This window comes from Pan paniscus, chromosome 17 (genome assembly GCF_029289425.2).
Source record: "Pan paniscus chromosome 17, NHGRI_mPanPan1-v2.0_pri, whole genome shotgun sequence".
NCBI classification, from domain to species: Eukaryota; Metazoa; Chordata; class Mammalia; order Primates; family Hominidae; genus Pan; species Pan paniscus.
This window is the reverse complement of record NC_073266.2, coordinates 44809388-44881476: the sequence shown is the minus strand read 5'-3', so window position 1 is coordinate 44881476 and position 72089 is coordinate 44809388. Positions and strand designations below refer to the sequence as shown.

The 72089-nt window shown below is 37.2% G+C and overlaps 1 pseudogene; it reads left to right on the top strand.

Annotated features, from left to right (window-relative positions):
* The first annotated feature begins 27714 nt into the window (after positions 1-27714).
* Positions 27715-29332, top strand: LOC103783620 (pre-mRNA-splicing factor RBM22-like; annotated as a pseudogene).
* The last annotated feature ends 42757 nt before the right edge of the window (positions 29333-72089 follow it).

Below are 72089 nucleotides of genomic sequence, written 5' to 3'. Positions count from 1 at the left end.
AAAGGTGGTAGTTTTCAGGGGAGACTACAGCTAGGTGTAAATCTTCGGAGGTTACAGGTTTGGAAGTTGGAGAAGGCATTTATGTATGGATTACTATTAAGTGTTTTTTTTTTCTTTAGCTAAGCGTTTCTAACTTACGCTGGTATTCTTCCAAATATGAGAATCATAATCATGGCTCATATTTAGTGGGTGGTTTTATGTGCATGAAATTAAACTAAAGACTTGGTATGGATTATCCAGTTAATCCTCAAAACAACCCTAAGAGATAAGTACTGTTATTATCCCCATTTTACAATAAGGAATTTTAAGCTTGGATAGTTTCAATAACTTGCCCAAAATCTCAGATGTAATAAGTGGCTGTGTCTGGATTTAAATTGACTTAGTCTGCTAGTAGAGCTCAAACATCTAACTGCTGCTTAAGGAAGTGGCTCAAATAAGAAAAAAAGAAAGAAAATACCTGTTTAAAAATCAGCCTTGCTATTGGACTTGTGTCTGTTAAACACATAATGTGACCAGAAAAATATACTGAAATAATTTGGGGCTCTGAATAATTCAGGTCATGAAATACTATGCTAACCCAAAGAATCCAGGTAAGTCTCCAAAGCTCAACACAAGTTTACTTACCTGAAAAATTGTACATAGTCACCTCAGTTTTAATTTGAAGAACTGAAAGAGGAAGCAAAAATTTATTGCCTTCAAATTGACATGTGCATAATACTTTTATATGTCACATCAACTGTGCTTTCGCTTTTACTAAGTGAACCTTGGCTGAAACAATACTTTGTTTCCTGTTTGATTATTTTATAATAAGCCTGGGCTAAATACTGGAAAAAATGCTGTGAAGAGAAGAGAGCAGTAAGCAGAGAACAGAGTAAATGACCTATCTGAGCAGTAGCATCTTCGATTCTTTGATCTGGGGAACCCTCTGATCAATGCAACATGCAGAGGCATAGGTCAGGGGTTCCCTCTGCATCCAGTGGTGAAAGAGACGCTTTGCCTAACTGCCACTCAGGGGAAACAATTGGGCTGAAGCTGGAGGAGCAGAAGAGAGAGGTAGTGAGAGACCCAGTAGGGAGCCCGCACAGAAGCATTCACATCATGGGCTATTACGGCATGACCCGGAAGGCAGTGATGTGAAGTGCATCACAAAAGCAGGACTAGCCCTGTAAGCTTCTAAAACTGAGTTTTAAGCATCTGTGATCTGCCTCCTGAACATTTGTATCTCTCCACAGGAAGGAGGATGAAACAGCTGCACATGTTTTCTCCAGTGCTATAGACCTGTCATCAGCACTGCATTGTTTACATATGGCTATAAGGTCTTTAAGCCCAGGATCCCTTAGCTATACAGCAGGGACAGATATTTACATGACAGCTGTGTCAATTGGAAGCCGCCTTGTGAGCTTGTTTGTTTCACTGAAGCTCCAATCACCACCACCTGCCCCCTCCCACAATGCCCCAAAGACACAAATCTAATTCTTCCCTCTTTTTAAGATGAACTCCATGTTAATAATAGAACTGCAGTGCAGATGCTCAAAATGGAAATAGCTGGCATTTCCTTAACAAGACTCATAATTCTGCTAGAAATAATGGATTTCAAGTGAAATAGCTCGAGTCCAAGAAGAGTGGTTATAATTCATGACCAGACGCCCAAATGAAATCAAAATCTGGGAAATATGCAAAGTGCTAATTTTCTACATCAGTGGAATTTATCAAGTTCCTACTGATTAATTTGAACAGTGGTTTGGTTGTTCAATTGATAGAGCTTTGTTTGCCTTGCAAAGACATCTGAGTGACATTGATTTAAATATTATTGCAACTTCCTGGTTTTATGAAAAGCTTTTAACACTGTAAAAACCCTCTGAATCACAAGTGGCTAACATTAAGTGTTTTTATTTTTATTTTTATTATTCTTTACTATTGGAGGCAAGATTCCTATTTACTTCACCAATGAGGTGAAGAGCGCTGTATCTTTGAAGAACAATTACCATGTGTATTTCAAGAAGTGGTTTCTAATTTATCCGTGTTGCTTTAGTTTATGATTAGTTTTTCCAAAAAAAGTACTTATTCCATAATAATGACTATTTACAATTAGCTTAGTTGAAAAATAAACCACTCCTAAAATGCTTACCAATAGTTCAATATTGATAATACACCCTGATGTGGTTTGAATGTGTCTCCCAAACTTCATGTGATGGAAACGAAGCCAGGTGCAGTGGCTCATGCCTGTAATCCCAAAACTTTGGAAGGCCAAGGCAGGAGGATCACTAGATCCTAGGAGTTCAAGACTAGCCTGGGCAACATAGTAAGACCCTCATCTCTATCAAAAAAATTAAAATTAGCTGGGCATGGTGGATGTGGTGGCACATACCTGTAGTTTTAGCTATTCAGGAGGCTGTGGTTGGAGGATCACTTGAGCCTAGGAAGTGGGAAGTGGGGCCTAATTGGGAGCTGTTTGGGTCATGAGGACACTGCTCTCATGGATGGATTAATGCTGTCATTGTGGGAATCAATTCATTATTGTAGGACTGGGTTCTTTTTAGGTCAAGTCCGGCTCCCATCTTGCTCTCTGTCATTCACTGTTGCTCTTCCACTTCCACCATGGGATGAGGCAGCAAGAAGGCCCTCACCAGATGCTGGTAATTTGATCTTAGATTTCCTGGATTTTGGACTGTTAGAAAATAAACTTCTGTCCTTTATAAATTATCCAGTCTATGGTTGTTTGTTACAACAACACAAAGCAAACTAAGACATGACCTAAAACCTCTTTTCCACTATCTTAAAACGTAAAATAGAAAAATGTTGTCTGACTTGGTATGTAAATAATCCCTTCTTCTCCCACACTAAGATGTCTATGTCCTAACCCCAGAACCTATGAATGTTACTTTATCTGGCAAAATAGACAATGCAGATGTAATTAAGTTAAGGACTTTCAGATAGGGAAGTTATTCTGGGTTTTCTGGGTGGGCCTGATACAATCACAGGGATCCTTATAATGGGGAGGCTGGAGATGAGGGTGACTGAAGGCTACAGAATATTGGAAGCAAAGAGAGACTTGAAGGTACTCCACTGCTAACTGAAAATGGAGAAAGTGGCATGAACTGAAGAATGTAGCTCTAGGAACTGAGAAAGGCAAATAAATATGTTTTCCCCTAGAGCTCCCGAGAGAGCCCAGTCTTGTCAACAATTTGGTTTCAACCCATGTTGGTTTCAGAGCTGTAAGATAATAAATTTGTATTACTTTAAGCAACTAAGTTTGTGGTGATTAGTTACAGCAGCAACAGGAAACTAATAAACTAATAACACTGACTAACCCCAGGACTTAGACCAATTAATGCCCTTAGATTGGTGGAAGGAGTAACTGTTTCATTAGAACTAGACAATATGGACTAAAATTTAGTATATTCATTTAGCTTAAGGTACAAAATTTCTAGTCATTTTAAAGTGAAACACAATCATCCTACTCCGAAGCCATGTTAGGTGATTTAGGATTCTGTTCAGCTGAACATGGCTGGTCCAAAAAGCAGTGTGCCTTTGGAATACCCAAAGGGTGCTGAAAGGACTCAGATAATAAATGAGCTGTCCAATTATTCAGGAAATTATTAACAGGTGCTGTACAATTCATGTTCTATCATTATACATCATTCATCAAGTTAACAGCTTCAAATTGTTAATTGAGGGTCGTATTTCTCTAAGTCTCTTTTTAAAATTCCAATATATCAATACACAAAATCCCCATTTGTTACCTTATTAAAGTAGCGAAGAGATTTTCCAGCAGGGCAGTAATGTAGAACTTGGGTTTTGAAGTCAGAGAGAATGCAGGTTCAAATCCCAGCCCTACCATTTGTTGACTTTGTGACCTTGAGGCAGCAGCCCAATCTCTCTGAGCCTTGGTAAATGGGGAAAGAATCCTTTCTGTGGGCTTGTTGTAAAGATGTAATCAGATGAAGATGATCAGTGATTATCTGAGAATATCATCAAGGTGACTTCATCTTCAGCATTGAAAACCTCATCTCAGAGAGTCTTGTCAGTCCTGAAGATCTAGGGCTTAACTTGAGGTCCGAAATCTATATTAAAGTTTCTATAGAAAGAAGAGTGATCTGGCTAGGAAAATATATCTCACCTGCCACTGAGTTGTGAAGAATGTGAAGTCCAGAAATGGACAAAATCAAGGCCATAGAAGCTGTATTGTTCTCCTGATAGGATCTTCTCACATGCCACCACCCCTTGTTTCTTGCTTCTTAGTAACAGAATGTAGATATTGCTATGGAAAAAAACTCATTCTTCTCTGGAAATCTATGGTTTAAAATGAAAATAGCTTTGGGAAAGTCATAGAAAATTAGGATCTTGGGTGAAAAAAAATCTCTAGGCTTTCACCATTCTACCTAGAAGGTGGGTTAGAAACCACAGTAATTGCTGGGCATGCTGGCACACACCTGTCGTCCCAGCTACTCAGGAGATTGAGACTGGGGAATCCTTGAGCCCAAGAGGTCAAGGCTGAAGTGTGCCATATTCATTCCACTGCACTCCAGCCTGGGCAACAGAGCTAGATCCTGCCAAAAAAAAAAAAAAATAGAAGAAGAAACTGCAATAAATCATATCTAATTACTTTTCCTTGGCTAAGTCACATAATCTAAATTAGAAAACAATTAGGTGATTTATTTACTGATGTTTTTCTTCCTAATCACCTATAACTAGAAGTCAAACTAGGTTTGAATATAAAATGTTTCTTATCTATTAATTCATGATGTTTAGTTTTTGTTAAACTAGTTTTCAGAATGGTTTGAGAATGACTATTATGAAAAGAATAATAAACCAGACATGAAGATTCCTGAAATTTAATTTTAATTCTGCCACTTTATATGTGTAGAAACTCTATGTATATAAATCTATGAATTTCTAGTTTCTTCATTCAAAAATTAAAACAAAAATTTCTCATTCAAGATTCAAGGCAAAAATGCCTGGCATGTAGTATGCCTGCTTTTCAGGGCATGTTCTCTACTTCTGCTTATAAAGCAAATACAGACTTTAGTCCACAAACACAAACATGTAAGAAATATAATGTAGATTTATTAGTTTGTCAATACTCGGTGCTGAACTCAAGGGTACTGAGTTCCTGTGGAATAAAAACTATAATCTGAGTTCATCCTCAAGGCTTACTTCTCAAACAATGAAAATGTGTTCTTTTGGGAGCCAAATTGCCTGAGTTTCAATCCTGGCTGCATCAGTAATTATTTCTAAGATCTTGTCCAAGGTATTTTACCTTTTCTGCTTTAGGGTACTCATCTGTAAAGTGGGTATAATAGCAATAGTTTCATCATAGAATTGTGTGATGATCAAATGAGTTAACATATAAAAAGCACTTACAATGGAACTAACACACAGTGAGCCCCTTAATACATTCTAGCTATTGTTTTTGTATTATTATGTGACACTACCAAGTTAATAGTTGGTAACTGAAAGTTGATGGAGTTAGGACAGGGAAGACATCTGCATCTTAGATGTTGAAGATGCTAATTCTCCATATGGTTCTGAATTCGGCTCCTAAACTTCATGGTGAATTCCATTGTCTCTCATATTACCGGGCCCAGCTTATACCTAGAATCTAAGTGTTTGCCCTGCCTCTCAGATACGCTCACACTTAATCCAGAGATACTCACTGAGATTGCCTGAGACCACACGTGCCTGGACAAGCCATATAATGAGTTCTTTTCCAGGGGCTGTCTATACTTTGTAAAGCTCCACCCAGATTCTGTTCCTCATCCTTCGTAGGGACGTCAATTGAGATGGAAAAGCAGACCAAGTGGCTGGGTTCAGAGTGCTTGGCCTTTAGGGATTCATCATTTGCTAAATTTTTATTGCTTCTCATTCACTTGTCCTCCTTTTCCCACAAGGGTGTCAAAGCTTTATGGGATGACGGTCATGTTTCCAAATATACTGTTAGAGATATCTGTTCTTTTCAGATCATCTCAGACCTAGAGGTTATAAAGGTATTTTTCTGCTATTGTTAAGAATACTTCTTTCACTTTTTGCATTTATACCTGAGTCCATCTGAAATTGAATTTTTAGTGTGCTGTGAGGTAGGATGTCCAGAATAATTTTAAAAAATATGTCCATCCAATTGACCCGGAATGATTTAATGAAAAAAGATCATCTTTTGCCTACTGTGGTGCAATATAACTATTGCAATTCTGCTCTATTTCTACCATAGTGATCTATTCGTCTATGCTTGCACAAATACTACACTATTTTGATAGCTAGAGTTGTAAAGAAAATATTGATATATGATAGTGTATTTGTTCTTCTTCAGTGTTAGTGTATTTGTTAGTGATAGTGTATTTGTTCTTCTTCAGTATTACTCAGACTACACTTAAGTCTTTGTATTACCATATACGTTTTAGAATCAGCTTGTCATTTTATACACGCAGACATACTCTTACATACACACGATACTGATAGGAATTTGATTAGGCTTCACTGAATCCATAAATCAATCTGGAAGCCATCTATAACTTTACAATAATGAATGTAATCCATGAACATGATACAAACCTCCATTTACTCAGGCCTTTAAAATCTCACTAAATTTTGTTACATTGCAGAGGTTTTCATTCTATTGATTCCTAAATATTTGATGTCTTTGATGCAGTGTAAAAATGTTAAAATTTTATTTTCTATTAATTTGTTGCTGGTATATAGAAATGCAATTGAAGTTCATATAATATCTTGCCTCTAGTGGCCTTGATCATTTCTCTTACTGATTCCAATAGTTGTCTGTAAAATCTTTTTGCATTTTTGATGCACACTGTATACTAGCATGCCATTTGTAATTAATAAGCATTATATGTCCTCCTTTTCAATTTTTATGCTCTTTATTTCTATTTCTTGCTTTATTGCACTGATTAGAATCTCCAGTACAATGTTAGATAGAGATCTCTTTTGACATCGTCTTCTAGTTCACTAATCTTATCTTTTATTGTGTTGGTTGCTATTAACCCTTTTAAATAATTTGGGCTAGTGTTCTGTTCAGGCCTACAATTTCCAACTGATAATTTTTAAGATTCCAACTTTTTGATAAAATTATCTTCTGTGTTTCTTTGTGTCTATTTTCTTGCACATATGTATTATAATTACTTTTAAATCCTGTCTATAAATTTCTTCATTTATTAGTATACTAGGACAGAATGCCTACTTACTTTAATATCTGGATAGTCACAAGTCTCTTTTCATTCTCGGTTAAATGGTCTCATCCCTTGGCATTTCTAGTCATGTTTTTTAATATGGAATTGTAGACATTGGGTGTAAAAAATCTACAGAGATTACAAATAATTCTACCGTTTTCCAAAGAGAAATAACATTTTCTCCTGCTCAGCAGGTGGGGTTAGAGAGCTAATCACCTTAGTCTCATCAGGCATGATGGTAGTGATGGTGTGGTAGTGATGCCTCAGTCTCTTGTCCACCCTGATTCCTAGGCAATAGCCCACCAGGTTTTTCAAATAAGGCCTTGGGGTGTTTATTGAGGTCTTTATCCCTGACAGATTCTGAACTCTAATCTTTGTCTTCTCCATACTACAAGATTAAGAAAATTCAACTCTGCTTCTCAGAGGTCTGTGACTTAGCTATTTATTCTCCCACTTTGTATACCTTCAGAATTGAGCAGAGGTTAGAGGTCAATTAACTATCCAGTTTTATCACCCCACCTCCATAAACCCTTTGGGAGCCTTCACGGTTTCTCTATCCCCTGCATTGACTCTCTACCCAGATAAATCTTAGATGCACAGCCTCTATCCCACACTCAAAATGGGCAAGTGCCTCCAGGGAAAAACTGCTGACTGCAATTCTCTTCTGTATGGAATCTCAACTCCCCTCATACTCCTTGCTTAGGGAACTCTCTGGTACCCTTTAGAAGATAACTTTGGGGCTGAGCATGGTAGCTCATGCCTGTAATCTCAACACTTTAGGAGGCCAAGGCAGGCAGATCACTTGAGACCAGGAGTTCAAGACCAGCCTGAGCAACATGGCGAAACCCCATCTCTACAAAAAATACAAAATTTAGCCAGGTATGGTGATACACACAGGTGGTCCCAGCTCCTCCAGAGGCTGAGATGGGAGAATCATTTGAGCCCAGGAAGTTAAGGCTGCAGTGAGCCATGATTGCACCACTGCACTCCAGCATGGGTGACAGTGCAAGACCTTGTATCAAAAAAAAAAAAAATAACTTTTGTATTTTGTATTTACATATAGTTGTTCATAGTGTGTGCCACAAACGAATCCACCTAGTCAGGAAATACACACTTCTATGGATTTTGAGAGCTACTCTTTAGACCTATTTTAGAGAACAGTTCTTTTAAAAAGTAGATTGAAGTAGGGGGGTTGGGCAGAGCACTCAGGCATGATCCATCCTATGGAAGAGTAACAAAAGTAAAATAACTCCGAACTCTAAGGATAAACAAGACTAATCTGGAGGATGGCCACTGTACATGATCACCCTAGACCTATATCCAGCTGAGTTTTATGTGAAGTTTCATTTTTAGTGATATTATTTCAACACCTATGTAAAAGTTGCTGTGGGGTTTAGGCTGAAAATTGCCCTATTTTCTCCCTTCCCTACTTGTCTCTTAAGAAAGCATTGTCCTGAACATGGATTATATTGCCACTGAAAATGGCTAATTAATATAGTATGCAACCATTTTATCTGGGGCACAATCTTCAAATTTATAGAGCTAATTATAAATTATCTAATGCTTTTGATTACAGTTTTTTTTTCCTAGGAGTCATTCATTATTACACATTTTACCCCCTTTTTTATCCCCTCAAAAATTCTCTCCTGCCTGGATTTTGAAGTTCTCACACAATGTAAAAACGTAGTATGCCGCCTTTACCAGTCAGTCAGTTGAGATGGTCTGGTTTTAATTTTTATGCACCAGCCTTTCCTTAACTTGAGCAAATAAATTATTATTTTTTGTATGTTCTATGTCCTGTCTTTAAGCTATCAAATTCTGACTGTCAGGAACGTTGAATGATGCTGCCCTTGTACATAGAGTAGCTGTCCAAAGCAATTCCCATATAATTCTTTCCCATTCCATTATATCTTGGCATAGTGATAGCACGTGAAAAGTAGATTTACAATGACTATTAATATCATTTGAGGAGCAAAGTCAGTGTCCATGCAAATGAGGGATTAATGCTGATCCCTAAATGAAGTGTTGGTGCAGCCAAATGCTGTGACAGCATTGCCTTGCAACCTGTTTAAGAGGCATTTCAATCATGATATGATAAATTTCCTCACATTGGTCTATGTAAACTCACTAAAGCAGGAAAGGCCATTCATCCAAAACATAAGCCATTTGGGAACCTGAAAACATTTTGTTTAGCTTCTAAGAGATAAGCCTACACTATTTTGCTTAGATCTTAAAAGAAGAGGTTTGGCCCCTATCACTAGCAGTAAGAAGTAGTGCTTAGCTTTCATGTTTAAGTAATGCTAACCATGACCACAGTCACTGTTAATCATATATTTTTCATATTCTAGGTTGGGCTGTAAAGACTTTGGCAGCAGAATAGCCCCTAGATATTTATGAAATAGTACTGTATAGCACATAGGAAATTTGTACTTGGAAAAAGTAGGAGTAAGTCTCTCTGGCTAGTACATTGTTTAGGGAGTATTGAATTTATGTAAACAAATAGGTCAGTATGATTGGCCCCATCAAAGTAGCAAGCCTTATTTCTAATTCATTTTGGTGATAGATTACAGTAACTTGGGAGCAAAAAAAAACAGACTACTTACCTGAAAGTGTCAAATGCAATTATCACTTAGTGATTTTTCACTTTTAAGGGTCACAGAGAATACCTAGGACCTGGAATAATTTGTTCTCGTCACTGTTGCCATTTTGCTTTGAGATTCTGCTGTGCTTCTATGACCAAATAAAATGTAACAAATCTCTCTCTTCTTTCCAACCTCCCACCTTCTGCCTCCTCCATGCTCACCAAAGATACCCTTCAGTCTTTTCAGGCAATCCAAAGCAAATAGAGATCTAAGACACTGTCTCATTTGAGCCTCTAATTATGATGATGTTTGGTAGATCATAAGCTGTCTTTACTACGCTAATCATAAACACAAAGAGTTTTATAAATGACCAATGTTTAATCTACATCTTTAAGTTCATGTATTTTTCTTCCAATCTGTGAAACAATTATCTGCTATTATAATTTAAATATGAATTAATTCAACCAGAGACCCAGCCTCTCTCTTAGAAGGCATTGTAGATTAATGAGTAAATATGTATTAGCATGTCTTCAAACTGTACATTATTGACCTGAGAGACAACAGGGAACTATAATGACTGATTATGTAAATCCTCAATTGCAAATTGTTGCTAAACTCCATAATGTCATTAATTTACATTAATGTCAGTCTTTCTTTACCAGACCCTTATTAATTAGCTGTTCCTTGACACATACTTTGATGTAGACTTTTTGTGAGTCATTAAAGTCCTTTGTGTAGAGACCTTCTCGAAGACCTTTTAGTTTGTATATAATTGACAAACCAGATGACAGCTTTTACTGTTGATCTTAAAACTGCAGCCAATTCACTCAGACATTGAACTTATGTTTTGAAACCTTTCCTTTTAAAGTTTTTATAGAGAAAAAGTATAAATGCAGGTACATTTTATTTATTAGATGGTCTAAAATATGCCCTTTTTTGCAAGGTCAAGTTTACAGGAGTTTTCTAACCAAATGCACAACTGCTTTTAGAGATTTTGTAACAGGAAATTCTTCTCAGAGTCACCCACTATGTATGAATTCTCTACAAAAAGTCTCATGTTTTAAATTAGTTTTTTAAACTAGTACAGATTTTCACATGTTCAATATGCCATCTAACTGAATTCAGCCCTCTGAACATCCAATGACTGACAGCAGCTACCTCCTGGAAAAGTCCAATATCATTTAGATTCAAGGCAGTGCTTACCAACTAAGGGAACTCCAGGTCACAGATTCTTTCCATTTTGTGTTTGTTTCATTTGAACTAATTATATTGTTATTCACTGTAATTCATTCATTTATTTATGCATTCCAAAATACGTATTAAGCACTAATAATTCTACACCCGTAACTATCTAGACAGCAGTGAATAAAAGAGACAAAATCTTGCCTTGATTCAGTTTACTTTCTAAGGTGAGGAGGAGCTAGACAATACACAAGAAAATCACATAGAACTTTAGAAGATAATAAAGTAGAGAGAGCTGCAAAGGTGGAGTAGAGGAGGTGCAGTAAAAGCAAGGATCACTATGGGGAGAGGGGATTGCTGTGGGGAGAGAGGAGGGGTAATTTGAAGTCAGATGTTCAGGGAAAAGGCATTAGACAATGGTTTGAATGAGAAGAGGGAAGGAACTCTTGTAGACATCTCAGGGAAGGGGGTTCTAGGCGGAGGAAACTGCGCCTGGAACTTCAAGAAGGCTAGTGTGGTGGAGCAGAGTCAGTGAGGATATGAGAAGGAGACAGGTTCAGACAGGAGGTAGGAGAGGTATAGGCAGAGCAGGAGGGTCTGGGGGTCACTGAAAAGATTCCAGCTTTGGAGGGCCTTGGGGACGTTGAAAAGATTCCAGCTTTTAATCAATGGTGAAGAGCCCTGGAGGGATTAGAGCAGAGCAGCGACAGTTTCTGAATATATTAACAGAATCTTTCTCCTTTATATAATAAAATAAGCTGTTTGGGATAGGTGAGTAGGCAAGGGCAAAAGCAGGGAGAACGCTTAAGAAGTTATTGCAATAATTGAGGCTAGAATCAGGGGGTAGTAATGCTGTGTTGAGAAGAGGACGGATGCTGAATACATGTGGAGTATGTAATACAATATGTATAATATAATATATAATCAAGATTTTCTTATTGATTCAGTGCTACATACAAGAGAAAATCAAGGATGACCCAAACTTTTTGGCCTGAGCAACTGGGCTATAGAATTGCCATTAACTGGCCGGGCTCAGTGGCTCGTGCCTGTAATCCCAGAACTCTGGGAGGCCAATGTGGGTGGATCGCCTGAGGTCAGGAGTTCGAGACCAGCCTGGCCAACATGGTGAAACCCTGTCTCTACTAAAAATAATTAGCTGGGCATGGTGGTGGGTGCCCATGATCCCAGCTACTGGGGAGGCTGAGGAAGGAGGATTGCTTGAACCCAAGAGGTGGAGGTTGCGGTGATCCACAATGGGAAGAAGCATCAGAGAAGCAAGTTGAATGGGATAGAATTGAACAAGACTCTATTTTTTAAAACATGAATTATATGATTTCTATCAGATATCTATTGGAGATAGCCAGTGGCAGTTGAATATTCAAAACAAGAGTTCAGGGGAAAGTTCCATGCTAGAAATGTTCACTCAGGAACCATGAGAATGAAGATGGTGTTTAAAGCCATAAAACTGAGAAAGGTCACCAAGATACAGAGGACAGAGTAGAGAAGACCCAAGAATGATCACTAGAGAATTCCAGTGGTAAAAGGTTAACATGAATATTAAAGAACCAGCAAAGGAGACTAAGGAGGATTGATTGTAAAATAGGAAAAAAACCAGGAAAGTGTTGTGGAATCTGGTGAAAAAAGTGTTTTAGGTATGGAATGTTCAACTATTCCAAACTGCTGATGATAAGTCAAGTAGGAAGATTAAAGGTTAGTCACTGGATTATGTAACATGGAGGCCCTTGGTGACTACGGTAAGAGAGCTGTAATGTAATAGGAGTAAAAGTCTAATTGCAGTCAGTTTAAAGAGGATGGGGGAAAAGGAGTTGGAATCCATGATTATAAGAAACTATTTTGAGAAATTCTCTTGCAAAGGGAAGCATACTGAAATCCAGGATAAGATTTAGCTGATTACAAGAAATGATAGGGCTCTTGAACATGGAGGTTGATGTAACATTTTTCTTGAACATGGGTGTTGATGAAATATTTTCTTGGTGTTAGAGAAAGCTCTATTACAGATATTTCTCACTCTGTGTTCCTCCCATGCTCAGAAGTACACCTTCTGGAGCTTTTAGAAGCAACAGAAGCATTCATGTAAGAAGAGATTTAGAAAACTACCTAAAGTATTAGGGTCATGGACTTCCTAAATAACCCCCCTTACCTCTAGGAGCCAGAGATCACCACCATCCTGGGTGTTGCTATCAATGAACAGTGCTTGAAAACTCCAGGTCCTTCATCTTTGGTTTTATTTTTGACTCTCAGAATAACCTTAGGGACCCTTTCAAGTTTCAGTTGGTTCAAATTAAAATGAAGAGGCCAAACTAGATTGTCTCTGTGGTTTCTGTGGGGCTGAGATTCATGATGTTGGATGTTAATGGCAATGTAGATTTCTAAATAGTGTGAACAAACTTCATTTTTAGATAGGCTAATGTTTTCCTATTGTAGTTGGATCCTTGATCTTAAAATTATGTCATCTGGAAAGTGATACTTGAAAGGTTTTAGGCCCTCAATTTATTCTAGGAGCAAGCCTTTTAGTCATATTCATAAATTTTCTAGGTAAAAAATATTCATTTGCTTTATTCTCAAATAGCTCCTGGGAAAGCCCCAAGTGAGGAAAATGATCCAAATGCGGATGCTTAAGATGAAGGTTCAAAGTACCAACTTTAAATCATTCTCCATAGATTTAATTGTATCAGGGCATCCCTGCATGAATTTTTATAATGGTAACTGTTTTGATCTTCTCTTGGCTAGGGTAGAAGAGGAAAAATGGGGTTTTCTAGGCTTAATGAAGAAAGATCATGGGAAAGGGGCTTCCACCTATACAAGATGATCTGATCTCTGCAATGTAGTATCAGGCAGGAAATTAGCGGAGAGTTACGCCAGGAATGAGCACTTAAAGGGACATGGCTCTTAGACTCTAGGAATAGTGATGTCTGATATCTCACATAAGGTCTTCATTTCTGAGCTGTAAGATTCTAATGTTAATTCAAGCCTCAGTTAAACCAAACAAACAAACTAACAAAGATTTAAAGTATAGACTTGTGTTAACTGTGCTTTGGGGAAATCAGTGGAGAGAAACTGTGTGCACGTCTGAAAAAGCAGCTGTGAACTAGCTAGAAGTGATGAGAAGAGAATCTCCAGACAAGGTCTATGGTAAAAGACAACGAAAATAAATCTGTGAAAAACATCAGTGGTCTTGTGGGATTCTCAGAAATGATAATAGAAAACAAATTCCCAGTAGAGAGTGTAGAGTTTGTGAGGTCATTTCCTCTGAGATTTAGATTGTTTAGTTAGACATTAAACAGACAGGTAACCCCTGGGGGCTGGAAAACTTGGGGGCATTGGAGTTTGCTCCCATTTGGATCTCTGAGCCTATTACTCACAAGAGAATATAGATTGTAAAATAATTTGAACACATTATTCATTGAAGGAAAAATGTTGACAAGATAGGAGTTTTTGATAGACACTGTTAATTATCTATCCCAGATCCTTTCTCTTCTTCCTCTTTCCTAACTGACCCTAAATATTTTCTTGGGTAGCATTATGGCCAGCGGAAAAACCGAGCTTCCCAAGCACTCAGGTAAGGAAGCCATGTGGCATGTAAGTTAAAGTCACCAGATGGCACTTGTGGGAAACTCCTTAAACGAGGGACACTCACAGCATGCACCATTTTGCATTTTCCCCTTTGCCTTTGCTCTTTCACTTTTAAAATATCTGTAGGGACAGATACCTGGGGATATAGCAGACACCTTGCAATCATGAAGGTGACATCTGCTCATTAAGTGCGGGGAAGCAGAAAAAGAACAGGAGTCTTGTCCCTTATAGTGTTGTGGAGCCACAAGGCAAACTTCGGACTTCCAACTTCTGGCCATCTCATTGTGTAAGAAAAATAAACTTTTGCTGGGCACAGTGGCTCACACCTGTAATCCCAGCACTTTGGGAGGCTGAGGCAGGTGGATCACTTAAGGTCAGGAGTTCGAGACCAGCCTGAACAACCTGGGTCTCTACTAAAAATACAAAATTAGCCGGGCATGGTGGCTGGCACCTATAATCCCAGCTACTTGGGAGGCTGAGGCAGGAGAATCACTTGAACCTGGGAGGTGGAGGTTGCAGTGAGCTAAGATCATGCCACTGCACTCCAGCCTGGGCAACAAGAGCAAGACTCCATCTCCAAAAAAAAAAAAAAAGAGAAATAAACGTTTTTCCTACTCAATTAAGACATTATTTGTGTTTCTGTTATATGAAGCTAAACAGAATCCTAATGTTATACTTTTTACTTCAGTGATTTTTTTTTTAATCCTCAAACTTCTACTTATTGTTTCCTTTTCTTTCATTTCCAAAGGGAGTGATCCTGGTCTGGCATTTTCTGATGTCTGCATTTAAAGTTGCCATCTAAATCATCAATCTGTTTTCTGCTACTATCACAGAATACCACAAACTGGGTAACAAAATTTATTTGGCTTATGCTTCTCGAGGCTGGGAAGCATGGCACTGGCATCTGGTGAGAGCCTCATCCCATGGTGGAAGGTGGAAGGCAAAAGGCAGAATGCAAAGGACAAGCAATCATGAGAGACAGAGAGAAAAAGTAGGGAGACCCCTGCTATAATTAACCACTCCTGAAATGAGAGCATTGACCATCTTATGAGAGCTCTACCTCTTAAATGTCCCATCTCTCAACACCATCACAGTGGCAGTTAATTTCAACAAGAGTTTTTAAAGGGGGGATGTTTAAACCATAGTAATCATGATAGAAGATTCTTTTGTTTGTCTTTATTATGCATATGCAGCCCCCTTGTTAGTAACAGTAACATGGCCCCCTGGGTTTTAGCAGGGCCGGGGGATAAAACCAAGGTGACTTGCCTACCTGAGAACTGTGTCCTGCTGGCTAATTTCATTAGCCTTGTTGCTTGACTTTATGAAATGACTGGTCCAAGATGAAATTCTGCTAGTTTTTCTTCCTAATTATGTTTATATATTAGCTGTTTTACCACCCTTTCAAAGTTATAAGTTTCTGACTCTGTAATCTGATTTCAAAGTCCTGAATTATGTTATCTCCAAGTAGTTGTACTTATAATATCAAAAATTTGTTATTTTCTAAGTAGATGATATGAAACCTTTGAATTTATTTTTTGGCTGTTACTGTCTTTATGCTGATAAAATATGTTAATGAGCAGAAATGGAGGTGAAATAAGATTAAACTTGTGATAACCTGAACTAAGCCCACCTTTAAATTTTCAAATGTGGAGAACAATTGGATTGTTGAACAGGCTTATCAATCCAGTTTTGTTCCATGTCACCACAAGAGATTCTTGAGGAAACTGGGTGAGTGTTGATTACTGTTTGAGAATTTGATCTCTCCAGGACATAACCTTTTTGAGAACACCATCTTTCAGCACCATTTTTATAGTCCAAGTGATGAAATACAGCTTTGCATTTTATTTTAGTATGTTATCACTGAAGCACTTGTCACTTATCTGAGTTGGGTATTAGTCTCTTTGATAGGTTGTTATGTATTTATGTACATACATAATTTATTTACATAATGTATTTACATATGTAATTATGTATTAGATTATGTTCCAAATTATTTTGTAATAAATTTCATTGTGTAAATTTAAGTTATATAGCATAATATTATGGGACATATAGATAGTTAAAAGGTTACTATAGTGAAGCAAATGAACATATTCATCAAAACTGTTTTTCTAATAAATTTCAGTGTGTAAATTTAAGTTATACAACATATTATGGGATATATATAGGTAGTAAAATGATTACTGTACTTAAGCAAATTAACATTCATCATCTCACATAGTTACCTAGTTTTTTTTTTGTTTTTGTGATAAGAGCAGCTAAAATCTACCCATTTTGCATAAATCCCATATATAATAAGATTTTATTACCTGTATTTCTCATGTTGTACTTTAGATCTCTAGACTTATTCATCCTATATATCTGCTACTTTGTATCCTCTGACCTATGTTTCCACTTCCTCTCTCCACCTCTGATAACCACTGTTTTGTTGTCTCTGTAATTTGGAATCTTTCTTAAGATTTCAAACATAATAGAGATCATGCAATATCTCTAGCCACTTGTGAAACTGAACTGGAGTAATTGGGTAAAGAATTGTCTCTTAGTTTTTAATTAATTTTTCTTAAATGTATGTTTAACTCACATTTATTTCAATGTTTAATATTAGAAGTGTTTGGGGTCTTTATTTAGAAGTTTGGTGATGCTTTTATGACCAGAAATATGCCGTGGGAACTCAACTCTTGTTTATATCGATCAGACTATGGTAAAATTGGTTTTATATCATTTCTTTTAAAGTCAGTTTCTAATAACTTATCAATGACATTAAGTGAGGACTTATTGTATTTTAAGCTGATAACAAATTAACTTATGTCACATACAAAAACCTTAGACCTTTATCCCTCATGCACACAATTTACATTTTGTATGTCACAATTTACATCATCATATAATACTTCACAACTTATTGCTGTTTTGACCATTTTTCTTTTTGGCTTTTGTACTTGAGGTATGTATTATTAATATGCCACCATTGCAGTACTGGAGTATTCTGGATCTGACTTTGTATTCACTTCTTCTAGTGAGTTTTATTGTGTCATATGTATTTATACTAGCAATTGTCATCTTTTTATTTCCCTTGAAGAACTCCGTTAAGCACTCTCGTAAGGCAGGCCTAGTAGTAATGAATTCCCTCAATTTTTGCTTGTCAATGACTTATTTTTCCTTCATTTCTGAAGAACAGATTTGCTGGGTATAGTATTCTTGGCAGAGAGTAGTTTTGTTTTTTGTTTTGTTTTGTTTTTATCACTTTGATCACATAATCCCCTTTTCCCCTGGCCTGCAAGGTATCTGCAAAGAAATTCACTGACAGTCTAGTGGGGACTGACTTTTATGTGACTTGATGCTTTTCTCTTGCTGCTTTTAAAATTCTCTTTGTCTTTGACTTTTACCAGTTTTATTATAATGTGCCTTGAAGAGGACTTATTTCAAATAAATCTGTTTGGGAGGCTTAAAGCTTCATGGATTTGGATGTCTATGTCTTTCCCAAGACTTGAGACATTTCCAGCAATTATTTCATTAAATAAGCTTGTGTCTCGTTCTCTGTCTCTTCTCCTTCTAGAAATACCATAGTATAAATACTTCTTCACTTAATGTCCCATAGGCTCTCTTCACTCTTTTTTATTCTTTTTTTCCCCTCTGAGTGGATAATTTCAAAAGACCTATATTCAAGTCCACATATTCTTTTTACTGCTTTATCTAGTCTGTTGTTGAAGACCTCAATTTTATTTTTTATTTTATTGGTTGAATTTTTAGGCTCTGAGATTTCTGTCTGGTTCATTTTGGTGATATTTATCTCAGTTGAATTTATCATTTAGACAACGAATTGCTTTCTTGATTTTATTGAATTGTCTGTTTGTATTCTCTTGTATCCAAGTTTCCTTAAGATCATCATTTTGAATTTATTTTCAGGCAAATTTTAAGTTTTTATTTCTTTGGAATCAGTTGTTGGAGAATTACTGCGTTTCTTTTGTAGCATTATGTTCCTTTGCTTTTTCATGTTTCTTGTGTCTCTGCCTTGATGTCTGTGATCTGGTTGTGCAGTCTTCCAAATGTTGCAAAGTAGTTTTCATAGGGGAAGACTTTCACCTGCAGATGAACCTGAGGGTGCACATTGGGCAGGGTGCAGTGATTTTGGTTCCATGTGGGTGCAGTGATGTAGTCTCTATCTCTATGCGGCTTCTTCAGTTGTGATCAGTGTTAGCAATGATGGGAGGTTCCTCAGTCATCTAGTTTGCAGGAGTTTGTGGCAATTATGGTGGCTGCCTAGATTATTAGGGCCAGGGTTTTAGGGATTATCCTGTTCTTGTCTTTCTCATAGTGGTGCATCTTAGCTGAGAGAATCTCGTTGGATTCTGGGTCACATGGCTCACAGACAGCCACGGCAGCACTGGGATCCAGGGCACAGGTGCTCAGAGCAGCTATGAATCTCAGTTCCTGGGGTTGGGGTCTTGTAAAACTACTATAGCACCAAGGACTTGAGGCACAGCCACTAGTGAATGCAATTCTACTAAGCCAGGATCTGTTGTTCTGAGGCACACCTAGCAGCTTAGGCCTAGTGGGCTGGGATATAGCTGTAGTGCCGAACTGTAGAGGGCAGGGCATGGCACTGGTATGGCTTCAGGGAAGAAGTTCTCTGGAAGCTTGAGCCCTGGGGACAGCTGTAATTCATGTAATTCATGATGCAGAACTAACAGGACACACTCAGGCTCCAGGAAATGAGGTACCATCCAGTGGTGAATCAGGACCTGGGATGGTGGGATATGGCAGCATGTTAGGCTCTGTGAGGCCAGCTGCAGCAGGAGCAAAGACCCAAGAATGACAAGATGCCACTGTGGCTTGGACCCTAGTGGTCGGAGAGCAGCACAGATGACTGCTCTCAGGAGTGGGGTGCCTCAACAGCTTGTACTAGGGGAGCTAGTCTAGTTCTAGGAGGCAGGGTGCTGCAGTTATTTGTTCTGGAGGGTGGGTGGCACAGGTCAGCCAAAGTTCTAATTCCCTGGAATGCAAGGCACCGCATGTGGTTGGATCCAGAAAGTGGTGCTACATGGGCCAGTGGAGCTTCTGGATTCTTGTGGTTTGAAGATGGTGACTGTCTGGTGTGTAGCAGGCATGAGGTCCCTGGGAATTGGGGTGTTGCCTCAGCTATGACACCAGAGGCATGACTGCTCTGGTAGTTTGAGGCTCTGTGTGCTTGGGGTAGGGCACACTTCAGGTCAGCCATAAAGGGAGGGTCCACCAGTGACTGGGATGGTGGGGAGGGACTGGCTCTATGGAAGTTTAACCTTAGGGAGTTGGCAATAGCAAGAGCTTGGTCTGGGGATGATGCACTGCCCGTGAGAATAATGCAGCGGAGGCTGAGCCTCAGGGATGGAGGGATGCAAGGCCTACTTGTCTCTGAAGCAGGATGCACTGTAGCGGTGGCTCCAGTTCCAAAATGGCACAGAGCAGTAGCGGCACTGGCCAAACAAGGGGAGACACAGCATCACTGGCTCCTTCTCGGAGGGCAGCTTGGCAAGTAGACTCTGGGGAACTCCCTCAGCTGGGCTCCAAGCCTGTGAGAACTGCAGGTGTCTGCAGCAGTGGCGGGGGCTTCTGGGGTCCTCTTGCTTACCTTTTCTCCACAGAGAGAAGTCCCTCCTGGTGCTGAGCTGATCTCAACTAGAGCAGTGGGTGGCGAAAGCAAGCTGTTCCCTGCCCTTCTCTATGCAGCCATCCTAGATTTCTTGTTCTACAGGATTTCTGCTGCTGCTTTGCTAGTATTTGGTACTCCTTTAGATGTGTTGGGCAAAATGTAGTTGTTTATTCATTGTTTTGGGTTATTTTACATGGGAGGAGAGCACTAGGAGCTTCTAGTCAGCCCTCGTGCAGACATCACTGTCAATTCCAAATCTTTTGTGTAAGTATTTGATGATTTAATGCAATGGGATCATGTAATTATTAAATATAAGTTTGTGAAAATGAGCACTATGATTTTTGTTTATCACTCAATTGTTCTTTTTATCTTCTATGGATAATCAAGACTGGCTGAGAGATAGGTTCATCTCTCCTCTTATTTCCCTAAACTGTCCCCCTCTGATTAACTCAATAATCCTTACATCTCCCTATAATAACCTACCATCTGCTTCTAGTTTTAGCCTCTTTCTAAAAGTAAGTTGAAAATAATATCTGATTTCTCATACTTTTATTGTTGATAATAGATGAGTATGCCACCATTTTTGTGAGAATAAGACATTGTGCTGAGCATGGTTTGTAAAAAGGTACGACAAATTCTCTCTATGTAAGTGATGTGCAGTTTAATTAAAGAGAAGGGATGACTATAACAGTGGAACAGAATAAGTGACAAGTTGTATGGAGCCTTCTTCCCAACATGACATTCTCCATGTGGAGTCTGAGGGTTCGGATAAGGTGAGAGTTAGATGTGCTTTGCAGGAAGGATATAAATACACCACTAATAGGTGTGATAGTACTTTAATAGTAATGACAATAATGATAGCTAGCATTGATTATTTTCTATGCAAGGCATTATATTAAGCATTCCTTGACAATTATCCTATTAAATCTTCATCACATCTCTATGGTTTAAAATGAACTTTCATTATTACCCCCATTTTAGAGAGGAAAATATTGACAGTTAGAGATGTATATAACCTTCCCATGATTACTTAGCTAATAAGTGGTGAAGATGAAATGGATATAAGCCCAAGACAGTATGACCTCTAGATCTGTCTCAGTTGTAGGCAGGAGGACCTGCAAAGATAAATATGTCTTATTTGGATCTACTTACCATAATTTAGAATTGTTAGCTTTTAAATTATGCTCAAATTAGTGAGCCAATTTCCCTGGATTTCAGTATGATGGCTTTAAAATCAAGGAACTCTATATTTTGGTTTACTTAATGGGCTGATAAACCGCCAGGATTGTGAATTCATTGTTAAACATTAGCCTGGAAGTGAAAGATAAGAATGCACATGCTTTGTCTACAGATGGAGCAAGTTGTCATTCAAATCTGCAAAATATAGCTAAGGAGTTTAAGAACTGAGGGGAACATAAGTTCAAGACCCAAGAGGAGAACATGAGACCAGACAATATGCCAATTAATGGAATTAAACTGAAAAGATTTAAAATGAGGTCCCCTCAGGAGACAATGTAAAAGAAAAGGAAGTTAATTCAATAAGGACAAAAGGATAAGTGAGCTAACTGTGAGAGGATCAGAATATTTAAAGTTGATAGCGTCTTAAGAATTAAAGAACATTGGCTTGTGACTGCTGTGAATTTATTATGCCCGTCCCCTTCATCCTCTGAACAAATATGCTCATCCTGAGATTCCAGGACAAAAGAAATAATCCTTTTCGTTGCAGTCAAGCTATAAAAGTGATTATGATCAGCAGCCATTCACAGAGGAATAAATAAAAGACCCATCCATCATGCTAGTAAAGTTTTCTGTCCATCTGCCATGTTGCATTTCAAAGACTGTTTCACCACATTTTGGTTGTTTTCAAAGATGTACTTTAAAAAAAATAAAATTTATATTTGGAAACTCCCCAGGACACTAAGAGTTGAAGTGTACAAATGTAATTTATCTTGTGCTAAGCAGGTTTTAAAGTGCCAAAGGCATGGTAGGGGGTAGATAATAGGGTGCAATAAAGTGGATCTGTATGTCTCTGTAGCAAATAACTGAAAATATGAATTTAAGAAATTCCGTTATGGGATATATTCTCTAGAAAAGCAGTTGTGCAGTGCCGTTATTCAACCATGTCTCAACAAATGTGCCTCTAAAGACCAACATCTAAAGACCACAGCAGGGAGTGGGTTTAAAATGTTACACCAAGGCATCCAATCCTCTTAACCCAACTTTGGCAAATGCAAATGGGGAGGCACAGCATTGCCAAAGACATACAATCAGTAGCAGCAAATAATATCTGAGGACACAGGTATATAAACTTGAGGAACCATTTATGGGCTAGAATGGTTTTTGCCAATTGGTGTCAATAAGGCCGAAACAAGCACCATCATATTATGGAGCTTTCTCATGTGATATTTATATCTGGAGACTAGCACGCTTTATCATTGTTCTGTAGATAATAAGTCACATTGTTTTATCTTTTATGAAACCCTGGTTTACACAGATTTTATCATCTGAAAAATTCATTATAAAACCATTACAACTTAGAGTATTTGGGGTGGATTTTTTTGGGGGTGTGTGTGAATGACCTAGATTATTTAGCAAATCAATTCTACATTTAAAATATTTGGGCGGGGGTGTTCTGCTTCACTAAACCTATGTATATGTACTATGTAACTAAAATTAGTTTCTTAAAGGTAGCAACAAAAAATGTTGTTAGTTCATAATGAAGTATAGTAGTGCTTTACACTCTGTAGTAATTCTCTGTTGTAAAGCATTTCTTAACATATTTGGTTCAAACTGGGGTTGGAGGATGGAGATTCTGCTCTATTAAACAGGCATTCCTGCCTCCCCTGTTTTTTGCTAGCTGTATTTTAAGAAACTCAACATTCAGCTTACTGGTGCAAATATGTCATGACAGAATTTCTGCCACCCATCCATGCTAATGAATTGTAGCACTTAACTGAGAATAAAAAAGGATACTAGTGGGGCTCCTGGAATTCCTAAGAGCTTCTTAAAGAGGTCCTTCGCAGGACACAGTAAGTCTGACATTGCCATAGATTTGCTCTCCTAGAACTTTTAATATACTTTTAATAAAAGCTTATCAATGTATACTCCAAAGGCCAAGGATGAGAAGCTATAGGTAAACTTCAATAAACTATACCTGAAATTTGAATACACATTTGAAACACATTTATGTTTGACATACTGCTCAGTACTTTATGGCACAATCCATAGGTGAATGTCACTTTTCATGTTAGTTAATATTTGTTCCATTTTATGGGTGGCACCAGACTAAGAATAGGGCCTTTTTATAATATTGATCTATGGCAACATTTAGTCCAACACTTCTCTGCAATTCAGTGTCACAGTGGAAATGGAAGCTGCAGAAATGGATAATTAAAATACTCTTTATATTTGTGGAGGATAGATAGTAGGTACAAAAGAAAAAAAGTTAGAAAACATGATTCTTAAGAAGCCATAATACACAGATGTGGTACCCTGTGCTAAGTGCCAACAGAGAAGAAGGTCGGGAGGGAACTAACAATTTTATGAAGGCTTTAGACTTTAACTCAATGATCTTTTCATGGGGTGGGCTAGAATGTACCAGGAACCTTATAGATTTTAGGTAATTTAATTCCTAGTACAAATAATAGAAGTTCTAAAAGTTAGTGTTGAGAAGATAGAACATTATTGTGGGTTTGATTATTTGGAGAAGGTTTCATGGGGTAGCTGACCCTACAAATAGGTCTTATGAGACAAGACAGAATTAATTGATGTTGGAAAAATGTGTGTGGTGGTTGTAGGGGAAGAAGTCATTTGAGATAGATTGATATAAGAAGGCTAGGTGAGAGGAATTGGTGAACAGTATTTGGGGAATAAAGATTGTGACAGTTTTACTGTGCTTATCATTTGTCATTCCAGTGGCATTTCATTGATCCAAAGCCTATCAATAATTCATCTGACTTGCTTACTTTGATAGCCCCAGACACACCTAAAGAGAGATCCTTTCATTTTTTTGAGATTCATGGAATCCAACAAATGATCATTCAGCAGAGCTATGTCAACTCCTTGTTCTGCAAGTTGCAAATGTTGTAGCAAAGATGTTTGGCCATTGTATGGTCAGTATTAAAAGGTCAATGTTCTCTTTTTATATTTAGAGCAACCAAGGCTGCTTTAATTCCAGAGAAGGTGTCTAACTTATATTGTACCATGATTTGTTTAGTCAGCAAGAAATTATCTTCTAATATAATTCTGAGATTGCTGACTATGAAATCTATTCAACTGTAAAGAAGCTACTGCTCCTTCAGCCAAAGAGAATTATGTGCCATCCAATCACGTGCTTGAGAAAGTCGCTAATCTCCCTATGAAGCACTCTTGAGCACCATGAGTGACGTGATCAAGCCAGGAGGGAAAGAAAGATCACTCTATAAAAAATAGGTATCAGAAAATTCAGACAAAGGGATCTGCAGCTTTTGTTTCTTCTTTTTTTGTTGTTGGAAATGAGGCCAGCACATGGCTGCATGGCATTGTTAAAGTGATGTAGAAGACCTGACCTTTTCCAGCTTAGCACTGCAAATCCAGAATTTACAAATGCACTCTAAGTTTCTCCAGATTTTCTTGTCTTCTGGACAAGAAAATTATTGTGGGTTTGATTATTTGGAGAAAATAAAATACTCTAGTCCCTAATTCAGAAGATATCCTGGGCCCTTTCCTAAGAAATGTTAAGAATGCTTAGGGAGTACCTAGTGCAAACTGGGTGTCACTTGTCACCTCTCCCTCCAGACTGCCATCCCGGCATCTTCTTTCATTTCTTCCTGCTGTCTCCTGACTGCTTCTTGTATTGCATTACTTTCCTTGGTCTGCTTTGCCCCACCTGCAGAGCTCCAGCTTACATTTCCCTAAGCCCCACCGAATTTAGACTTTTGTGTTCAAAAAGCTTTAGAAGTGACTTGAGACTATCATAAGAGAATTAACAAAAAAGCACAACTCAGAATTCAGCTGCTCCTAGAGGGCCCCTAAACCACTGTCTGTCAAAGATGGAGAGATGTCATGCTAGCTGTCTCTCTCTTGGGCCTCAGCATATTGGCACATTGCAGAGCCCCTCTCCGGCTTAGGTACACATGGTTTCTCTTTTCTTCTCACTTCTTAGTCTTTAGGCCCACCAGCAAAAACTCCAAATTTTTCACATACCTTAGGAATTTCTGCAGAAATTCAACCCCAATCCTTACCATGAAAGAGACTTCTTTCATTATTTCTAGATAAATTCCTTTTAGTTATTTCCATCTTTTCCTCCATCCAAAGTTTGGGACCAAACAGCCCTGAAAGTACACCTCTTCTCCCCAGAATGCTGCCTGTACGAGCTGAAGTGCAGAAATACCTATTGGCATCTGTTGTCCAAAAGACCACCAGGATGGCTAAACGGTAGAAAAGAGAGCTTTATTGGTGATAATGGTTTCCAAGCTGGGAAAAGAAAGTCTCCAGTGTGGAACAAAGGTGCTCTCTCTTTGAAAAGGGGAAGGACAGATTGGGTTTTATGCATTACAGTGTCTGTATCATGCATATTCAGCATGTTTGGGGAAAAAGCTATACATATTTATGAGGGGAGCTGAGCGCATGCATAACAGGTAAACATACATGTAACATACATCACATGTTCACTTTAGGGCAGGGTTTTAGCATTAAAATGAGGTGCAGTTTGTCTCTTTACATCAAAATGTGAACCATAAGACACAAAGACAATCTGTGCACACGGCCAGGCACAGTGGCTTATGCCTGAAATTCTAGCACTTTGGGAGGCTGAGGTGGGCGGTTCACTTGAGCTTAGTTTGAGACCAGCCTGGCCAACATGGTGAAACCCTGTCTGTATTAAAAATACAAAAATTAGCAGGGCGTGGTGGCAGGCGCCTGTAATCTCTGCTACTCTGGAGGCTGAGGCAGGAGAATCGCTTGAACCTGGGAGGAGGAGGTTGCAAACCACACCCCCCTCAAAAAATCTTAGTTTTTATCCTAAAATGACTAACCTAAAAACAAAATGATATATGTATTTGGAAAAGGGCAAAAACTTCAATTTTCTCTGTTATGATTACCTATATCATTGGTACTGATTCTTTTCTAAGTTTACTGCTTTCTAACTACATTTGTTACATTTAGTGATGAACATTGTAAAACTTCACATATGGGCATCAAGTCCAATAAATGATGTTATTTTGGTGATCTTGGGAGTAAGAAATCTCCCCCACTCCCTGTTTTTATAGCTGACCTTTTCGGAAAGAAATCCCTTTTGAAAAGTCCCACTTTAATTTGTTATATTTTTCAAACTAGACTGTCACATATGCTCTAATGACACAGTATTTCTTAAAGCTCCAAAATGAAACCAACACCATTTCTGTGATTTTTAACATTGCTCATGTGGTCTTATACATTGAGTACAATCTTCATTAATAATGTACTGTTTTGTACATGTTTTCCTTTTAAGGGTGTTTATACCCATCAGGATGGATCTCTTGCTACGCATATCAATAAAAAACATCTTGGAAAATGCTCCATTAGATATTACTTCAATGGAAAAGATCTCCTTGGTCAGAAAGGTTAAATGAAGTTCACAGAGAAGTTCTTTTGTGACTCCTAATATGGGGCTCAGTGGAGTTAAACACTTCTGTTACTTCATGAGAGCATTTAGTTTAGTGCTGAGCTGAAGTGAAGACGTATGAAGCTTGGAAGATATACTTCATTTATTTTGCATTTGCAGTATCCTCCCACACCTGATAGTAGGAACATCTGGATGTGAGTCTGTTTCCGCCCCAAATCAATGATCTATCATTTCTCTTTTAATGTCTCTAATCCTCGGCACACATTTATGAAAGATGGAGATTATGCTTGTTGATACTTAAAATCCTGTCTAGCTGCAAATCATATATATGATAATGGACTGGTATCCAGCATATATAAATAACTCTTACAACTCAATAACAAAATAAGAGGAGAAGAGGAAGGGCAGAGGGAAGGGGTGGGGTGCACCCAGCTCCTGGAAGGCAAGTATAATCATAGCAACTTTGAACAGGCTGTGACAGGATCCCAGTCCCTTGCTGATCTGTGAGAAATCAAACTTTGGACACAACTAGTCACAAACGCAGCATTTCACGGAGACACAGTGTCACAGTGACAAGGTTCCCGCTATCTGAATACAAATAGTGATGAGGGTAACACTGCTGCTTTGCTGCCAAACAGTATCTGCCATCATTTTTCTTCTATCTCCATTTATAAAAGAAGTACATGCACTAAAAAAAAAAAAGACAAAGCATACAGATCTTTATAAACTGAAAATCTCTTCTTTCATCCCCTTCTCTCTACACTCCCTTCTGTCTTGAAACTATTGTTAACAGGGAAATTAATCTCATATTGCATAAAGTCACTTATGAAGAAATGGGACTCCAAGGTCATCCATTTTACTATTCTTGCAGAAGAATCATGAAATTTAGGGCTGGGCCTGATGGGATTTGTGTAGTGGTCCTCTCTCCCACCTCGAAAGCTACCACTGCTACCAGATGCTCTCAAGATGGTGACCTCTCTGCGTTTCCACACCTACAGCAGGAAGAACTGGGAAGAAGCAGACTTCCCCATTCTGTGCTAGGCATGTCTTGCAGAAAACCCAGATATCCAAATAACCAAGGAAAAGTGTGGGAAGGAATGCAAAATCTGTGCAAAACCATTCAGTGTTTGGCTAATGCTCTGGGGTTCACATGCATTTCAAGAAGACTGAAGGGTACCAAAGCTGCAGCAAATTAACTAATTTCTGTCAGACCTGCCTCTTAGTGGCAGAGTATGGCCTGTCCATCCAGGTTCATGATGCAGGTCTATCCTTAAAAGATTACATGCCAAAGTTGGAGGTGAGCAAAAGTACTCCATTCAGAATATGGAAAGAGAGGTTTCTAACTCTGATGGAACACAGCCAGTTGGTCTGCTGGGGAAAGTCACATCTAGCAGTGACATGCTGAACAATCTGGCCCAGACCATATCCTATCACCTAAAGGCCCACATTTGCTCCTTCTGGGTGAAAGGAGAGAATGCGAGAGGAGGCGCATCCATATAGGCGTGAGAGGCCTACAGATCCAGATAATACCCTTGCTGATAAGCATATTAAAGACAAGTATTATGGAAACAATGACCCTGGAGCTGGAGCATAGAAGCTTCTAAAGCAGGTTTTAACGATGCCTCATCTATATCCACCAGAGGATAAGGCTATCACCACACTATATGTTGATGGTCTGGAGGGTATCATTACTGAGACCAAGCTAACAAATCATCCCTACCTATGTAGAGAGATCTGGATGATCACTGTACAGAGACAGCAGTGTGCTTTTATTTTTATTTAATTATTTTATTTTTATTTTATTTTATTTTATTTTTTGAGACAGAGTTTCATTCTTTGTTGCCCAGGCTGGAGTACAGTGGTGTGATCTTGGCTCACTGCAACCTTTGCCTCCCAGGTTCAAGCAATTCTCCCGCCTCAGCCTCCCAAGTAGCTGGGATTACAGGCATGTGCCACCACGCCCAGCTAATTTTGTATTTTTAGTAGAGGTGGGATTTCACCATGTTGGTCAGGCTGGTCTCGAACTCCTGACCTCAGGTGATCTGCCCGCCTAAGCCTCCCAAAGTGCTGGGATTACAGGCATGAGCCACCATGCCTGGCCAGCAGTGTGCTGCTTTTCCACAGGGCAGGCTGCAGAAGTGGCTACTGAGAAGTCCTTTAATAAATTGACTGTCAATGGCTGCAGGCTCAGGGTAAAATGGGGAAGATCACAAGCAGCCAAAGGAAAAGAAAAAAAGGACAGAACCACAGACTCTGGGATCCAGCTAGAGCTCATTCCAGCTCTGCTAGGAGCTCCTTCTCCTGCAGCAGCAGAAGATGCATCTGCCAACTCCTTCCACCTACTCTCAAGTGGCTCTCCAGCTATGGTGAACATTGCCCCACCTCCACCCCCAGTATTTGGGCTACACACATTCTACCCAACTGGACCACCTGCTCATTTCAAGAAGGCTCCAGGATCAATCTACTGTCTCAGGACCACCAGAGGATGGGAGCTCATGCCAGAAAACACAGCACTCCTGGCACGTTATCACTGCTCTGGTCCTCTATGGGAAAAAAAGGGGCACTTAAAAATCTCAATCAATGAATCTTGGAATGAATATACTTTTTTGTTTCTTTGTAGTTTCCTTGGCATCTGAATGTATTCAGATATGTGCAGGTGAGAAATGACAGTCATGCTTTCCTATTGCATATTCAAAGCATCAGTGGACCTCAAATAAGCTGCCCTCAAAACATCTGGTTGCTATGATCGCCTGACTAATAAAACCTACTGCCTGTTCCCCCCACCTCTATGGTCAACAAGGGGCTGGGTGAATTGAACGATCCAACAGAGTTCCCATCCTATGTATACATTCATTTTGTTTCTTTTTAAGGGGGGACGGGGAATTGATCTGCAGTAAAAAAGCTTTTAAACATTCATAATAATAATAAAATGCAAACCTAATTTTAAAATGGGCAAAGTATCTGAATAGACATTTCTCAAAGAGTATATACAAATGATAAAATATGTATCACTAATAGTGCTCAACATTTTCAGTCACTAGGGAAATGAAAATCCAAATTACAATGAGATACCATTTCACATCCCCTAGGAGGGCTATAATCAAAAAGACAGACAATAGCAAGTGCTGACCAGGATATGGAGAAATTGGAATTCTTGTACGATTGCTAGTGAGAATGTAAATTTGCAGTCAGTTCAGAAACAGTTTTGCAACGTCTTAAAATGTTAAACCTGAAGTTATCACATGACCCAGCAATTCCATTTCTATGTATATATACCCAAGGGAATGGAAAACACACACCCATACAAATGCTTGGACATGAGTGTTCAGAGCAGCATTATTCTTAATGGCCAAACATGGAAGCAAGTCAATTATTCATATTGATAAGGCAATGAACAAAATGTGATATATCCAGAAAATGTAATCCTATTCATCTATGAAAAGGAATGAAGTACTGATGCCTGTGGCAACATGGATGAACCTTGAAAATATTATGCTAAGTCAAAGAGGCCAGCCACATATTGTATGATTACATTTGAGTAAATCAATTAAGACAGAAATTAGATTAGCCATTGCCTGGGTCTGGGGAGAATAGTAGGAGGGTAGGATTGGGAATGATTGTTAATGAGTATTAAGTTTCTTTGGGGGTGGGTAAAATGTTCTAAAACTGATTTTTTAACTATTGGGTTTTGACAATTCTTTTCATATTCTAGATACAATTCCTATGTCAGATAGGTGGTTTGCAAATATTTTCACGCAGTTTGTAGCTTGTCTTTTTATCTGCTTATCAGGGTCGATGTGGAGCAAAAGTTTTTAATTTTGATGGGATTCACTTTATCAATTTTTCAGTTTTTGCTTTTATGGATTATGCTTTTGGTGTCAAGTTTAAGAACTCTTTGACTAGCTTAGTCCTGAAACATTTTCTTATATTTTTTTCTAAAATTACTATAATGTTATGTTTTACATTTGGTATGTTACCCATTTTGAGTTAATTTTTGTATAAGAAGTGAGGTTTAGGTCAAAATTCATTTTCTTTTTGCCTGTCTGTAATAGCCCCAGCAACATTTGTTAAAAAGACTATCCCCCATTGAATTGCTTTTGCACCTTTGTCAAAAATCTAAAATAACTTCAGCATATTGGTATAGGTCTATTTCTGAGTTTTCTTTTCTGATCTGTTGATCAATGTGTGTATGATAGGTGTTGATTTTACTGTAGCTATACATAAGCCTTTTCATCACATAGAGTTATATTTACCACTCTATTCTCTTTTTCCAAAATTATTTTAGCTATTCTAGCTCCAGTGCCTTTATATATAAGTTTTAGACTAAGATTGTTGTGTTGTACCAAAAACCACTGGTTTGAAATTTAACAGGTGTTTCATTCAACCTGTAGATCAACTTAGGGACAATTGGCATCTTTACTATGTTAATTTGTTCAGTCCATTAACTTTGTATGAGTTTCTATTTATTTAGATATTTGATTTCTTTCATCAGCATTTTGTAATTTTTGGAATTCAGATTTTGTATATGTTCTGTTAGACTTATATCAAATATTTTATTTTAGAGCAATTATAAATCATACTATATTTTAAATGTCCAAATGTTCATTGTTAGTTTACAGAAATGCTATTAATTTTTTTAGGATGATCTATCCTTTGCTTTTGATGAACTCGTTGGTTCTAAGAAGTATTTTGTAGATTCCTTGGGATTTCCTACATAGACAATCAGGTCATCTGCAAATAACAACAGTTTTGTTTCTTCCTTCTCGATACGGATGCCTTTTTCTTTTCTTTTCTCTTTTTTTTCCTTATTGTGCTGTCTACAACTTCCAATACTTTGAATAAGAATGATGAGAGCAGACATTCTTCCATTCTACCTACCTAATTTTAGGGAAAAAACATTCAGTCTTTCACCATTAAGTATGATGTTCACTGCAGGGTTTTTGTATAGGGCTTTTTTCCACTTAAAAATGTTTCCCTCTCTTTCCAGTTTTCTGAGAGCTTTTATCATGAATGAGTGCTGGATTTTGTCAAATGCTTTTTCTGCATCAGTTGATATGATTACATGATTTATGATTTTTTCTTTAGCCTGTTGATATGGTGGATTAGATTAATTGATTTTTTAATGTTAAATCAACTTTGCATACCTAGAATAAATCCCACTTGGTCTTTGTGTATAATTATTTTTACATACTGCTGGATTTGATTTGCTAATATTTACTTGAGAATCTAAATTCATGAGAGATACTCATCTGTAGCCATCTTTCTTTTTTTTCTTTATTACTTTTTTAAAACTATCTTTACCTGATTGTCTAATTTTAGTATCAGCAAAATGCTAGCCTCATAAAATGAGTTGGGAAGTGTTTAGTCCTCTTCTATTTCTGGGAGAGAGTGTGTAAAATTTATGTTAATGCCTCTTTAAATGTTTAGCAGAATTATCAAGTGGTGCCATCTGGGCCTGGAAATTCCTTTTAGGAGCTTTTTAATATTAAATTTAATCTTCAATGGTTATAGGGTCATTCATGTTATCAATTTCACTTTGATTGTCTCGGTCTGGTCATTTATACAATGATCATGATATGTACATTTCAGTACAGTTTCTACTCAGTTTCCCTACAGAGGCCTTTTTACCTTTGGATCTGATACACAATTGTTAGGGTTCCCTAGGTCCAGGAGTCCAGGTACAAAGAAAGCACTTACAGCTGTTGTTTTCTGCTTCTGTGGCCCTCTGATGAACTTTGCACTACTCACTTGTTCGAGTATGAGGTGCATAGGCATGACGGCCATAGTTTTCAAATCTCTGTACCAGTAGGCACAGTTGGCCTTTAGAGCCTTTTTTCTTTCAAATCTTCAGATGTCTCAGAAGTCTTTTTATGCAACTTTAATGTGTTATAACTTCACAGAACATAGTAGACTGGAGAACAAGTAATGGGAGATATCTCAGGCTGCGCTTTTACATTGGTCTGTAAGGAGCTATTTTCCTTAAATTAAGAGGATCCTAAAAAAATTATAGCAGATCAGCATGAATACGTGCACCAGTGTTCTGACTGCTACAAATAGTGCGTTTTCAAAGACTGTTTGGAATGAATTTGAAGGACATTTTATATCCATGCTCAACTATAGGCATAAATCACATTTAAAAAATAAATATATTAAAATATTTTTCTCTACTATGTCGTTAATAATGCACTTTCAGCTGGTTTAGCCATCAGTGCTAACTGCACTTTTTTCCACAAAAAAATAGCAACTTTTTTCAACATGAATTATTTTTAATATAAATCTCAAAAGATTTTTAAAATATACTATTGCAGACCAAGAAAAAAGAATGCATTTCACTAACCCTCTTGTATCTAATACATAAGAATGTCCAAAATGGTGACTCTGCCATAAAAAAGACTAAAAATATGTACCTGTGGAAAATATGATTGCAGAGACTGAAAGTCATAGTAACACGCCAGTTTCCAACAGGTTCATGGGCATTCCCTACTCTGCATATGTATTAGGCTGACCCCACAGCACACTGTTTGGCCACCTGCGGTGTCTCCAGCTCTGGTTCTTTATCTTGCCACAGAATGTAAGGAATCAGATCTATGAAGACAGAATTTCAAAAAAAAGATATTGCATATAATATCTTTGTGAGTTGCAAATGATTAAGAAAACGTGAAGTATTCCCTCTTTAAGAGATATTTACATTTTAAGACAAAGTGTCTATTTGGTATAAACAAAACAAAATAAAAGAATATACTTTTGACATTTGGAACATCAGAGAGCAGGGTAAGTAGGTCACTGTTTAAGCAAAGGGACCCTCCAGTGGGTTTGAAATGATATGTATGACTTCCCCCACACAAGGCCAGCCCTGACTCTTCACCATTATGAGTGGACTAATCGTTTTTGCACCAGCGATCCTGGGAAATATATTACCTTACTAAAATCAAAACACCAAACTACATAGAATTTAATCCACTGTGATAGTGAAGAATCATCATTAGCATTTAGGCAAACAACTAGTTTTTGCTTACTGTTAGAATGGTTTGAAACTGCTTATGGTGAGGATAGTTCAATTTTATCTGTTTTGTCGGTATGTAACAAAGAGCTAAGAAAATTGTTTTGTTCTACTCTGCAGGCTATGTCCTTTGCCCATGGTTTGAAGTAAGACTTCCTCCTTTGGCATTGTTAGAAATTATATTCAGAATAGGGGACAAACTACTCAAGCTCTCTTTCTATGTCAGAGTTTCACCATCTGAAAAAGCAGCATTCAAACGATTTTAATGGGCCCTCAATTTCCCAACAGTCAGCCCTCTAAAACGTCAGGATTCATTCGTTCCTTGGGGGTTTTCATGGCTTTTGGCCATGGATCTGGCTCCTAGGAACTTTTCCAACATGATTCATGGTGTTTAGTTATGCAGCTGTCATAACTGGGTGATTCCTTTCTCCAGGTGCACGTATAACTCCCATTACTGTCACTGAGGCTAAAGCTCATATTTCAAGGGAATCTGAAACTTGTCAAGGGTGAAAGGACTTTTTAGTTTTTCCTGCTTTGATTTAGGCCTTGTCTGGTAATTTTAATACCTCTGATGGTTTTTCTTTTCTTCCAATTTGTTAATATGTTATAGAAAATTAACTGTCTGGAAAACAAAGCAAGCAGGAGTTTCTCTCTCTTTCTCTGGAAAACAAAGCAAGCAGGAGTTTTTCTTTCTTTCTCTCTGTCTCTCTCTCTCTGTGTCTCTCTCTCTCTCTCTCCCTCTCTTCCTCCCTCTTTCTCTTTCTTCCTGTCTGTCAGAGCATTGAATTTTTTTGAGTTAATTTCTTTCCCATTGTTCTTTAGGTCAGCATCTTCACTATTTCTTAGTTCTGTTCTTCATTCTAGACTCTCACTCCTAGAGAAAACATTTCTATGATCTTCAGTTTATTCTGTCCAATTTATTTTTAAATGACTCAATTCTGTCTTTTGATATAACACAAAATTCTTAAACCTTTAGAGAGGCAATCTATTTTATTTAGTTAGTTTATATTAGCCTCAGAACTATCAGGTAAAGGTTCAAAAAAAGTTTGTCTCAATGTCATAAAAATTTTATCTGGACTCAAAAATTAAACTGTAATTTTGACATCATTAGGTTCTCATACCTTGTGAAGTCACAACTTTAAATTTAAAACATAGTCAAAAATATAAATTCTCTACTTTTCCAAGTCTCTTAGCTTTTAACTAAAGACTTGAAAGTCACTGGAGGCTGGCTTCTTAACCCAACTTCTATGGAATCTATATGACTTCATGGATAAACTTCAGAAGATTTGGAGAATTTCATAAAATTGCTCATTTTTGTTTTTATGAATTCTTCCAGGGAGAAGATTCAAACCTTTCAAATGAATTCATAACCTTAAAAAAATCTATTAACCATCCATTAGAAATGCATTCCAACTTCCTTATGAAGATAGCCTCAATTCCAGTTTTCCTGAAAAGTAAATGACACCAAAAGAAAGTGATGAATTTTAAAAGTTCTCTCCATCCTACCTCATGCTTTTGCCTCCTGGTGAGCTACCTCTATACCCTTTAATAGAGACCCAGAAATTACCACTTCCCCCAACTATTAGTTCCTGGTTAATAGGATTCATTGGAATGTCTCCTCATGTCAGGATACCAAGGCTGTAACCCCTTGTTCCTCTCTGCCAAATGACTAGAGGTTCAGAAAATTCAGCGAGGCATGGCCCATCTCTGACCTATAACAATGCAATCAGAGTTTACTCAATTCAGTTTACTCTGAGATGCCTTATTATAGTTTCAATATTATGCATTTAGGCAAAATAGGGTTATCTAAATACAACTTGAGCTGTGGGTGAACGTAAAAGTTTATATAGTGAAACTAAATATTATGAATTATAGTTTTTTTATTTTCCAAAAACTAATTACATCCATATCTCTGTCAGTTATGATCTGGTAATTTAAATTTGGGGGTCCACACTGATGGTCAGTAACAGTTCATTAGGCAGCCTGACTAGGCTAGTGCCTCAAGACACTGCTGATTTTCTAGGTTTTCAAATGTTTCATTTGCTCTGTTATTTATGTTGCAGAAAATTGGCATACTCTTTGCAATTCACTTGTTGTTTAATTAATCCCTTATGAAGTCTGTTTCTCTTGTGAATTATCTCTCCTTCATACTTTCCATACATTTTTTTCTTGCTCTCTACAAACTGGCCATTGTTTCCTCTAATATTTGCTCTCTGCTTCTGGGCCCCAGGCCTTCAGAAGGGCTTTCAGTTGCTGGCTCTCTTTGTTTGTGTCCTTCCCAAGGAACCACTGACTTCATACTTTTGAGGTTGTTATCATTCACATTAGGTATTACTCACCGTAGTTCATGATTTTCCATTTTATTTGTAACTGCTGGTTGGTTCTTCCTGGTAGGACAAACTATTTCTGTATTTCTTGCTTCTTTTAAGCACTCTGAGATCTGCAGAGCTATTATATCCTTCGAAGATATCTACCATGCCTTCCAGTTCCTGTTTGTATGTGTTTGTGTATGTTTAGTCAATTCAACAGACACTAATGTGTTAGGTATTGTGCAAGCTTCAAAAGATAGAAACTTATATGTGTGATATAGTTTGAATCTGTGTCCCCACCCAAATCTCATGTAGAATTGTAATCCCCAGTGTTGGAGGAGGGGCCTGGTAGGAGGTGACTGAATCATGGGGGTGGATTTGTTCCTTGCTGTTCTCGTGGTAGCGAGTGAGTTCTCATGAGATCTGGTTGTTTAAAAGTGTGTAGCACCTCTCCCTTTACTCTCTTCCTCCTCCTTCAGCCCTGTAAGAAGTGCCTGCTTCCCTTTCCGCCATGATTGAAAGTTTCCTAGGCCTCCCCAGCCATGCTTCCTGTACAGCCTGCAGAACCATGAGCCAATTACACCTCCTTTCTTTATAAATTACCCAGTCCCAGTCTCAGATATTTCTATATAGCAGTGCAAGAATGGACTAATACAATGTGTCATGGTTCCTGCCCTCAAAAGGGCTTACCATTTAACTGGAGAATAACTTTGCCCTTAACCTTTTACTGAACAAGGCATTTAGATTACATTTACACCTTCCAGCACTAGCTAATCACTTTATTTTTTTTTTCAGAGTTTTGACACTGCTTATGTTTAGTATGCCGCCTGGAATTACCACCCATTAAGCATGCTATGGAAGAACTTTCTTTTTTCTTCTATGTTGCATTTTTATAGCTACAACTCTGGACATCTGTTTTCATTCCTGTTGTCTCCTCGGGGACTTATTCTTCCTGGCTTTCTTATTTTGTCAGAGTCCTGCAAGGCATTCCTCAATCCTTTTTACCTTTTCACCATTTCTTCCATCAAAGACACCAGCTTGCATTTATAGCATGTTACGTTGATGAGAGCCTCAGAGAGAAAAACAAGCGTAAAGCTGAGACTGCATGTTACTGCCATCATTCTGTTCCCCTCTGCTCATACCTCCTGGGAAAAAAGGAGGGACACAGTTCTTTGTAACTCCCTCAGAAATTTTTCCTATAAATGCTTGAAGCAAACTGCCTTTTGGCAGTGCCTGTTTATCTCTGGGCACCTGGGACCACTCTCTTGAAATCAGTCTGGACACTAGCCTCTATTTCTTCCTATTGAGGCTTTATTATTCTGCTAAAAAGATAGCCTGAATTACTAATTTATATCCTAGGTGTCTGTCTTCTTCAGATACCAAATAGACAAGGAGCTTTTGCTCAAATATTCGAGAAACATTTGTTCACCTACTGAATTAGATTTCTCTAAAGGGACAGAACTAATGGGATAGATGAATTTGTGAAGGGGAATTTATTAGGAGAATTAACTCACCCAATCACAAGGTGAAGTCCCACAATAGGGCATCTGCAAGCTGAGAAGCCAGGAAGATAGTCCATGTCCCAAAACCTCAAAAGTAGGGAAGCCGATAGTGCAGCCTTCAGTCTGTGGCCAAAGGCCCAAGAGCCCCTGGCAAATCACTGGGGTAAGTCCAAGAGTCCAACAGCTGAAGAACTTAGAGTCTGACGTTCGAGAGCAGGAAGCATTGAGAATGGGAGAAAGATGGAGGCCAGATGATTCAGTCAGTCTAGTCCTTCCATGTTCTTCTGCCCGCTTTTATCCTAGCCATGCTGGGATAATGAGAAGCATTTATCCATGTTGTCACAAGGGTTAAATAAACTGTAAGATGGAATGTAAAGCACTTCACTTAAAATATAGTAGATGTTCTATAAAATATTTGTTGAATGAACACATGAACAAATGTCATGAACAACAGCCTGGGGAGCCTATAACATATGGCAGTGTTTTGGGTATCATAATAATATGGGTTTGAATCACAGCTCTTCCATTCACTACCTTTGTGATCACAGGTGAACAACTTTTCTGTTCTTCAAATTCCTTCTCTATGAAGTGGGACAATAAAACTTACTCCACAGGTATGTCAGAAGAATAGATAGAATGAGATAATGTACATAAATCAGTTATCATAATGCATAGAATACAAGGAGTATTCAACAAATAATGGTTTTGATATCATGTAGATTTTCCTAAGATTTTAAAATGTTTAAAGTAGTAAAATCTTTCAACTGGGAACCCAGGAACTCATTGTCTGTCTTCCATTGCAACAGTTCTCCAGAATATACTAGGCTAAAAGATAGTAAAGATAGTCATGTATGTAGAATTCACAATATTTTCAAAGGAAATTGGTTATTTTTAGGATTCACTTTTCATAACACCCCAACATCTAGTACATGTCATCTTACCTTAATATTCATTTACCCCATGGAATTTGTTTGCATTATATATGATGTTCATAATCTTGGTTAGATTTTCAAAAGTAGACATAAATTTTTGAGGAGTTAGTCTCACTTTTTCCAGACATTATAAATTCCAAAATTTATATATGGCCTTCTTCTGGGCATTTCATATTTTCTTTTCAATTTGGATTCCCTAGATTGGTATTTATACCAGAGGTGCTACTTTCCATTTAAATTATTTCTGTAAGCACTAGGACTCCATGTGGATCTATTATATTTCACCAACATTTCAAATCCCTCATGTGAGCCCCATGGGTAGAGGGTGCTGTGTTATTTACTGATAAAACCCTAGGCCCAGAACAATGCCAGACATGTCATAGATGGCTAAAAATATGTTTGTTGAATTAAAGAATGAACGTGTTTACAGAAAAGGAATATGCATAAGCTCCCAGTTTTCTTTTTTAGTGCTTTGCAATTATATAATACATATTTATGAACTATGGAGGTTTTATTATACTTTTATTAAGCATTTCTAGTAATTCTTTACTAAATAATTTGCATATGTAGTTATTTAAATAACAATAGTCTGGACCATTGCTTTTCCTTAGCTACCTCTTTTTCTGTTTCCTGTTATCTGCTTGTCTAGAGCATTCAAGAGTTTGCATAGCCTTTTTCCTAAAATATAAAGAATTTCATTAGGAAATAAATCAGTAGAATATAATCCCTTAATTTTTTGAGTTGTGTTACTAGGGATATGATAAAATGAATTTGTGCTTTTAGTAGAGAAGGAACTCTATTCCTATTAACATCCTCACCATCAGAAAAGCACAGCGTTTGTTAGAAAATCCCATTCGAAAATAACAGGTAATATTAGTGAACGTTTAAAAAATGTATTTTATTGATGTGGTGGTTAATTTTATATGCCCACTTGACTGGATGCCCAGATAGTTGGTAAAATATTATGCATTATTTCTGGGTATGTCTGAGGATATTTCTGGAAGGGATTAGTATTTGAATCAGCATACTGAGTAAAGAAAATTCACCATTACTGATACAGGTGGACATCATATAATCTGCTGAGGACCTGTATAGAACAAAAACCAACCTTTAGAAAAATGGTTTTCTCTCTCTCTGTCTTCTTGAACTGGGACATCCATCCTCTCCTGCCATGGGACACTGAAGCTCCACCCACCATATCTATCAAAGCAGAATATCGGGATGGGAGATGGGTAAAGGGAGCTGTGGAATCAGTGTTATCATTTGTTTTCACTTAAAAGCTGAAATTCAGTGTGCTTTAAAATTTTTACATATAGCAAAATGCACTGATCTTTAGTGTGTAACTCAGTGAGTGCTGACAAATGTTTACAAATGGTTTTTCTATTTTGTGTAGCCAGTCATTTTAATTGTAATTGTTTTTTCCCTAACCAGTAGATTGCATTTTTATATTTTCTTTATAGTGTCTTTTGATACACAGATTTTTTTGAATTTTAAAGAAATTATTTTTCTGGTTATTTTTCCTTTTATGGTTAGAGACTTTTGTGCCTTATCTAAAAATCTTTGTTTACCTCAAGGTTGCAAGGATATTCTACATTTTGTGCCAGAAACTTGCCATTTTAGCTTTAGGATGGAGATATGAGATTCATCTAAAACTTTCCAGTGTCAAGGGTGGGCAAAAACTACAGCCTGCCGACAAAGTCTACCCCATCACCTTTTTTTAAAAAAATAAAGTTTTATCGAAACTGTTTTACTCAGGTAGTTACATAATGGCAGCTTTTGCCCTATAATGACAGAGTTCAATGGTTGTAATAACTGAGATCATGCAGGTAAAAATATTTACTTCGCTAACCTTGCAGAAAATGTTTGCCAACCCCTGGTATACGATATGAGAAAGAGATCAAGTTTACTTATTCATACATTTACTTTTCCACAGAAGTATTTCATAACCATTTATTGAAAAGGCTGTATTTTCTTCACTGAACTGCTCTGAAACATTTGCTGAAAATCAGCTGGGTCTATGTCTGTACTCCACTTTGTCCTATTAATCTATTTGCCCTTACACACTGTACTTCAATTTATAGTACCTCTTGATATTAAGTAGTATAAATACTCCAATTTAGATGACCTTTTTCAAGATCGTATTGGCTATTTGAATCTTTGTTATTCCATGTAAAATTTAGAATCAGATTTAGAATTCCTTTGAAGTTAGAATTGCGTGAGTTTATAGATTGCTTTGGAGAAAATGTACGTCTCAACAATATTGTGTTTATCCATCAATGTACATGATATATCACTGCATGTATTTAGGAAGCATTAAATATTTTACTATTTAGTGGTAAAATATTTAGCTGTACATTTTTCATAGATGGCCTTTATCAGATTGGCAAATTGACCTCCCATCTTAATTTCGCTCTCTTTTCAGGAATAAATATTGAATTTTGTTCAATGCTTTTCCTGTATCTATTGAAGTGATTATAAGACATTTTTTCCTTTTTCTGTTGGCACAATGAATTGTATTGATTCACATTTAATTAACAAACTAGTTTTGCATTCCTATGAAAAAGTTTAAATATAAGTTGTTTTAGATATTTTAGGGTTCATTTATGAATATTTTGTTAATAATTTTTGAGTAACACTGGTCTGAGTATTTTTGAATAATATTGGGCTGATGAGTAATACTGGTCTGCAATTATGATGACCTCATCAAATGAGTTGGGAAGTGCTCCCTCCCTCCATCTCTGTTTTCTGAAAGATTCTTTGTACATTAGTATTATTTCTGCAGTAAATGGTTGAAAGAATTCACCAGTAAAATCATTAAGGCCTGTAGTTTTTTTCCAAGGTTTTTTTCTTTAATATATAAAAAGTTTTTAGCTTTCCTTTTCTTTTGCATCAAATTTGATAACCTATGGTTCTGAATTGTGGTTCTAAGTTGTCAAATGTATTGGTGTAAAGTGTTTTATTGTTTTAATATCTATAGGCTCTTTACTAACATTTATATTAATTAGTATTTCTCATTTCTTCTTGATCATCTTGCAAAAAGTTTGTTAATTTGTTAATCTGTTCAAAATATCCAGTTTTGACTTTAATTTTTTTTTTTAGTTTTTTTTCTTTTTTATTTCTCCCCTTCCCTTTATTATTAACTTTTCTTGACTTTGGGTTGTATTACTCTTCTTCTTCTAGATTCTTCATGTGGAAACTTAGATTTTTGTTTTCAATCAATTTTCTTTCTATAATATATGCATTTAACACAAGTGTCCCTTTAAGCACTGTGTTACTGGATCCTGAAAATTTAGCCATGCTGTCTTAATATGTGTATGTGTGTGTGTGTGTCTGTGTGTGTGTGTTGATATATGTATGTTTTTTATATATACATATACATAAAATCCTAATATTATTATACTTGGTTTTCTCTGATGTGTTTTTAGATACATTCCTTTATGTAATTTTGAGTGCTGTTCAGGAATTACAATATGCATTCTTCTCATTGTCTACTTAAAATTAATATTATACTAGTTTATGTGAAATGTATGAACCTCATAATAGGCTAACTCCATCTATTTCCTATCCTTTGTGCTATCATTCTTATATATTTTATTTTTATATAAACTGTAGATCTCACAATATTAATTTTTTAAAATAGTCTTCATTTTTAAATAAAGACAGTTCTTTTTATTTACTCACATATTAACCACTTATGGGGTGCTCTAAATTCTTTTTTTAATTATAGGTTTCTATTTAATAATATTTGACTTCAGCTTCAAGAATTCCCTTTATCATTTCTTGTTAGTGCAGATATGCTGGGAACAAATTTTCCCAGCTATTATTTAACGTGTCTTCATTTCACTATCATTATTGAAGGAGAGAGTTTACAGTATCTTTTCTCACCACTGTAAATATGCCATTTCATAGACTCCTGGCTGCCATTATTTCTAATAGTAGCTAGCCATCATTCATATCATTGTTCATTTGCATATGTTTTTATTTCTGACCACTTTTAAAATTCGTGCTTACCTTTTGTATTTAGCAGTGTAACTATTACATGCCTAGATGTGGTGTTCTTTGTTTGCTGAGCATGCAGCTGAGATCCAGAAAGGCTATGTAATGAGAGTAAGGACTTATACCTTAACCATGACTTAGGATAAAGAAAATAAAACACTATATTCCTATTTTAAGACAAAGCTTAACAGATACAATAGGATATACTAGCAATTTAACCAGCTGCCAGAACAAAATTCAGCACCTTTCTAGCCAGCCTAGACCACTAACCTCTCCCAGACATTCATGGCCTCTGGGATTTCTGTACAGCAATTGGGCCTGCAGCATCTGCTCTCTGCTGGGCCTGACAATCTCCCCTCTGCACATGCAGAGCAGCTTTTGGCTAGGGTGTTGCAGGGAAACTGTGCCATTTTCTGGGACAACCATCTACATGACTCCCTCTTCTCTTGCATCCTGCTCTACAAGCCCAAATTGCTTCAGCAATCCTAAGCTGCATTCTCTGTCTTCCATCCTTAGCCCGGTGGCTCAGAGAGGCACCTGCCCTCTACTCACATTCCATTTTCCTGTTCTTAGATTGGGAAAGTACTACCAGGCAAAACCTGGGGCAAAATGAGTCATATCTCTTAAATTTTCATCCTCTCTAATATCACAGTCCTCTGACTCTGATTGTCTAATGTATGAAAACAATTGCCTTGTATTTTGTTCAATTTTATACTTCTTTACAACTTACTTAGGGTAAGTTCAATACCAGTTGTTGAATTATGGCCAGAAATAGAAGCTCTTTTTTGTTGGACTCCTCAGGTGATTTGGAATCCTCAGGTGATTTGGAATGTGTAGCTAAGATACAGAACCCCCATGTTACAGCTCCTGAATGGCGGACAGGCAAGGCTACTAACACACTTGTCAGCTGGGAACTCCCAGATTGGAGACCAGGGCAGGAAGAAAGTTTACCAGAGAGGAGATTCCAATAGAACAGTACCCAGTTTTTCCTTCCTAGAAGTCTTTTTTCAGAAGACAAATTCCTGAGACAGCATAGTACAGTGCATACTATTTCAGAGTAAATAGCTTAAATTTTAGTTCCAGCACAGCCAATAGCTATTGGATATACATTGTTTAGCTTGTTTTTCTTCATGCACAGAGAATTGGATATAGAATGCTTACATTTTCTTCTATCATCTAGAGTCTATAATGATTTCTATAACCATGTGACACAGAGGAAGGCATTACAAATCAGCTATCATGGAATGGACTCATGTCTTTAAAAAAAGAGATTAAGTGTAAGTTAAATGGGTCTGTAAGAGGCTACAGAAGTTTTAATATATTGTCAAGAACTCTTTGCTAAATTTCAAGGTTTTCCAAAGCAGGACACATGCTGAATCCCAAAGGCCTATTTTCTGCTCTCAAATCTGCTCTATTGTTATAAGAACCAGTGAATCCAGTTTTATTTGATTATAGCCATGTGAAACCATGGGCAATGAAGAAAAGGGGCATGCACAAAATGACTGTTAAACTTTAAACAAATTAATTTAGTTTGAAAGTGCGCACAGGAGAAGACTTACACTTTGTCTGCATGCATACACTCACATGCTTTCTTACCGAGTGTGCCTGTTAAAATAATAAACTTTTCTTTTTTTCTTCTGGTTTCTATTTCTCGTCACATATGGGCTGATCATTGAATCCCTCTCATAAGCATTAGAACTGGTTCTTGGGCTCAATTTTCTGAGAGGTATAATTTATTTCCAAGGAGAGAATAGCCTAGAAACTCTAGCTAGGTAAAATTTTTGGTGCATGTTGAACTGTAAAACTAAGACATATTTGTCTTGTAAGGCAAGACTTTGACGACAAGACTAAAATTCTAACAGAAAGTTTAAGCTGGGGTTCTGTGCATCCTTGTCTCTTAAACATCCTGATTTCCAGCCTCCCTCTTATAATAGCATAAATCACAGACTTCCCATCTTCTTCAGTCCTGCTTAGACTCTGATTTTGCTTTTGCTCATATTGTGTTTCCTACATCGGTAAGAAACTCATTCACAATCATCCAGACAAATTCAGTTGGGTTTTCATGGCTTTCGAGAATAAAAGCAAGACAACACAAAAGGAAATATTTATGGAAATTCATTGTGAGACCCATCCCAGGCTGTCTGTAGAAAGAGCACTTTGTGTATAAGTAGGATAAAGGGGTCTAAATGTGGCATAACCTTGGTAAACTCACACACTTTTAAAAAAAGGCATAGGTGTTAGGGTTAATGACAATTTCACATCAATATCTGGCAGCATGCTATTTACAATAATGACATATTATAAGAACCTGTATTTTAATTATAAGAAATGAAAATTGATGTCAGCAACAAGTAGAAGCAAATTATGCCCTAATGATTTTCTAATAAAGTAATCTGCTCATATATCACAGGGAATACAAGCAAAAAAACCTGTTAATTTTGAGCCTAAGTAATTATTTTTTAACCTTTAAATATTAAGCAACTTGTATGAGGCTTCTCAAGGAGTACAAACCAATGGCTTCTTTCCCAAGAAGTTTTTGGGGAAGGTGAAAAGGTCAAATGCGGAATTTCAGAGATAATTAAATGCACTTAAAATACAAATGTTTACCTGGAAGGGACAGGTTAAGTCTGTTTTTACCCTGTGCCTCAACCAGTTTTTTTACCTGAGGCCTATGTGATAAATTAAGAGACCTGTGCAGATTCCTAAAATTCCAATATTTAAACAAGAAGAAGAGAACACACAGCAGAATCTGTAGAACTTTCACAAAATCTACCCCACCCCATCCTCAACTACAAGCTAATTTAGTCCCAGAGAAGGTAAATAGGAGGATTAAATCTAATGATACATATAAAAGTGCTTTGGCAATTACAGAGTAGTATATAAATAGAAGTTATTCAGACACTTTTGACTGGAAAAGAGAAACTGTTTTCAATACTTAATTACATTTCCCTCTGTATTTCTAAAAGTAAGCCATCTTGCAATTTTATATTAAGAAATAGTGAATGATTGTATTTGCATACAGGCAGTAGCATAGAAATTATGTTCCTATTCAGTGGACCTCCAATCAAGCAAAACAAATCGACAAATTAAAAACACTAGGGATGAACGTTGTGGCAGTGAAGCCCTTGGCACATGTTTTTCTTCATTATTTTTCTTTGCCTTACGTGGGGCTGCTTCTAGAGTTTATTTTCAAAGGTAAAAAAAAAAAATGATAAAGGAAGCAAAGCTAACAAGGCAGATGGCTTGTCAAATTAGAAACAGGAAGCTTTTCCAAAAACAGAATAAAGAATGTGGAGACTTATGAGAGCTAAATGTTCATTGTGGGCCCGTGGTGCAGTGCCTTCGGATGTAAAAATATGGCATCACCATAGTTCAGTCTTTAATTGTTCTTCCTTCTTAGTGGGTGGGAGTGTTCATTGTACATCTTCCTATACTCTTAAGGAATTCTGGGCTTTTGCCCATAGTACCTCTCTGATTTTTCTGGAAGATGAACCCTTTAGCAGGTGAACACAGCTTACACAGTAACTCACAGCTATGTCAAGGGCATGAGGCAGGCCCAGCTCTGCACAGCATTGCTGCAAGACAGTGGAAAATAGATCTGGGTTCGAAAATCACCAATTTGTACAATAAATGAGTATTTCTATGGGAAAATTAATTAACTTATTTTAGGATCAGTTTTCTAATCAATAAAAAATAATAAAGACAATAAAACTACCTTGCTAAGTTTTATTCAGAATTGAATATTATCAGGATTTATTACTTACATACAATTTAATAGCTACCTCTATTGAGTCCTACATGCCTTCCATTAAGTACTTTGTATGTATTTCTCATTTAGTACCCCTCAGACAACCCTATCCCATAGGAAATATTATCTCTTTTCAAAACAGAAGCACTGGAGCTCTGCGAAGTTCGTGCTTAGGTTCTTATAGCTAAAAAGTACAAGAGTCAGTGGGAGGGGCTCGTGTAATTCAGAGCCTGCTTGCTAATTACTATCATATATAGCTAGTCCAAGGCCATAGGAAAGAAAGACTCATTTTTGTATCTTCAGTCCTTGTGTGATGGAGAAATAAAAAAGTTGTCTCCATGGTCTTCTGCAATGCCAAAATTGTTGACACCTAGAAAAGAAAAATGATGATTCCTTTAAGCAACAGGAGATAAAGGAATAAAAGAAAGGAACAAGATTAAATGAAAGAACATCTTGGCTACTCTTATGAACTAAATGTTTGTGTCATTCCAAAATTGAGTTGAAATTCTAATTCCTATTATGATGGTATTGGAAGGTAATGCCTTTGGAAGGTAATTCGGTCATGACGGTGGAGCCTCATGAATGGTATTGGGGCCCTTATAAGAAGGAGCAAGAGAGAAATGATCTCTCTTTGCCATATGAGGATACAAGATCATCGTCTTTAAACTAGAAAGAGAGCCCTCACCAGAAACTGGATCTGCTGATGCCTTGATCTTAGACTTCCCAGCTTCCAGAACTGTGAAAAATAAATGTTGTTTAAGCCACCCAGTCTATGGCCTTCTGTTTTGGCAGTCCGAATTGACTAAGATTGGCTAAGTGTTTTAAGATGAGGGAAAATGTCCCTTAATTTATCAATCCTGCATTTTAAACAGGACCAGTCTTTTTAAATAGGTATCTAAATTATAAAATATGCTAGATGTTTACAAGAACTAAAAAAAAAGCTGCGAATTTTGCCTTTTAAAATCTGAAATTGTAGACACTGGTGCTTCTAGAGAAACTTTTTAATTCAGACTGAGAAGGATGAACCACATGAAGAATGACTAGAGATGAAAGATGATGTTAGATGAGTTTCTGTTCTCTTCAGTAACTTTTCCGTCTCCTTCACCTCCAGCACCCTGGGGTGAAGGATAAGCAAGAAGCTGACAGCATTGCCAAGTTTGGGAATGTGGAGTCAGATTTTCTTTCCATTGTATTCATCATCTGATGCTATTTCTTTTTTACTATCTGTCTCCACCTCCCTTTTTGGGAGCCTCTGGCTTTCACCTCTTCTATCTTTCTCCTCTCTTTGATGTTGTTTCTCTGCCAGCCCTTTGAGTACCATCTTCTTTTTTCTGTTTCCCTTTCTCTGTTATCCTTTAGTGTATTCTTTCTGTAAATAGACGTCATTAAAAACATAGTCTTTATCTCAAGAAACTGTTTCAATAATAAAATATAACTCTGTATTTGTTAGTTTTTGTCCTTTGAGAATCAGATATCAAGAATTAAACATGCAAATGACCTATTATGGAAGATACCAGGGAGAGAAAATAGAGAGGGATACCGGGGAGACCTGGAAAGCCATTAGACCGCGGTGGCGGAGGTCTCATCCTGAGAGGAGAGACGGGGGTGAGGATGCTCCAGGTGGAAGCCCCTAGCCTGCCGTGTAGTTCAAAGGGAAGTTCCCTAGGGGGAGGTCTTGAGCCAAAGTCATCATCAAAGGAGTTCTACATGTATCAGGAATGGGCCTGCTTTAGCATCCCTGATGAGATCAGGCACAGGCTGGGTGCAGCCGGTGGAAGCCATAGCCTCAGTCAGAATGTGGAGATAAACTTCAGAATACAGAAGTGAAAGCCATCAGAAAATTATGCTCTGTGATTTGTGAAATGCATTCTCATGGCCACCATACTCTTCTTAGAGATAAAGCCTGAGAGTGTGTGTGTGTGTGTGTGTGTGTAAAAATTATCCCTCCATTTTATTGACGTAGACCTTACTTTTTGAAAAAGGATTTGAAACATGTAAATAAAATACCTCTGTGGGCTATTTACCAAATTAGAGACCTGCTCTGAGAATTGCTATCAGATCCACTTTTGCTAAGGTGGTAAAAGTTAAACATATTTTCAGCAGGAAAATAGTTATTTAACAAGCTATGGTGAGACATTTGTGCATATTCCAATAAATGTCAGCAGCCATCACTGCCGCTCTTATATTTTTATCTAAAAAGACATTTATCTGATTGACAAATTTCTTTTAAAATATGTATTAGTACAATTAACTTAGGAGCCAGAAAACACAATAGTTGGTAAAAGTTGTCTTTTATGTGAATGTTGGTCTTATATAGCTTTATAAAATCAACTAAGAGAAAAAAGCAAAAACTGAGAAATGTGTTTAGTCTTATGAATTTTGAACTAGTCCAGTTAGGATTAAATGTAAAATTTAATAGCTGTTACTGGATATAAATCTCAACTCAAATAAATGTATTCTATATACTATACCTTCTAAAGACATTAGGTAAATGGATATAAAAGAGTCATGATAATCAGGAAGCCAGAATTATATGTTCCAATCCTCATCCACTATTGAATAACGCTATATCTTGTCATATGTTCAGTGGAGGTAGCATATTTAGCAAGAATATAATGAAGAATACAGCAAAATGCAGAAAGGAGAGGGGAAAACTGAGGAGCAGACTAGTTTAAAGATACTATTACAGGCAGGCACGGTGGCTCACGCCTGTAATCCCAGCACTTTGGGAGGCTGAGACAGGTGGATCACCTGAAGTCAGGAGTTCAAGACCAGCCTGGCCAACATGGCAAAACCTCATCTCTACTAAAAGATACAAAAACTAGCTGGGCATGGTGGCAGGTGCCTGTAATCCCAGCTACTCAGGAGGCTGAGACAGAAAAAATTGCTTGAACCTGGAAGGCAGAGGTTGCAGTGAGCCAAATCATGCCACTGCACTCCAGCCTGGGCAACGAAGCAAGACTCCGTCTCAAAAAAAAAAAAAAAAAAGATACTGTTACAATATTGATTTCTAGAAAATTTTGATCGATTTTTGATGACATCCCAGGTTTTGGCCCTTCTGAGTTCCCAATCACATGATATTCTCAATATGGTTTCACGATTTTGTCTATGCACACCTATTATTTCAGTAAAAACCAAGCAGAAGTAGAGATGATTAATCAGAAGGAAGGAATGGACTTTAGGCAGAATATAGTAAGGATTGAGATGTGGTTTTCTGCCATATTTGAAGACAATCAGACAGGACAGGCAAGGCTGTATAATTAGTAAAAGCAATGGTGATATTGAACTTTTGAGATTGATAAGCTCTATTAGAGTTCTCGAGAGAACACAACCAATAGGGTGCGTGTGTGTGGGGGTGCAAGTGTGTGTGTGTGTGTGTGTATGTACACATACATATATGTGTAGAAAGTGTGTGTGTGTTTGTGCGTCTGTGTGTGTGTATACACAGATGTTCTTTGACTTATAATGGGGTAATATCCTGATAAACCCATCATAAGACAAAAACGCATTTAATACACCTAACTTAACAAACATCATATCTTAGCCTAGCCTACCTTAAATGTGCTCAAAACACTTCCATTAACCTGAAGTTGGGCAAAACTAACACAAAGCCTATCATATAATAAAGTGTTGAATATCTTATATAATTTATTGAATACTGAAAGTGAAAAACAGAATGGTTCAATGGGTATTCAAAGCATAGTTTCTACTGAATTCGTATGTCTTTTGTATCATTGTAAAGTCAAAAAATCATAAGTCAAATCATTGTAAGTCAGGGATCGTCTTTGTGTATGGGAGCGTGTATAAAAATATTTATTATAAAACATTGGCTCACATTACTATGGAGGCCAGCAAGTCCAGAATCTGCAGGATGTAGGATGGCAGGCTAGAGACTCAGGAGAGCTGATGCTGATATTTCAGTTCGAGTCTGAGGCCATCTGCTATAGAATCAGGAATTGCTAATGTTGCCGACGACGGCTGAAGGCAGTCTGCTGAATTCTCTCTTGCTCAAGGGAAGCTAATCTTTTTGTTTGATTCAGGCCTTTGGCTGATTGGATGAAGCCCACCACATTACAGAGGGTTTTCTGCTTTACCCAAAGTCCATCAACTTAAATGTTAATCTCACCCAGAAACATCCCACAGAAACACCCAAATAATGTTTGATCTTTTCAAATATCTGGGCAACCTATGGCCTAGCCATGTCAGCACATAAAATTAGCCATTATACAAGCCTTCCAAGTTTCCCAGCTCTGGCAGCAGGAATAATTAACAAGGTGATGTATGGCACACTCTGATGCTATGTAACAGTGAAAATACGTCAGAGAAGTTGGGTCAGGTACCTCATAAAAAGCTTTTGGAGACATATGCTCTCTTCTTAAGCTTAACTTCTTGCTGAAATTTAAAGGGCGTTTTTCTATAGGCCTTTCTATTATGCAATATTTTATTGAGGTATAGCATACATGCAGTACACTACACAAATCTTAGGTGATAATTGAATATTTATATTCATGTAACCACCATCTAAAGCAATATATAGATCATTTTAAACACTCCAGAAGACTTCTTCCTTTCTCTTTTCAGTTCGTATACCCCAGAGAAAAACACAACTCTGATTTCTATCACTGAGGATTAGTTTTGCTTTTTCCTGAATGTAAGAGAAATCATACAAAATTTTCTCTATTAATGTCTGGTTTCCTTCATGTGGTCTGAAACTATAACAGAACTATGATTACCTCCATGTGTGATATAACAAATTAGTTTGTCATAGTTTTATATACCTGTGCTGACAAAAGAAAACAAAGCTCTATGTAAGAGACACAGACTGTTTATTACTTATAGGAAAAGAGTAGCCAAAGCAGCATCTCAGCAGCAGTTTCCTGTTCTCCAATCCCCACAAGCTGATACAGTGACAGCCAGATGCTTACCTACATATGCAATGGGCTTGCATCACAAGGGAGGAACCCCAAATTATGAGACTTGCAACTTACATATACTGGCTGGCACACCTGTCACTCTCCTTCCCAGAGAGAAAGGCTTTTACTCTGCAATTTAAACATATCTTCTGGGAAAGAAGAAGAAGATAAGATTACTAACCTGTAATGTGAACAAATGTATCTGAAAGAGAGGAAAGAGACTTTATTAATTTGCATGTCTCTATGGGTTTGTATCTTTAGGGAGATGCCATCTCTAGCTTCTAGGGCATGTTTGCCAAAACATCTCCTTTACTCAGAATGCCTAGATCATGCATACACCCTGAGATATCCAAGGACAATTGTCTCCCAACCGCATTATTTTTTCTTAAGATTAACACATGTGTTTGTATATAGCAGTCATTTATTCTTTTCTTACTGGTGCCTACTACTATTGAAGTCTATTTATTTAGAAATTAGTTGTTGAGTACCTTCCATGTGCTCAGACATGATATTTGGCACTGAGGCTACAATAATAAAAATATTGATGTGCCTATATTTATGAGTCATGGCCTCTGGTGCAAATTTTAATATGTAAGTTCCATATGTCTCTTAGTAGTCTATGTTTGGTGTTCAGGTAGCTCATGATTCTTTCAAAATTCTATGTAAAATTTTGTGCCATGTTATATACATTCTTCTGGAGAGAGGAGTGATTGCTTTTATCAAATATATAAAGATGTCTATAACTCAAAAGACTAGGCATTGCTGATGTGATAATTCCATCTCAGAGAGATCTCAACAGACTTTCTTTAGTCTTGCTTCCTCCACCTTATTCCAGACCCCAAGTGTGATGATTAATTTTATGTTTCAACTTGACTGAGTAAGGGATGCCTAGAGAGATGGTAAGACATTATTTCTAAATATGTTTATGCAAAGAGATTAGCATTTGAATCATAGCCAGAGTCAAGAAGATCCACCCTCACCAATGTGTGCAGGCATCATCCAATCCACTGAGGACCTGAGCATAAAGAGGAGGAATGGTGAATTCTCTCTCTCTCTTCTTGAACTTGAACATCCATCTTCTCCTGCCCTTGGACATGGGAGCTCCTAGTTCTGGCGCCTTCAGAGTCTGGGACTTATACCAGCAGTTCCCCCACCCCTTTCTTAGGCTTTCAGAGTGGGATTGAATTGCATCGCCAGCTTTCTGGTTTTCTAACTTGCAGACAGCAGATGCTAGGATTTCTCATCCCTCACAATTTCTGGTGAGCCAATTCTCTGTCTGTCTGTCTGTCTATCTATCTATCTATCTATCTATCTATCTATCTATCTATCTATCTATATCTTATTTGTTCTGTTTCTCTGGAAAACCCTGAGTAATACACCAAGCCTATAGTTTCCTTTCATTGTCCCCATTGTCTACCTTCTACCCTGAGCAGTAGAATTTCCCAAGAAAATATGAAAAGAATAATTGAAAAAGGAGGTGGTTAAAAGTGGTCACTAAACAGCATGCCAAATAAATAATTTCACAATGTTTCTGACTCCTTTTTATTATTTTTTTCTTCTTTTTCCCTTGGACTCTGTTGCTAGGAAAATCTGGCTTCTTTTTAGTGTCTTAAGAAACACTAATACAAACACTCAAGACTAATAAACAGTAATAAAAAAACACTCGAGGCCCACATTAGCACTGTAATGTTGCCAAGACTTAATCCAGAAAAAAACCCTATTGTCACAAAATGCTCAGAACTGCCCTCCTTAGCAGGACACATTAATAGCAAATCTTCCTAAACTCAATACTCACCTGCCTGTGTTCAATTTCTTCCCACCTAGCATTAAAAATAAATGTAACAAATGGACTCTCTTCGTCACTTGAATTTTTGCCTTTTTGGAATATTTGCATTTTAACAGGGGTATGTGTGAAAAATAAGTCTTTGCTCGAGGGAATGTATTACTAATGTTAAAATGTTAGACATTTGTTATAGTCTAGTTGAAGAGGGATTTAAAGATGAGTGAGTTTTTCTGTCATGCTGTCACATAGCAGTGCTCAAATCATATCCTGTCATTGTCTCCTTATGTAGGCCTTTATAAAATCCTCTTTCCTTGTTGAAAATGTTGCTTTTGGGAACAAAATGGCTGCATAGTCACAATATGATGTAGTAGAAAGAGCACCTAACTAGACCTCAAAGAACTAGCCCAAATCATGGATCCGCCAATCAGTCCGGCATGACATAGCTCATGTCAATTAATCTCCTAGAGATCCAGTCTGATTATTGGTAATACTGAGATAATTATGCTTGTGATAAAACCTTATTAACTGAAATGTGTTTTGCAAACAGGTATTGTCAATGCCACCATTATACCACAATCACCCCATGTGACTTTATCTGGACTTTATCTACTAGTGATAAAGATAATTCTTAAAAGCTTAGAATTATGATGCTTTTAAAATAAAAATATCAAAATGTGGTCCCGTTGGACTTTGGGTAATAGTTGAAAGGTTGAAGGAAAGAGGGGAGAAAAAGAAGAGTTGAGGACAAGAGATTCTGCTGACTTGTCAATGTGCCATAGTTATTTTCGCTGGAAGAAATGTTATAGTTACAGGTACCTCTGCGGCATAGAACTCATAAGTATAAAGTTTTGGTGCTGCTATAAATCAAAAGCATGTTGCATACCAATTTAGAGATCACTTCAAGTGTCTCCTCATTAGTCAATGGGATGAGAAAGATCAACCATTCAGTCACCAAGATATATGGAGTGACTTAATAATGCTGGTCTTCTAGGCACGTTGATTATAGCAACTTGGTGGAATGATGAGTGTGTTTCACATCATAATCTATACTCTAATAAATTTTAGAGTGTTAAAAGAAAGCAAACACATTCACTGCTTGTAGAAAGCAGGACACAATATTTCATGGACAGCATTAACATTGAACAATTCATGAGCTGTTGGAATCCTATTGTTTCCAAATTTATAGTAACACCTGTTAAAAGGGGAAAACAATAGAGAAAAGTAATTAATCATATTCTTTGGCTTAGAATATTGACAGTTAAGTCAATTGCTGTTGTAGTCACGTCTTTGTCTAGAAGAACTGCGGTTTTAACTTACTTCATAGCTTTTCAGCTGAGAATTTTTCTCAGTGAAGAATGTCTCCTATATTTCTAGATGATAATGAAAATAGTAGCATGTCAGCTACTCTTTAGAAAGACAGAACAAATACAGAATCCAAAAGTGGCATACTTAATGGAAGGAATTGGAAAGACAATATTCTTGCACTTGGAAAGACAAGAGACATAGGGATAGGGAAGAACATAACTAACTTGTTCCTTTCTTTTCCCTCCCATTTCTACCAAATCATGTATAATTTGGAAAAAAAAAGAGATGTGCCATTTTTATACTTAATACTCCATCATATATGAGCAGCAAACAATTAGAGAACATAATAAATGCCTTTTGGTACTTGAGGAACAAAAATGGAAGTATAGAGTTCAGTGTTTCCAAAAACACTAAACTGTAACTTTATGTTTTCTTGGCATGATCACGTCAGTTTTGGGCTCCAAAGGTGATCTAGTTTATTATTCCTCCAACTTAACATTCTTCCAGTTAGGTTTGAAATTCTGACAGGTCAACGTCACAAGAACAGACGAAGTATTTATTAAATAATACAAAGGCCAACAGAAGACCATTACTCAGTGATATACTACTTTGAAAAGAACTAGAAAATTAATATGCTCTTAGATATGACCCAAGAGATGTTCTACTGAGATATATGAAAAGGTGTAGCTGGTGGGCTTTGTAACCCTCCCTTCATACCTGCAACCCATAAAGTTGACTTATAGAGTTTAAGTAATGTTGATAACACACGTTATTTTTTTCTTGGCCTCTCAGATAAGTCTCATAAGAGAAGAAGTAAAAGGTATCATGGCTCATACAATAGTTTACTAAAATTCCAAAAGAATGCAATAGCACTGTTCTATTCTGTAAATGCTAACTGCATTTTGTTTGTGGGGGAATTTGGAAAGACTTACCTGGGATTCAAATTGAGCTTCCTCTTCTAGCCTCTACTACTGTGCATAAAACTTGAAGAGTTGGAGGCCATGTTCACCAACCCAGAAGATATACGTACACTTGGGATTTTTGAGGTATGTTGTAATCAGGTCAGGTTTATGAGTGTTCTTGGTTGGGAGAATCTAGTTTGTAGGTTTACAAAACGTATAGAACAAGTTCTCTTTTAGTATTCGGAGGTTTCCTGTGAGCCCAACATTTTATGGGATGCTATTTCCAAAAAAAATTAATATTTAATGTAATTTTAAAAATTATGTGCTTCTTGTAATATTATTCAGATACATAACTTCTAGAGCATTTGTTCTTAACTTCTGATCCTCTCCTCTATAAGTCATATATATAGAAACATAGAAATGTAAAAGTTTCATAGACCCTCTGAAACTTATTCTTGGTTCAACAGATCCATGGTCTCCAAGTTAAAAACCTTTGCTCTGGAAAAACTGGAGTTGTATCTGCTTAAATGTATTAGTGTCATTTCCTAGGTAGTGCAGGGACTTGGTAAGCACTTCTTAAAACCTTTTGAAGAAAATAGCAGATAGAATATTTTCTATTCTCTGCCCTAAAATCACGTTTACTATACCACTCAGAGTCCCAATAAGGTCATAAGTTGTCACTTCAAACATTCTTTCCTTTCATTGCTTGACCACAAGGAAGAAGAGTCAGGAGAGTAAAGTTCCTATTTCAGCATTTCACGAATCTGATCATTACATGACCTCAGAAAGTTACATTATGGTCTTCACCCTTGTATTTTGTTTGTGACACTGGGTTAGCTAATAAAGGGGACTCAATGAATTTTAAATGGTTTTGTAAAAGAGAGACAAATATTTTGTTTGCTGTTTTTAAATTTTGATTCAACTCTCCCTCCCTCTCTCTTTCTCTTGGCACGCAAAAGGTTGTTGGACATTACAAAAATTCTGTAATACAGTAATGAAACACTTTGCTCATGAGAGGCGAATAAATGCTTAGTAATTCCACTAAAACAAATAGAATCACATGAGTTTTATAACATGGTTTTAGCTTCAAATATCACATCAAAATTCATCTGCCTGCCCAGCCTCATCTGTCATAATTTTACTTGCCTTGTTACTTTGTCATTGAATTAGTCTGGTTTTAAATCAAATGAAAAACAATTTTTTAAGATGAGAACTATAAAGAAAGGTTGTGTAACTCAGTTTTTCCTGACTAAAAAATTTATATACAAATTCACCTCTGTAAATGAAAAGCTACAGAAGTAATAATTTTCATCCCTGATTGATTCTAATATTTTTGTCATTAATATGAGAAACAGCCAAACTAGACAAAAGAAAGGAAGGACATTTTATTTTCACAGTGAAACTTGGGCACAATATTAAGATGTTCTTGGACTATATGTATGCCAAAGTTTGGTCTTTTATTCAATAACTTACAAACTGAGTGTTTTAAAAATTTGTCTTAAGGAAAATATTAAATATATACAAATGTAGACAGAATAGTATGATTCTGTGACCAGTCTCTAAACTGATTTTGAACTCACTGATTGAGTTATGATATTTCAGAAAGAGTAGATAGTTACTGCTTTATTTCCTTTCCATTCACATTTCTTCTCCTACGTTATTAGAATTGAAGCTAAGTAAATGCCTTTTGTGTAAAATTAATAGTTGCTTGTTTAGAAAAAGCCAAGCAGTTCAAAAAGTATAAAGAAAACATGTTCTTTAAACCATACGAATTTTCACCACCTCCACATTACTCTAGTTATTATTTGCTGAGCACCATTTCATACACCTCCTTACAGAGAGATCAGTAGGAAATGGAGCAAAAAGTATTATCCAAAACCGCATGGTACTGGTGCAAAAGCAGACACATAGACCAATGGAACAAGATAGAGATCTCAAAAATAAAGCCACACACCTATAACCACCTGATCTTCTACAAACTTGACAATAACAAACAATAAGGAAAGGACTCTGTTCAATAAATGATGCTGAGATAACTGGCTATCCATACAGGGAAGACTGAAACTAGGCCCATTCTTTTCACCATATAGAAAAATTAATTCAAGATTGATTAATGACTTAAACGTAAAACTGAAAACTATCAAAACTCTAGAAGAAAACCTAGGAAACACCATTCAGGATATCAGCCTTGGCAAAAATTTATGACTAAGTCCCGAAAAGCAATTGCAACAAAAACAGAAATTGGTCAGGCACGGTGGCTCACGCCTGTAATCCCACCACTTTGGGAAGCAGAGGCGGGCAGATCACGAGGTCAGGAGATCGAGACCATCCTGGCTAACACGGTGAAACTCCATCTCTACTAAAAATACAAAAAAATTAGCCAGGCTTGGTGGTGGGCGCCTATAGACCTTGCTACTCGGGAGGCTGAGGCAGGAGAAATGGCGTGAACCCAGGAGGCAGAGCTTGCAGTGAGCCGAGATTGCTCCACTGTACTCCAGCCTGGGCGACAGAGCGAGACTCTGACTCAAAAACAACAACAACAACAACAACAAAACAGAAATTGACAAATGAGACCTAATTAAACTAAAGAGCTTCTGCAAAGCAAAAGAAACTATCAAGAGTAAACAGACAACCTACAGAATGAGAGAAAATTTTTACAAACTATATATACAACGAAGGTCTAATATCCAGAATCTATAAGGAACTTAAATCAGCAAGCAAAAAACAAATAACCCGTTAAAAATGGGCAAAGGATGTGAACAGACACTTTTCAAAACAAGGCATACATGTGACCCACAAATATATGAAAAATTCTCATCACTATTAATTATTAGAGAAATGTACATAAAAGCCACAATGAGATACCATTTAACCCCAGTAAGAATGGCTATTATTAAGTTGCTGGTGAGATACTGGCGAGGTAACAGAGATGATGAAACACTTATGCATGGCTGGTGGGAATGTAAATTAGTTCAGCCACTGTGGAAAGCAGTATAATTTCTCAAAGAACATAAAACAAAACTACCATTCGACCCAGCAATCCCATTACTGGTTATATACATAAATCAGTCTACCAAAAAGACACTTGCACTTGTATGTTCATCACAATGCTATTCACAATAGCAAACACATGAAATCAACTAAGATGCCTATCAACATGGACTGGATAAAGAAAATGTGGTATATACACACCATGGAATACTATGCAGCCATAAAGATAATGAAATCATATCCTTTGCAGCAACATGGGTGCAGCTGGAGGCCATTATCCTAAACAAACTCATGCAGGAACAGAAAACCGAAAACCACATATTCTCACTTATAAGTGGGAGATAAACAAGAATACACATAAAGATGAGAATAATAGATCCTGGAGACTGCTTGAGTGTAGGGGGTGGGAGGAAACATGGGTTTGAAGATTACCTTTCAGGTACTATGCTCACTACTTTGGTAATGGAATCATTCATCCATCAAGCCTCAGTGACATGCAATTTACCCATGTAACAAACCTGCACATATACTCCGGAACCTAAAATGAAAAAAATTATGTAAAGTATTATCATACTATATTTGCTGTTTAAAATAAAAATTGTGGAATTCAAATAAAGAAAAAGAAACTAAGTAAAACCGAAATAATGGTTTCTTCAAGAGTTATTCAATCCCTTAAAAATCTTTACATTTTAATATAAAAGGATTTATACAAAATTACTTTTCTGTTTTAAATTGTATCCATTTTTATTTTTGATTTGAAACCATAATTTGGTGCTTAAATTGATTCACTATTTACAGCCAGTCTTTTTACCATGTCTTCTCCATATGTAAATTTTTGGTTTTTATTTTGAGACAGGGTCTCACTCAGTCACCCAGGCTGGAAAGCAGTGATGCGACAATGGCTCACTGCAGCCTTGAACTCCTGGGTTCAACCCATCCTCCAGCCTCAGCCTTTTAAGTAGCTAGGACTAAAGGCACACACCACCATGCTTGGCTAATTAAAAAAAAAAAAAATTGTAAGGACAGAGTCTCGTCATGTTGCCCATGCTGGTCTCAAACTCCTGGGCTCAAGCTGTCCTGCCTTGGCCTACCAAAGTGCTGAAATTACAGGTGTGAGCCACCATGTCTGGCTCATAATTGAGTTTTTATTATGCTTTATCTCTTGTCTGACTGGTATCCATTCTACTAAAGAGTGCTTTGGTCCCTAAGTTGTTAACAAAGTTGCTGACTTCATGGAAATGTCTCTTGTGTTTTGTTTGAAGAGAAGATGGCATAAACTACTGGGCCACTCATTCAGGACTTTTCAGATATTGTCTGCTGTCTTCAGGAATTGAATGTTGCCTTAAAGACATCTGTAGCCAACCGAATTTTCCCATTTGTACACTATTTGCCTTTCTTGTCTCATGCTCATTGTCTTAGTCAGTTTATGCTGCTGTAGCAAAAATACCACACAATGGTTGACTTAAACAGCAGAGATTTATTTCTCACCATCTGGAGTATAAAAAGTCCAAGATTATAACACCAATGGATCCTGGTGGGTATCTAGTGAGGGCACATTTCCTGGTTGTTGATGGTCTTCTTACCTCTGTACCTTCTCATGAGGGAGAGCAGAGAGAGATAAAGGAAGTGCCCACTTGTGTGTCCTCTCCCCGGCCCCTTGTCTTTTTATAAGGGTACTAATCCCGTTCATAGGGCTCCAGCTCCATGACCTAATTACTTCCCAAAAGACCCACCTCCTAATACCATCACATTGGGGATTAGGATTTCAGCGTGTACATTTCAGAAGGGACACATTCAGTCCATAGCATTCATGTTATGTTTTTCTGCATTGTTGAAGTCCAGTTTCACAAAATATCTCAGATGATTCTGTGTCAATTTTTCAGGGTGCACTTTCAATTTGCAGATTTGAGTTTGTTCTCATTTCTGTGACATTTCACCTGTGATATTGCTTTATAATTTTAATTGCTCCATTTTTTCCATACTCTTCTTCAGAGACACCAGTTACGTATAGACAGGATCTCTTTTTCTTTCATACATATCAACTTCCAAGCAATCATTGTTGTTTCCATGGATCATTTTTTTTCCTAATATGACTTTTATCTTTATCATGGTTTAGTTTTCTCTTATATTTCCTCTGGATCATGCTAGATCATTTTTTTCTTCATCCTTTGTCTTATAATTTCTTCTTTGAAATCTTACATCTACCCTGAGATCTTTTCAGAGACCTTTTCAGAGATCTTTTCATTGAAACCTAACAGGTTGAATGCTTCTGTGATACAGGAGTATTTGTTGCAGTATTTGGTAGGTGTGCTTATAGTTTGAAGTTGTGAAAACTTCCTTGTTTCATTGGAGGTAAAAACCTTTTTTTCTCTATTAGTTCTCAGTAGGAGTGGCTTCCTTTCCCTGGGAGAGATCAAAAGCTTAGAACAGACTGATTGTAGGAACTAAGAACACGGGATCATTTTTCCAATTCTTCCAACTACCTCTGCCCGAGAAAATTTGGGGTAGAAGAGGATAAAATCATTTGTCCTGATACCAGAGGTATGGCTACAGGATAAAACACAATAAATATGGTTATAAAGAGCTTTTTCTCTGCTCACGCAAGAAGAGAAATACAGAGTCAGGAGCTTGACCGTATGTCCAAAAGACCGGGCTGGTTTTGCTATGTTGCACTCTTTATAAAATAAACTTTTATTATAGAGTTAAAATATGAACAACACACTTTGGAGGTTCTAGTTCTGTTCAAACTTTTTTTAAAGGCAGCTAGAAACCTCGCCAGGTGTTTGCACCAGCAATAAGAATAAAGTTGTCTGGGTACGGTGGCTCACGCTTGTAATCCCAGCACTTTGGGAGGCCGAGGCAGGCAGATCACAAGGACAGGAGATTGAGACCCTCCTGGACAATATGGTGAAACCCTGTCTCCACTAAAAATAGAAAATTTAGCTGGGCATGGTGGCACGCGGCTGTAATCTCAGTCATTCAAGAGGCTGAGGCAGGAGAATCACTTGAACTAGGGAGTCGGAGGTTGCAGTGAGCCGAGATCATGCCACTGCACTTCAGTCTGGCGAGAGAGCGAGAATCTGTCTCAATAAATAAATAAATAAAGTCTAGCTGGAAACATTGACCAGATTATAAATTTCTCAAGGGACCATAGTTTATTTAAATAATAAGCTAACTTTGTATTTTCAGTACCTTACACAGTGTCTAGAAAATAGAAGGTGCTTAATACTAACAAGAATAATAAACAATATGGCTAATAGGTTATTATTCTTGTTACTGCAGACTGGTACCAGACGCTATGCCAATCACTTGATATGCATTATCACATTTTAATTCTCACACAAAATGAACAACTTATTTACTCCTCCTGATCTTCGTGATAAGGAAACTGAGCCTCAGAAAGGTAAATAACCAAAATTACACTACTGTTTAATAGATATAGCCAATATTGAACAAATGCTATCTTACTCTAGAGTGCATGTGTTTAACCACCATGAATGGAAAAAAGGAGGAAGGGAAGGACAGAAGAAAGGAAGCTACAGTGAGAATAATGATTGACATAAGCAAGGATTTTAAGGTTCTAAAGCATTATAATATGAAAAGAAGAAAGGTTGATCTTGGAGCAGCAATGGGAAAGCACAGATTTGCTGTATAGACTCTGGCACTAGGGGGACAGGGAGTGTGAAGCACACACAAAAAAAGTCAACACACAAAAACAGTTTATTAGAAACCAGTGCCAGCCTGCCAGTGGTGAGCAGGTAATTATGGACATACGCAGAGTAGACAATGATATGGGGAGAATATTTGCCTTTAAATTTTTCAGTGTTTTTCTTAATCCCTGCCTTCCTAACTACCATTGGCTTTCCTTATCTTTTCTTTTCTTTTAAATATGTAAATAGGGACAGATCGAATGACTGATTGATTGATTGACAGTTTTATCAAGATACAATTGATATACGAAAAACTGCACATATTTAATATATATAATGTGATGAGTTTGGACATATGAATACAACCGTTTCCATTAACACAATCAAGCTAATAAATGAATCCATCACCTCCAAAAGTTTTCTCATGCCCCTGGGTTATTTTTGTTGTTGTTATTGTTGGGGTTTTTTCTTTACAGTAAATATATTTAACATGGGATCTATCCTCTGAACAAAATTTTTAAGGCCATGATGCAGTATGGTGAAGTATACTTCAAGATTGTTCAGCAAACCTCTAGAACTTATTCATCTTGGATATCTGAAACTTTACACCTCTTGAGCAATTCTCCATCTTTCCCTCCCATCAGCCCCTGGCACATATCATTCTACTTTCTGCTTCTATGAGTTGAATTATTTTAGCTCACATGAAATGAGATACACACATACAATGGGTTGTTATGTGGCCCTAATAAGAAAGGAATTCCTGTCATATATGACAACATGGATGAATCTGGAAGACATGCTAGTGAAACAAGTCAGTCACAGAAGGACCAATCATTTTCTTGAACACTTGGAGAAAGTGTAAACATGGGAATAATAAAAGAGTACTCCATATGGACCAAAATAACTCTTGGAAACTCAGTCACCTTGACTCACCAAGAATAATTAGCTGCAGCAGGCCCGAAGTTGGTGGGATGCAAGTTTGATGAGAAGGAAGATCAATGACCCCATAGTCCGTTCCTCAGTTAATTTTCTGTATAGCTTTAAATTGGGATACACATGTACAAGTGTGTATCTGTATATGTATCTGCAAAACCACAAAATACTCAGTCTACACTAGGAAAACATAAGCCAACAACGCTTAATATCCTCTAGCTTCAGTGCTAATATTACTTACAAAAAGGAGGTATTCTGTGGGTCTGGACAGTGAGATCCCAGCTAAAGGGAAGTAAGTTCAATGAGTCAAAGGAGTGTGCTCCAGGTCTGGCTTTTCTTTCCTCGGTAGAAATGAGTGATGTGACCTTTCTTGGCTTCAATAGCTCACTATTTGGGGACAGTTCTATTTGCCCTATCTGTGTTTGCTCCACTGAGTCTAAAACCTATATAAAAGAAATCACATTGCAGACACTCCTCAGAGTCCAGATGCACCGGACTATTGCATTAAGCAACTGAAGAATCTTCCAAGTTCCAGATCTTCTGAGTTCCAGATTCTCCTTCTCATGTCTCCTGCTGTGAGGCTGGCCCTGCTCAGACCTTACTTGCTGTGCTTTCTAGTTCTAGTCTGCCTCTACCACAATTCCAGTGTCTATTTTCATGTAATATAATTTGATTCTTGGGAGACAAGACCTGAGGTAGCTCCTTGACACTCATAGCTAGTTAACACCTCTGTATTCTGCATATCAAAAGGTGCTCTTATTTCCAATTCTTCAGGATCTTCTTAAAGGATCGATTTCTTTATTTTTCTCATTCCTGTGTTTATTCTTGTATATATAGGCTCATTCCAACTACCATAATAACAACTTGTCACACCTTTCCTTTTTTATGTCAGGCAGAAATTATCTCTTAACCCATACCACCACCACATAACCACCCCCTATATTTTCTTTTGCAAGCATCTGTATTCATACTGAGCTTATGTAAGATAGATTTTTTGGCAATCAAAGCCCAAAACGCATATTTATACATCAAGTGATTTATCAATGAAATATACACTATTACTCCTAATTATTACTACTTCCATGTCCCAGTGACAATGCCAATATTTATCTGAGCTCATGACTTACAGTTTAAACTGTTTTATCTTTCACCAGATCCTGTTCCCTGACCCATATATGATCAGCAAAAGTACATAATTCTTAATTGATTCTCAAATGCAGCCAGCCTGAGATGAAAGAATAAGAGGCATAGATGTCTCCTAAATAAATAGGGACTTTAGATTTAAAGAGGAAAAAATGTAGTATGACTTATTGAAAGTAAAGGAAGTTTTGAAAATGGATATTCCAAGAGGTATTGAAATGAAAATCCACAAAATCTTTGATCTATCAAGCCTTCCTCTAGCAATAAGTTCTTTAGAAATACTTGTGTGATTGCACAAGTAACAGCATATATAAGCAAGGGTATTAATTGGAGCTTTATGTTAGTGACATTTGAAGGTAACAAATACCCATCCTTTGGGGAATAATCAAATAAACAGGATATACCTAAAGAAAGGGCATGTATAAAGTAGATCTCCATGTACATGTAAAAGTGATCCATGAAGCAATGTTGAAATTTTTTCAAAGCAAGTTTCAAACATTGAGTAGAGACATAATCCCATTTTTTATAATTCATGCTTCATACTCAGGAAGGTGCCTATTGTTTTAAATTATTCAATAGGGATGTAGATGTTTTATAAATGTAAAAGATTCTTAAAATTCATTGTAGGCTTAATGGTTTGAGCATTTCAACTGTCAAGGTACACGCTCAGATTCTGAAGGTTACTCTTGAAAATGTTAATGGTAGTTATTCCAGGAAAGAGGGAGATTGGAGAAGGATGGTAAGAAGACAGGATTTTTATTTTTAAAACTAGTATTTAATTAATAAGGAATACTATGCAAAATGTATAGTAATTTATTTAATTAATAAATGTATTTAATTAATAAGGAATACTATACAAAAAACAACAACAACAACAATCTCTGAACAGTGCTAGCTACACTATCTCTTCCATTGAGGAGCCAGGCAATGTATTTTCTCTTATCTCTTCCCACCTTTCAGACTCTTTTTTTCCTTCCTTGACTGTGAAAATATACATTAAAAGGCACATACATAGCATATAGGTTAGGTGTTATTGGAATGACGTTTGAATTCTAATTAAAGTTAGGTGTTTGACAAATTACAGGAGGAATAATGTATTTGAGTTCTTTGTAGTTGCTGTTCATATGTTGAATGACGATGTGTAGGTCATGTGAAACCACCAGACTTATGATAGCAATGACTTAGACTCAAGCTTTGTTTGGCCCCAGAAGAGGTGATGTTATCCATTTCAGTTAGTGTGTATCCACATGGTTTAACAACCCCATGTAAAATCATTTCTATGAAGAGCAGCTGTTCCTTCCTATCTGCCTTTCCCCTGTTGTCCCTAAAAATGTTTTCATATATGCTTTGGTCCCTGTGCTTTGATATCATTGATGATGGACAAAGGTGTCTTGCAAATATGAAAGACTATTTTCAAAAAGTTATTTTAAGGCTTAATATTTTGAACATGATTTAAACTGTAGATGCTTAGTATTTTCAGTGGCTTAATGTAATAAAACCCACCTGTTATTTTTGGCTGCTTTATTTAGACCATCTGCTCCACAAAAAAATGAAAAGCTCAACAGTGGATGGAGAATTGTCTACTACTCATGTGTGAATAACTTATTTATTCTCTCTATCCAAGCCTCCAGGTCATTGCAAAACTGTTTATTCATTTTCCAACAAAAGGGAAAGCCAATATTTGGCATTTGGCTTTATTAAAAATCATCACAGGGAATTATATTTTTTGATATTTCATAGTTTCCTATTTTTCTCTATGTTAGAAAAGCTTGCCAGTTGCATTTATTTTAAGGACCCTGATTCTTTGTTCTTTCTGTGGCAGGTTGGGTATCAGCTGGAGAGGTATTTTTGGTGATGGTTAACCCAATCATGCATCATTCATATTTCAGGTAGTTATGTGAGCATCACATAGTCTTGTTCCTAAATTAAGATGGAGTTTCCACTAGAGATGAGAATTACAAAGGTCAAATACTTTGGTCACCAACTACTTTCATTTGAATGAAATGGCTTTGCAATCCTATCCTAATCTCTTGGCACCTTAGGACACAGAGGATCACCTCTTAGTTTACTGGTTTATGATCATGACATTGTTCTTGCCAGGGTTCATTCTTACACCTTTGATCATCTCTAACAATAATAACAACAACAATAGTAACAGCTAGTTTTTACCTAGTGATTACATAGTAAAGACACCACTTATGTACTGCTCATCTTTTTATGTAGTGCTTCTCTTTTTTTTCTCATCTTAAGTTTTCTCTAAATCTTATGCACCTTTTCTTCTTTTCCTTATTTAGTTATTTCCTCAACACAGTTGTGGACCTTACTTCTGATTCAAACTGCTGCCTCTTTTTAGATGGTGGTTAACTTCACTTCTAGCCACTGAACTTCAACCTGATTTCCAGTTTCTTGTTTCTAGCTCCCTGTGGCATGATTTAGGATTACCTAAGAGAAACAAGGCCTAATGTTTTTTGAATGCCTACTAGTGTTGGGCATTTTATGTGTTAGTTTGTTTAATCCTCACATAAACAACTTTGTTCTCCTTTTAGATTTGGGAAAATTTAAGTATAAATAATTTAATAATTTTCCTGAGATCACTGTTGGTTGTTAAGAAGCAAGCTTGGATTCAAACTCAAGTACAATTCTAAACTCCATAACTTTTACAGCATTTCACGTACATTTGAAACATAACACTTTCTTCACATCATTGACTAACTACACTTTCTAAGCATTTCAGGATATCATCCATGCATTGCAAGATATTTTAATGTTTCTCTGTTTATCTCGTCTCCACCTGCCTCATTTGACCCTCATGCAAGTCTTCAGTAACCTCACCCTTAGGTCATCCCAGTGAACTCTCTCCTTACTCTTCATTTCCAACTTTTCCTGCACAAAACTACCCAATCCATTTTCCTGAGGCTCTGTTTTCCTACAGTCATTTCTAGAACCTACAATATCACCCATAATCTACCCATCAAAGCCAAATTATAGATTCAGAATTTTTCTTCAACTTGCTCTAAGCTACTTGTCCAAAGTGTTTGCTATTTTCTTAATTCACTTCACTCACAGCAATTGTTTTACTGGGTTCTTCACACTTTGCTCTTTGCCACTCCTTTCCTACTTCCAGGAATCCTTTCCTTCTCTTTTTGGCCAATCCAATCTTACTGTGGTTCAAAGGTTCTAGCGACTTTTTTCTTCCGAGAAAGTCATTTTGCTTGTCTACAGCCCACTAGCATCTCTTCTCCTCTGACCTCCTGCAGCGTTTGCAGATGCACCATGCGTTTATCTGTTACCTTATTTTTGCCTTTCATCATTCGAATGTCCTGGTATTAAAAATAAACTTTTGAGGACAGAGGTCCTTTGTGCTACTCTTTAGAGCTTGGCATATAGAAGGCACTTGTGGTGTCCTCAATACACTATGACTGACATGAGCTGGGTACTTAGAAGGGACCATCATCCTGCCACACAGAGCCCACAGCCTCCCTGAAAATCTTGACTATAACCTGCTTGTCCCACAGGTGGATGAGACACCCCATCTTTGATATTATATATGCCTAATAGGAAACAACAAACGCTGTTTATTTAGCTCTTACCTAGGTTTCATATCTAATACAGTCATGTACGAAAAAAGAATTGGACTTACATGCTACCATTCTTCAGAATCTTCATATAATAACTGAAAATGTAATGCCTATTGTTTGCAGTCATGGGGGAGAGAGAACGCTATGAGGTGAACAGTAGTGTATCACTAGGTTTCTTATGTGTAGTCACAATTCTCTCTTCTTACCAAAGGGCATGCTTACAAAGTAGTATTTGAAGGATATCTAAAGTCCTCTCTGTCTCTGAAATGGGATCTCTTATGAAATAGGCTGGAAAGATTCTAAAGAGCAGAAAAGGTATGATTTACTCAAGTTCTTCTTGGGCTGAACCCAATACTTGAACTATTTTCAAGATAGTGGCCACTGCAGAGATGTTTATTGTACCCTGATGAAGATGGATAATGTGACAATAAATAAGGTAAATGGCTGGAAACCCAGAGTTCAGACATCCTGATGGCTCTTGAATAGTAATCTGGGCAACTCAACTCAGTGTAATATGAGACAAAGATCAGGGCCTCTGATGAGATTCAGCTTCTCAGCGAGAGCATGCATAGTATGTAGGAAGCACTGCTTTACCTTTCCAATATTTTAAAACACATTGTCATCATTAGTGGAAGGCCATTTAAAGGTCTATAGAATTCCAACAGAAAAATCAATGACTAGTATAGGATAATACTAAGGTCACATAAAAATGGACATTAAATGGTCAGATAATTCCCAGAGATTTGCTGTGTGATTTCCAATGGGGCATCTAATAGAAGAGTGATTAAGTAGAATTTTAAATGCTCAGCAATACCTCTGCTTTGTTTGCAAATTAAAATTAGAACTGGATTTTAAATAGAATTTTTAAAAATTTTTATTTATTCTTACTTACTTTTAGAGAAAGGGTCTTGCTCTGCCACCCAGGCTGGTGTGCACTGGCGTGATCATAGTTCACTATAACCTCGAACTCCTGAGCTCAAGTGATCCTCTCACCCCAGCCTCCTGAATAGCTGGAGGTGAGAGGACACATGCCTGTAGACCCTGCCTGTAGACCCAGATATTTAGGAGGCTGAGGTGAGAGGATCACCTGAGCTCAGGAGTTCGAGGTTATCATGAACTATGATCATGCCAGTGCACGCCAGCCTGGGTGACAGAGCAAGACCCTTTCTCTAAAAGTAAATAAAAAAATATAAAATTTTTAAAAATAAAGCTGAATCTACACTTTGGTATGCCAAAACATAACCTAAATTGTGTGATGATGTAGAAACACAGTGATACAAAATACACCTGAAAACAAATGGCAAAAATTATCACTGTTGGTATTTTATCTTATTTAATCCACTGACCAATTCTGTGACATAGATATTTGTATCCTCATTTTACAGATAAGTATATTAAGCCTTGGAAAGATTAAATAACTTGCTCAAGGTAAAAATTACAAAGAGGTAGAGCTAGGACTCAGAGCTAATTCACTTCCCTCACTTCGCTATTTGAAGTTTTGAGAAATCCTGGAGTAAATAAATCCATTCCACATTGTTTAGACCAAGGTTTTCCATACTCATTTAACCAAAAAAATCTTGTCTTTCATAGAATAGTTTCTAAAAGCTCAGGTCACTAATGTTCTGTAGCACATACTTTGGAGAATTCTACACTGGGAAGATGAGTAGTTTGGGATATCACATCTCACTACATTGAAAGGAACTGTCTGAGTAGTTGATTACAATTCAGTGTGCGGTCAAGCACGAACACACAAGTCAAACTGCATGCCTTGGTGTGACAGGTTTAAAAGAGGATCAAATCTAGTTTAGCTTCTAAATCAGAAGTGCACAGAGCTATTTGGCCAAAAGTAACCTTTAGGAACTATCAACCAAGTCAACAAATCAGTTGTTGGTCTCATTTGAGATTCTGATCAAATCAAGCAAGAGAAATTGTGGGTGAAACCTTTCTTCTCCAAGGTTGCTCTAGATTTAAGGCAGATGCAATCATTAACTTTTTCAACATTAAGTATTTGCAAAAACAGTCAATGGTACTGCACCTCCCCCGCTGGAAGCCATAGCTCTGAATCATTTCTCCTGGAAAACCCAGATGACCTGGCTGACAGCTTCGTGTTTCTACTGAAACCTGTGAGTCAGGAGGCCAAGGAAGTTCCCTGTAAACAATTTCATGCAGCCATTTAGATGTGGTTACAATGAAACAGCTAGTTTTACATGGCCTCAACAATTAGCCATTATATTTCAAGCTTTTAAAATTAAAAAATGAGCACTTCTTTTCCTACTTTTGGCTCCGCTCCATTCCTGCCCAGTGAGTAGGAGGAGTAAGAATTGGGAAGAGGGGTACAAATTAGGTAAGGTGTGATTAAGAATATTATTGCTATTTCAAAATAGTCATTTTATATTTCAACGCAATGACGGGACAAATGCCCTGCAAATCAAAATTTCCGTGATAAAAAAAAGTCAAATTAATCAAGATAACTTGACCACCCTTAGGGCAATGCCTAGGTCTTATCTGTTTTATGTTCCAAGAACCTAGCACAGTTCTTCACACTATATAAAATCAACATAAAAAAGAAAACACTGCCACAAACAATAAAATCAAACCCTAACCTTGAAAGCTGGCCATGGAAAAAGACTTTCCATCTGAAGGAGGAAATAGACTCTTCTATCCCCAGCTCTAATCCTCTGACTACACCTTTCCCTTGAGGACCCCTCCCTCATTTTTCCTGCCATCAACACTTTCCTGGCCTTTGGGGACATTTCTTCTTTATCATCCAGTATATCTTTTTGCAGCAAAATTGAAAAGAGGCTACATATTTAAATAAGACTTTTATTTAAAGCCTATTGATAAGAAAATGGAGAGACCCAGAGATGAATGTATAACTAGATACAAATCATTTTCATTTGGGGAATACTTTAAGATACATTCTGCTTAGCTCTTAACCTGCTTCTATAATATAAAAGTCATCTTTCTTCACTATGACAAACGAAAAACCTCAATTTCTACATTCCTTAAGACCTAAGGAAAAAATAAAATAAAATTCTCTTTCTTAACTAGTACCTGCTTGACCCTGTTTATTTTTTTATAGCTGTTGGAAATATTACTTCATTTCCCAAAGACCTAGAAGAGTACACCATACACAGCAAGTACTCAGTCCAGGGGTTGGCTGACTCAGAAAATCCTTGGGTTAAACCACAAAAACCTGAAGGCAGCAACTTAGCTGAAAACAATGAATTCAAGCTGGAGTTTGATTTTGAGGAATGCTGGCTCCTGGTCAGCCTGCAGCAAGGGTGTCTACCTAAGTATTTCCACCTCCTGGTAACTAGTTTCTATCCACTTTCCTAAGAAGCTCCCTACCTGCAGGTTGGCAGATTCTGAATGTGAGGATGTTTTCACAACATTTAATACTCCTGGGGGTCGTTTGCAAAGGTGATTTGACAGAAAATGTCAATTAACAATTTATGGGAAGATCTCTTTCCTGTAATTGATCATTTTAAGGAAATACTTTGCTTCAGGTTATAGTTTCCATAGCTAACTTACAAGAGTATCATGTTTTTACAAAAAGTCAACATAATAATAGTAGAGATGAACTCTTATATGACTCATTCTTTCCACATATTAAAAAGACTGTTTTGAAGTAATTCCTGCCCTTTGAGCTGTGACTTTTCAATTCTTTATAAAATTAACATTTAAAAATATATACAGACAATTGAGAATGTTTTCTATAATGAGAATGCATACATATATGTATGCATATAATACATATGTGGAATTAATGTCAAGAACCAGTATAGTAGGTGGTGACAAAGCTATTTGCCAAAATTTGTTCCATACCATAACTTCCTTTTTAGAATATTTATATGTTTGATGTGTTTAATTAAAGATAGCCCTTTGAGATGCAAAAATATCTTTTCGCAAAATTCTGAGGATTCGGGGGATCAAAGGAGCACAGTTTTTTGGATGGAAAAGGGAGGTTTCTTCAAGGAGGAGTCTCACTGACAAAGGGTAGTTAAGTAACTCTGCCAAGGTCAACGTCAACTTCAGTTACTGGTTACATATTTTACAGTAAACACTGACTGCCCAAGTTAACATTGCCCATGATGGTTAAATGGAGTCCCTCCATTATCCCCTCTCCTGGTTCATTTGGTAGAGGTAACAAGAGAGAAGGCTGTGCATGCACTCTGATTCATTTCCCTTTCATCTCTCTCATGCCTTTTATTCCTTCTTTTAGTCTTATGTTTGAAAACTGAGAGTCCGTCAAAATCATATCTGTGAGCTGTTGCCACGAAGCCTCAAATTCCACCTTTCTGTTCCTGCTTCATTCATTTTTCTTTCACCCATTCAGGCTTTCAGGCAAGGAAGTTTCTTCCTGAGCTATACCCATGGGCCTATTCTTTTGTTTCTTAAACTCAGTACTACTCTTCATGTATTGATTTAGCCTGCATATAACACAAGCAACTTTAAAGTGGGTGCAAATGTTCTCAGGCCACCAAAGATCCACTCTCTGATCCTGTGCAGGTCTAGAGGACTTGGCAAGCCTTGACTGGTCATTTCGCTTTCCCAAATCCAATTCCCTCAGGCTAGAGCAGCTGGAAGACCTCCTTATTTGTATAGCCATCCCATGCTGAAGAGTTGTAAATCAGATGTTTCTTTAGAAGTTGCCTT